The sequence below is a fragment of the Gossypium hirsutum genome, chromosome D05 (assembly GCF_007990345.1).
Source record: "Gossypium hirsutum isolate 1008001.06 chromosome D05, Gossypium_hirsutum_v2.1, whole genome shotgun sequence".
NCBI classification, from domain to species: domain Eukaryota; kingdom Viridiplantae; phylum Streptophyta; class Magnoliopsida; order Malvales; family Malvaceae; genus Gossypium; species Gossypium hirsutum.
Genome location: NC_053441.1, coordinates 32,825,932 through 32,898,020, shown reverse-complemented (window position 1 = coordinate 32,898,020; position 72,089 = coordinate 32,825,932). Strand labels below are relative to the sequence as shown.

General features: G+C 32.1%; 5 protein-coding genes across 9 annotated transcripts; 1 reads left to right on the top strand and 4 right to left on the bottom strand.

The window, feature by feature from the left end:
- Positions 1-24,462: 24,462 nt before the first annotated feature.
- On the bottom strand, positions 24,463-28,609 carry LOC107904102 (uncharacterized). Of its 3 annotated transcripts, XM_016830370.2 has the most exons (5): positions 27,766-28,609; positions 27,598-27,666; positions 27,304-27,385; positions 26,875-27,197; positions 24,463-25,255 (listed from the first exon to the last, which is right to left on the bottom strand). In XM_016830370.2, the coding sequence occupies exons 4-5, from the start codon at positions 27,177-27,179 to the stop codon at positions 24,709-24,711; spliced, it is 852 nt and encodes a 283-aa protein (XP_016685859.1). In that variant the 5' UTR covers positions 27,180-27,197; positions 27,304-27,385; positions 27,598-27,666; positions 27,766-28,609; the 3' UTR covers positions 24,463-24,708. The 3 variants fall into 3 exon arrangements, with proteins under 3 accessions (XP_016685859.1, XP_016685858.1, XP_040950677.1); XM_016830369.2 differs by lacking the exon at positions 27,304-27,385; XM_041094743.1 differs by lacking the exon at positions 27,766-28,609 and having other exon boundaries at positions 27,598-27,739.
- Positions 28,610-42,169: 13,560 nt separating this feature from the next.
- Positions 42,170-49,954, top strand: LOC121217966 (TBC1 domain family member 8B). 2 transcript variants are annotated; one of them, XM_041094742.1, is made up of 18 exons: positions 42,170-42,571; positions 43,406-43,475; positions 43,810-44,430; positions 44,508-44,687; positions 44,807-44,920; positions 44,991-45,049; positions 45,311-45,377; positions 45,510-45,561; positions 45,676-45,768; positions 45,953-46,036; positions 46,155-46,579; positions 47,227-47,288; positions 47,606-47,675; positions 47,931-48,011; positions 48,105-48,206; positions 48,781-48,905; positions 49,180-49,297; positions 49,401-49,954. In XM_041094742.1, the coding sequence occupies exons 1-18, from the start codon at positions 42,510-42,512 to the stop codon at positions 49,599-49,601; spliced, it is 2,586 nt and encodes an 861-aa protein (XP_040950676.1). In that variant the 5' UTR covers positions 42,170-42,509; the 3' UTR covers positions 49,602-49,954. The 2 variants fall into 2 exon arrangements, with proteins under 2 accessions (XP_040950676.1, XP_040950675.1); XM_041094741.1 differs by having other exon boundaries at positions 42,230-42,571; positions 45,510-45,768.
- A 552-nt stretch (positions 49,955-50,506) lies between these two features.
- Positions 50,507-54,076, bottom strand: LOC107904101 (probable serine/threonine-protein kinase PBL7). Its single transcript, XM_016830368.2, has 5 exons — positions 53,756-54,076; positions 52,632-52,825; positions 52,171-52,360; positions 51,567-51,958; positions 50,507-51,119 (listed from the first exon to the last, which is right to left on the bottom strand). The coding sequence occupies exons 1-5, from the start codon at positions 53,868-53,870 to the stop codon at positions 50,859-50,861; spliced, it is 1,152 nt and encodes a 383-aa protein (XP_016685857.1). The 5' UTR covers positions 53,871-54,076; the 3' UTR covers positions 50,507-50,858.
- A 2,899-nt stretch (positions 54,077-56,975) lies between these two features.
- LOC107904100 (50S ribosomal protein L10, chloroplastic) lies at positions 56,976-58,039 on the bottom strand. Its single transcript, XM_016830367.2, has one exon. It carries the CDS (start codon positions 57,844-57,846, stop codon positions 57,163-57,165), a length of 684 nt encoding a protein of 227 aa, XP_016685856.1. The 5' UTR covers positions 57,847-58,039; the 3' UTR covers positions 56,976-57,162.
- Positions 58,040-58,421: 382 nt separating this feature from the next.
- Positions 58,422-62,991, bottom strand: LOC107904099 (uncharacterized protein YKR070W). 2 transcript variants are annotated; one of them, XM_016830366.2, is made up of 12 exons: positions 62,736-62,991; positions 62,516-62,619; positions 62,338-62,373; positions 61,974-62,047; positions 61,841-61,881; positions 61,046-61,117; positions 60,747-60,939; positions 60,519-60,614; positions 59,769-59,836; positions 58,997-59,201; positions 58,811-58,894; positions 58,422-58,679 (listed from the first exon to the last, which is right to left on the bottom strand). In XM_016830366.2, exons 1-12 carry the CDS (start codon positions 62,837-62,839, stop codon positions 58,611-58,613), a joined length of 1,146 nt encoding a protein of 381 aa, XP_016685855.1. In that variant the 5' UTR covers positions 62,840-62,991; the 3' UTR covers positions 58,422-58,610. The 2 variants fall into 2 exon arrangements, with proteins under 2 accessions (XP_016685855.1, XP_040950674.1); XM_041094740.1 differs by lacking the exons at positions 61,841-61,881; positions 61,974-62,047 and having other exon boundaries at positions 61,046-61,121.
- Positions 62,992-72,089: the final 9,098 nt, after the last annotated feature.

Genomic DNA, 72,089 nt, shown 5'->3' with positions numbered 1-72,089 from the left:
TCACAAAGAAGGATTTTTGAAAACTGAGTCGTTACAATAAATCGTGCCAGTTTATAACTCATCCTCGTTTATACCTATTATCGAAAAAGGATGTGATAGCCCGAAATAGGGCCTAATCGGAATAGTGGTTTCGTAACCACAAAATCCGAAGTGAAATAATTTAATTTTATAAATTTTTATTAATTACTGATTGATTGAAATATTGTGTGAAAATATGGATAGGAAATTTTAATGATTTAGTGTCTAATTGAATTTTTAGGACTAAATTGAGAAAAATGCAAAGTGTGTCTAATTAGTGATTAAATGACTTAATTGAACTATTGCATGAAATTGGAAGTGTTTATGTGGATTAGACCATAAATTAGTTATGGACACAAAAGGGTAATTCTAGAAAAATATCTAAGTAATGGGTCAAGGGCATTTTTGTCCAAATTGAATAAAAGACAAAATAAAGTGAAAATAAGTGTCCATCTTCTTCAAAATTAGACGTTTGCTGCCAAAAAATTCATGTCACCATAGCTAGGGTTCTTGATCTTTCTAAGCTCAATTGTAAGTGATTTCTTGCCCCATTTTTAATTATTTTCGTATTTTTATGCTTACTGATGCTTGAATTTCGTGTTTCTACTATTTAATTTAAATGAAATTAAAGTTTAAAAATTGACCCATTCATGATATAATTGTAAATTGATTAGTGATGTTAGATAATGAATCTTTGAAGTGTTAATTACAAGTTTTACTAGATGAATTTTGATGAAAATGTTGAAAAAGGGCTAAATTGTGAAAGATGGTAAAGTGTGCATAAAGTTGTGATTTTGTGAAATTGAGGGCTGTTATGAGCATGAAATATGATTTAGTGAAGTTTGAAATTTAAAAATTTAGTGAATTTTATTTTTACGAGCTTTGGGACAAAAGTGGAATTTTTAAAAAGTTATGGGGAAAAATGTAAATTTGCCAAAATGTTGTGTATGAATTGTATTTGAATGGAATATTGATAAAATGTATTAAATTGTGTAAGAAATAGTGGAAGTGATCGGGGAAAAGAGAAAGTTATCGACTAAATTACAAAAATAGTCATTTTGCATCCGAGGTAAGTTATGTGTAAATAATAGTTATATTTTTATAAATTGTGAATTATATTTGATATGTGAATTAATATTCAATGTGGAAGGAAAATTATTCATGAATTATTCAAGTGATAAAGTGTTGAAAATAAAATGTTAAGTGTAAATTCCCGGTTGAACTTAGGAATAGAAGTGGGCACAAGTGACATGTCACTAGAGATCAGTGTTACAGTGTTACAGTGAGTCCCGGGTGTTGGGTGATCTAGCATGTGTTGCAGACACCTGACAGCTTGTGTGAGCAGGCCCGTGGACATTTCCAGTGTTATTGATCAGTGGTAGCTACGACTACATTTCAGTGGTAGCTTCGACTACATTTCAGTGGTAGCTACGGCTACATATCAGTGGTAGCTTCGGCTACATATCAGTGTGGCACTTATGTGCTAATTCTCTACGTATCCGTGTCTATTCCAAGTGTTCAACAGGATTAATAATGAATTAAAGTGAATATGAAATGAAGTGTGTATGCAGGTACAATTGAAAGAATGAGTATATGTTATAAAAGTTAAGTGTGAAAATGTATATGCAAGTGAATTGGTAAGATTGTGCATGTGTAAGTGATTGAAATTGCTAAGAAATGTTTTGATTAGTTATATGTTAAAAGTGTTAATTATTAAATGAGTACTTATTATTCACATGTAACTTACTAAGCTATTAGTAGCTTATACCATTCTTCTTTTCCTTTGTTTTATAGTGTTTTTAGCTTGCTCGAATTGGGGATCATCGGAGCTCGTATCACACTATCACAGCCATCTCGGTATTATGTGTTTTCAAAATGTTTAAAGTTATGGCATGTATAGAGTCTTAATCATTTTGAGCATGTTCAAATGATATGGCTAAGATTAGCTATTGAAATAGTTAGTAAAATTTATGTTTTGGTGTTATGTATTTTTAAATGGTAACTAATTCAAAGAAGCAGTTTCTTTGACAGTAGCAGTGACGTGAATGTGAAAAATCACCATAAATAGTGGAAATGGAATTAGAGAGTGAATGATATATATAATTAAAGCTTATCAAGTCTATTTTTACATGAAAGAAACGGTGTAGGCAAAGGAATTTTATATTCTGAGATATTTGAACTTTAGTGTGACAGGGTCAGTATGGTTTTTGAAGTCCCTATTCTAACTTTAGAAAATCATTATAAATTGTACAAAGAGAATTATAGGATAAAATTTATATGTATAGATTCCTTAGTGAGTATATTTTCAAAATAAATAAATTATAATCTTATATTAATTCTGTACAATGAGATAATTGATTTTTAGTGTCAAGAGGTCAGAACTGTTAAGTAGTGAAACAGGGGAGACTTCAATGAATAAACTGTACTAATTGGCTAAACCAAAAATTCTGGAAATTTTATGGTAAGAAGGTATATGAGTATAGTTTCAGGGAAAATTTACGGATTTAAATTTTGAGTTTCGTAACTCGAGATATATTTAAATTAGTGATAGTCGCGCAGATGGACAGTTTTGCTGTGAACAGTGAATTTAATTTTAAAAGCAAATTTCTATGCTCCGAATTGGTAAGTTAAATTGGATGACATCTCGTACTCGATTCGTATTTTTGAAAAACCTTTGTTTTAGTAAAAACCATGTTTTCAACTATCCGTCCCAAATAAAATGTTAAAACGAAAATCCAAAACTCAAAATAAAAACAAAATAGTCTAGAGAGTCCATTAATTACAAAATCCCCAAAATGTAACCTTAATTAAGTAGAAATTATAATTAAACTTAGTTCGCAACCTTGTGGTCACTGTGAGACTCTGCCGCACCGATCAGCCTAAGTCTGTGGATTACCTGAACAGAACAGACAAATAGATGTGAGTTCTCGTAAACTCAGTCCGTAACCCAACCGACGCCAGAAACTTTGAGAAGAGAGAGAAAATTCAAAAAGAAAAAGAAAAGAAAAACAACATTTTGATAACACATTCCTTAATTTTCTCCCACTAACCCACTAACTCACAACCACCTCAAAATTTCAAGACCACTTAAACTCTTCTAGCCAATCAAAACAAAAATTAACAACATTGCTCCCACGGGGATTCAAACACAAGACCTCCAACAAAACAACCCCTTACCACTCGAACCAGTAGGCCCATTCTAATATAAAGTAACAAATAATTTACCATAAGCCCACTCAATAAGAGTAAGGCTTGGATTTAAAAAACAAAGCTTTGCCAACAGTGGAATTTGAACCCAAGACCTCACACACACACCCAGAACATTTAACCACCAAAGCATATACACATTTGTGTAAGATATTTACAGAAACAGAAATAAATTATTCAAGGCGTTACAACTCTACCCCGTAAAAGAAATATCGACCTTAAAATTTACTTAATCAGAACAAATGAAGATACTGATGTTGCATCGAGTCCTCAGGTTCGCATATGGCTTCCTCAATGTCATGATTTCATCACAAAACCTTAACTAACGGAATAGACTTCCTCCTCAAAACCTTAACATTTCGATCCAAACTCTGAACCGATTCCTCCTCAAAAGTCAAATCCGGCCTAATTTCAATCTCCTCAATAGAAACAACGTAATATGGATCAAACTGGTACTGCTTCAACATCGAGATGTGAAACACATCGTGGATACAGTCCAACTCTAGAGGTAGTTCTAACTGATAAGTGACCGGTCTCACACGCTTCAAAATTCGATACGGCCTAATGAACCTAGGCTTCAACTTGCCCTTACAACCGAACCTCAGAACTTTCTTCCATGGAGAGACCTTAAGAAATACGGAACCCCCACCAGAGTACTCGATATCTCTCCCTTTCAAATATGCATAAGACTTTTGTCTATCATAAGCCACCTTCAAACAGTCCCGAATTAATCTAACATTATCCTCGGTCTCAAAAACCAACTCAGGACCCAAAATTCGTCGCTCACCCAACTTAGTCCAACATAGTGGAGTACGACACTTAAGACCATGCAAAACCTCGTAAGGTGTCATCTAAATGATGGACTAAAATTTGTTATTGTAAGCGAACTCAACTAATGGCAGAAAATCCTCCCAACTACCTCAGAAATCTATCACACAACTCTAAAGCATATCCTCCAGTATCTAAATCACCCTCTCAGATTGACTATCGGTCTGAAGATGGAATGCAGTACTGAAGTCCAAGCTCGAACCCAAAGCCTCATGCAGTTTCTTCTAGAATCGAAAAGTGAAGGGAAGATCTCTGTAAAAAATTATCGAAATAGGAACCCCATGCAGTCTTACAATCTCAGAGATATAAAGCTTCGCCAAATTTTACAGAGAGTAGTTTGTCCGAACCAGAATAAAATGAACAGATTTGGTCAATCGATCCACGATGACCCCAACAAAATCTTTCTTAGTGGGTGTCAAGGGCAACCCACTAAGGAATTTTATCGTCACTCATTCCTATTTCCATAAGGAAATCTTAATAGGTTGCAATAAACCTCAAGGAAACTGGTGCTCAGCCTTAACTTGCTGGCACGTCAGACAATGTGCAGTAAAATTTGTAACCTCGCGCTTCAAACCCAGCCACCAATACAGTTCACGAAGATCACGATACATCTTATTACCACTAGGATGCATAGCATAGGGCTACTATGCCCCTCCTTCTAAATCGATTACCACATATCAGAATCATTCGGTACACAAACTCAACCTCAAAAACTCAAAACCCCCTCTTTATTCAACCCAAAATTTGAGGTACTATCACTCTTAATTTGACGAAACCGCTGAACTAAGGACTCATCCCCCAACTGCTTCTCTCGAATCTACTCAATCCAGGTCGACTTAACTTGCAACTCAGCTAACAGACCTCCATCGTTAAACAGACTAAGACGAGCGAACATTGTTATCAGACCAGTTATCGCTCTACGATTGAGAGCATCGGCCACTATATTGGTCTTATCAGGATGATACTCTATCGTGCAGTCATAATCCTTAAGCAATACAATCCATCGGCACTGCCTAAGATTCAACTCTTTCTGACTAATAAGGTACTTGAGGCTCTTTTGATCAGTGTAGATAATACACCTTTCATCATACAGACAGTACCTCCAGATCATGCGTCGAAAAATTCCCCTCGTGTGACTTAGGCTGACAGGATGCATAAGCCACAACCTTACCATCCTGTATCAATACACATCCCAAATTGACGTGCAATACATCATTATACACCACAAACTCTTTACCAGATTTAGGCTGTATCAGAATACGAGCCTATGTCAGAACATATTTAAGTTTCTCGATGCTTGATTACTGCGCATCAGTCTAAATGAAAAGAGCACCCTTACATAAAAGCTTAGTCAAATAAGCTGCAATCAAATAGAACCCCTCAACAAAACGTCGATAGTATCCCATAAGACCTAGAAAACTACGAATCTCAGATACGATTTTAGGCTATTTCCAGTCAAGCACAGCCTCAAACTTTCTAGGATCCACTTGAATCCCCTCAGTAGAAACCACGTGCCCCAAAAAAGTTAACTCTCGTAACAAAAACTCAAACTTGCTCAACTTAGCATAGAGCTATTTTTCTCGGAGAATCTGAAGCACTACTCTAATATGTTCATCATGCTCATCCTCAGTCTTAAAGTGAACCAAAATATCATCGATGAAGACCATGACAAACTGATTCAGATACGATTGAAACACTCGGTTCATCAAATCCATGAATGCAACTGGAGCATTCGTCAGACCAGTGCCCATAACGAGTCCTAAATGCAGTCTTATGAGGCCCCTCAGAACTAATCAAACAAATCGTCCGTCCTCAAAAGTGGATACTTATTTTTCACAGTCAATTTTTTCAATTACCAATAACCAATGCACATCCTCATGGTACCATCATTTTCCTTTACAAATAGAATCGGTACACCCTACGGAGACAAACTAGGACAGATGAAACCACGACCCAAAAGCTCTTGAAGTTGAGCCTTGAGCTCTGTAAGCTCTTTTAGTGCCATACGGTACGGAGCGATGAACATTGGAGCTTTACCCGGTAGGAGCTCAATGCCAAACCCAACTTCTCGATTCGGAAGTAAACCCAGTAACTCTTCAGGAAAGACATCTGAAAATTCCCTCACTGTTCTAATATCCCAGATAGAAGAATCCCTAGAAATAAAAACATTGACATAAACCAAATACACCTCTCACCCTTTTCGAACCAATCTTTCTGCCACTAAAGCGGAGATCACATTAGACAAGTAATCTCGACACTAACCGATCACAACCATTTTCTTATCATCTACTGACCTTAGAACAACCCTCTTAGTCATACAGTCCAAACTAATTCAATGCTCAACTAACTAGTCCATACCCAGAATTTAGTCGAACTCCCTAAATGGAAGCTCTATCAGATTCGCCGAAAATACAATCTCTTGTACTACCAACGGTACATTCCTATAGAGTCTACTTACTCGAACAGACTACCCCAACGGACTCAGTACAGTAATCTCACTAGAAGTGCACTCCACAGAAATTCCCAAGTTTTCAGAAATGGTACTAGCTACATAGGAATGTGTAGAGCCTATGTCTATCAGAGCAGTATAAGGTACTTTAAAAATAAAGAATGTACACGTGATAACATTAGAAACATCTTTACCCTCTCAGCGTCGAGCAGCATACACCCATACAGGCTGCCTCGCCTCAATTTGACTTGTACTTCTACTCGATGCTCTATGTCCTCAGCTCATACCATTACCACCCCTAGCCAGTCCACAACCCCTAGGTGGCTGTTGAATTGCCTTCTGAGGCTGTACAGAATCTGGTCTTGAAGATTGCATCCAATTAGCCCACTGCAGACACTCTCTAATATGGTGCTCCAATGATCCACACCTCAAACAAGCTCTCAATCTCCTCCAACACTCACTCGGATGGCGCCTACCACAATCACTACAAGCCTGAATCACAGTAGGAGCAATAAGAACCCTCACACTAATCGACCCATCAGGTCTGGCCTGTTTCTTATGCCTCTGAATAGAACTAGAGGGCTCTGAATCTCTCTTATTATTGCATCACTCACGATCCCTATTTTGGCACTCCACGCGCTTAACCTCTTCAGCGATCTTCGCCTTATCCACCAAAATAGAAAACTAACGCTCCATCTGTGGAGCAATCAGTACCTTCAAACTATCTCTCAAATCATCCTCAAAATAGAAGTATTTCTCATACTCAAACGCCACCATGCCTCGAGCGTAGTGGCTCAATCTTAAAAACTCAGTCTCATACTCGGCCACAGATCTATCGCCTTGCGTGAAATTCATGAACTCATTCCTACGAGCATCCACATAGCTCGCACCCACATACTTTTCCTAGAAGGTAGTATTGAAAAAGTCTCAGTCCAAACGGTCTCATTGAGTACCCTCTTCAACCGACAACCACCATTGATATGCCTCATTATAAAGCAAAGAGACTGCGCCCTTTAGTTTTTACTCAGGAGTACAGTCCATATCATTCATAATCCTCTTAGTGGCCTCCAACCAATACTCGGCCGCAATAGGGACGACTCTAGTGACACCCCTAAACAGCTCAGCTCTATTGGACTGAAGTCGTTCAATTACCGACCCACGGTCCACAGATCCAGAATGAGGTCTAGCAACCCTCTTCAACACCCTCAACATAGTTTGAGACAGTACGTCATCCTCAGCTGAGTGACTCTGAGACCCAATCTTAGTAGCGGGTGAAATCGATATCTCACTCGTCTCTAAGTTCGGCATACTACCCAGAGAGGAAGACTCAGCTCGAGCCCCCTATAGCCTCTACCGCGCCCACGGATACCACGACCGCGAGTTCCATAAACCCTCATCGTAAATTTAAATTTGTTACATTTAAAATTTTATGCATCAGTTCCAGTGTTTATTAACCGATATTTTTAGAAAGTATTAACTATGTTTCTAGAGTATTCGATCTAAGTTAAGAAATACTTACAGGATTGGCGCCGGAGACTCAGTGGACCACATACTTCTTCAAATTATCCACATCATTTGAAAATTAGTTCTTTTTGAAACAAAAATTTTAGAACCCAAAATTTACAACCTGAATTTTACAACCTGGCTCTGATATCATTAAATGTAACACCCTAAACCCGACCCAGACGTTAAGGCTGAATCTAGAGGTGTCACAAAGAAGGATTTTTAAAAACTGAGTCGTTACAGTAAATCGTGCCAATTTATAACTCATCCTCATTTATACCTATTATCGAAAGCGTTATTTAAATAGTTTATTTGCAAAAACATGTTTTACAGCAGAAGTCATTGAAAACGTTATATTTGAAATCCCATTCGTATTTCTGAAAAACCTTTCTTTTAGTAAAAACCATATTTTCAACTATTCGACCCAAATAAAATGTTAAAATGAAAATCTAAATCTCAAAATAAAACCAAAATAGTCCAGAGAGTCCATTAATTATAGAATTCCCAAAATTTAACCTGAATTAAGTAGAAACCATAATTAAACTCGGTTCGTAATCTTGTGGTCACTGTGAGACTCCGCCACACCGATCCGTCTAAGTTTGTGGATTACCTGAACAGAACAGACAAATAGATGTGAGTTTTCGTAAACTCGGTGTGTAGCCCAACAGAAATAGACATGCTGAACATGCAGAAAACATATACACGGACATATTCAAATTTGGACACAAGTCTTTTATAGGTACAGATACGGATACAGATACAGATACAGATGCAGAAACAGATACAAATATCTAGATCAGATAGACAGAGTCCTACTCCCATCTTCTACACACCAACTCCGACCATTCCATCATACCATGTGGGGGTTAAAAACACCTACTCAGCCCTATACACCATATTGTGTCATTACGACACGTATCAGATAATATGCAGCCAAGCTGCCAGAATATAGGCGAAGGTCGCCACACATAATACTTCCTCCACATATACAAATCCCACCCTGACATAATAACAGATACAGATACAGAAAAATCATGCTAAACATGCTCGCAATCAAATATTAGATATTTATTACATAATAAACAGACATGCATAATAAAGTCCTACTCAAAGCAACTAACAAAATACCAGATCATATCATCTAGGGTTTGATTAGCCCTTACCGACCCTACCATAGGCCCACAGTTGATCATCACGACCCGTGCGACCTTAAGGAAAATTTTAGAATTATGGGCCCACACGCCCAAGTTGGCCTTACCCATGTAGCCCACACAGCCTGGCCCAAAACTCACATACCTGTGTGTCCCACACGCCTAAATTAGCCTAGCCTGTGTGGCCCACATGAACACACTCACACCACCACACAGTCGTGTCTCACGCACGACTGCACCTTCGTCAAACATACACCCGTGTCTCACACACGGCCAACCACAAGGCTAAGCACACGTCCGTGTGGTGTCAACAAAGAGCTTTTTCGTCTTTCACCGAAACTTGATTTTTTGTATTTTGGGAGCACACCTAGTTCAGTTTTGATTCAAAAACACTCCTTAGACCACCAGCACCTAAAAGCAGAATACCTAACACCATTTTAACAATCAAATTGCAAAACTATCAATACTAAATCGAGCAACACGCACAAACTTACCACTATCAAAACTCGATAGTACGCACAGATTAGACTATTAGAGCAAAACGCACTGCTTCATCGTTTTCTCCTACGCAATAATCCCACAGAACATTACATCCCAAATTCACACCGTTATGCTAATTCAAGCGAAAAGAAAAGTAAAAAAAAAACCCTAACAAACTTACTTACCCAACGAACAAGCACAAACAAATTAATGAACTCCAACAATTAAAATAATTGATTCGAAGTAAGGAACGCAAAACAAAACAAAAAGAAACAGAAAGCACTGATGGAAGGACAGAGAGAAGCGAAAACCAATGTCAGAAACTTTGAGAAGAGTGAGAAAATTCAAAAAAAAAGAAAAGAAAATTTTAGAATTATGGGCCCACACGCCCCGGTTGGCCTTACCCATGTGGCCCACACAGCCTGGCCCAAAACTCACATACTTGTGTGTCCCACACACCTAAATTAGCCTAGCCTGTGTGGCCCACATGAACACACTCACACCACCACACAGTCGTGTCTCACGCACGACTGCACCTTCGTCAAACATACACCCGTGTCTCACACACGGCCAACCACAAGGCCAAGCACACGCCCGTGTGGCGTCAATAAAGAGTTTTTTCGGCTTTCACCGAAACTTGATTTTTTGTATTTTGGGAGCACACCTAGTTCAGTTTTGATGCGAAAACACTCCTTAGACCACTAGCACCTAAAAGCAGAATACCCAACACCATTTTAACAATCAAATTGCAAAACTATCAATACTAAACCGAGCAACATGCACAAACTTACCACTATCAAAACTCGATCATACGCACAGATTAGACTGTTGGAGCAAAACCCACTGCTTCATCGTTTTCTCTTACGCAATAATCCCACGGAACATTACATCCCAAATTCACACCGTTATGCTAATTCAAGCGAAAAGAAAAGTAAAAAAAAAACCTAACAAACTTACTTACCCAACGAACAAGCACAAACAAATTAATGAACTCCAACGATTAAAACAATTGATTCGGAGTAAGGAACGCAAAGCAAAACAAAAAGAAACAGAAATCACTGATGGAAGGAAAGAGAGAAGCGAAAACCAACGTCAGAAACTTTGAGAAGAGTGAGAAAATTCAAAAAAAGAAAAGAAAAGAAAAACAGCATTTTGATAACACATCCCTTAATTTTCCCCCACTAACTCACAACCACCTTAGAATTTCAAGACCACTCAAACTCTTCCAGCCAACAGAAACAAAAATTAACAACCTCGCGCTCCTGTAAGGATTCGAACATAGGACCTCCAACACAATAACCCCTTACCACTCGAACCAACAAGCTCATTTTATTTTAAATTAACAAACAATTTTTCATAAGCCCACTCAATAAGAGTAAGGCTTGGATTTAAAATAACAAAGTTTTGCCAAAAATGGGATTTGAACCCAAGACATCTCACACATATCGTGAACACTTAACCACCAAAATATATACACATTTGTGTAAGATATTTACAGAAACGGAAATAAATTATTCAGGGTGTTACACATGCTCATTTCGATTTTATTTGTGGTGTTTAAAATCTCCACTAAAATTATTTTTTAATTGTCAATCACGTTATTAGTTGAGTAATAATTTGTGTGATTTTCAAGTTGATTGGCATAAAGTTTAGGGTTCGATATCTGTGTTTGTAAACTTTTTCCCTCATTATAACGTAAATGTTCACTTCTATTTAAAAAGGATTAATTATACCATCAATCACTCAACTATTAACATATTTCTATTTTGGCCACCAAATAATAAAAATATTCAATTTAGTCACTAACGTTTTAGATCATTTCTGTTCTGGTCACTTTCTGTTATATGGCTAATAGAAATGATGATGTGGTATTTTTCTAACTGATATAATAACACATTTAGTCTTCAATACTTATACATTCTATCAATTTGATCTTAATTTTAAATAATTCAATAAATTTAACCCTTCATATTTACAAATTCTATCAATTTAATCCTCAAACACATATAATTAAATATAACTATAATTAAAAGATTATTATATGTTACGAAAAATACAAAATATAATATTATAATGGGAAATATTTTAGTACATTACAAGTGGAGTTGGACTCTCTTGAACTCCACAAGTAAGATTAGTAGGTTGACAAATATCCTATAAGATCATAATAAAATATAAAAAAAATACACTGTGAACCCTATTACTTTTATATATTTTAAGGAAATATTATATTATTTACCATAAAAAACCCATGACACATTTTAACCTAAAAATGTAAAAATCTCACTAAACAGTGGTAGATTGGCAAGAATATCTCCACTAATTTTACTTTTGGCACTTTGCAGTTGTTATCATTTAAACAAAAAAGTTATTATCATTTTTCTCTTTTCTGTAAATTGAATGTTAAATATTTAACAAGAAAGCAGGGTAGGGGCATTTTTGCTTTGGGTGTTGACAAACATCCTCTAATTTATATTTCATGTGTATATTAAAAAATCCTTCTCTATTATCTTGTTAAACAATATACGTGTTTGTAGATCAAATTGATAAAATATATAAATATTAAAAATTATAGCAATTGAAAAAAAGTTAATTAATCTAAAAGGTTAGTAATGAAATTAATTTTTTTTATAATTTAATGATAAAAAAACATATTAATAATTGAATAACTTTTAATGAATTTTTATAAGTTAATATTCTTTTCTTGAAATCATGAAGTGGATTGACTATTTTCACGTAAAGGCAAAATGTTGGTCACTAATGGCACCTCTTCTTATTCGTCTCCCTCTTTTATACGTTTTTGGATTTCAAAATCCGTTTCGAAAATTTCTAAAGGAAGCTAAAATATCTTTTTGTTGACCTAATTTTTAGTTCACTTTTATTTTAGTCACAATTTTTTTTTAAGTATTGATTGGACTAAAATAATTTAGGATTAAACTAAAATAACGCATTAAAATTTTATCAAATTGTACTTGTTTATCACATTGCTGAATATTTTAATTATTTTCAATATTTAAAATTTAAATTTTAAAACATAAAAGGTAATTAAACAAATTGTTAACCGATTTGTTACTATAATATTAAAATTAATTAAATTAATCACCTCCTAAATTTTATTTTATGTTTTCATATTGTTCTTAATGAAATCAACTCGGTAACTCATATTTAATAATTGTTTGTGAAACTTAAGTTTATTTTGATTATATAATTTCAAATTTTTCATTAGAAAATAAATTTGAGACTTAAATTACAATTTACCCATAGGTCTAAAATAGCAATTAACCCAAGTTAATAGTTATAATAGTGGACGGTTGATAAAAAAAGGGCATTAGTTTAATTTATTAAATTAAGTTTAATTTAAAACTAATTAAGATATATAAAATGAGAAAGTGGAAGAAAAGATGAGCATTATCATCATCTTCACCAAAAGCATCGAAAATAAGAGAAAGAAAACCTAAGAGAGATTGGGAACTTTCGGTTCTAATTGGGATGTTGAATTTAGTTTTTTTTTATTTATTAATAATTTTAATGTTTTTGGAGTTATGAGAGCTTGATTCAACTAGTTCATATACCAATTTATAAAATTGTTGCGGTACATTAGATTCACTGGAATGGAATAAAATTGTAATGGAATAGTCATTCTATAGAAATAGAATAGGATTGTAATAGAATTGAATATGCATAACAATGGTTTGGTTGGATGGAAAAAAATTAATATTGTAATAATTTTTATGTGTTTGGTTGATAGGAATAAATATGTAATAGAAAAAAAACTCAAATGACAAATATTACGTAAAATATAGGAGTCTCACACTGCATCTTCAACAACAATCATCTGCCTATGATCGTCCCAACCGAAGCTACTATTATCTTTTCTTGTGAGCATATCGTAATTTATGTAATTACACAACATCATAAATATTGTAATAAATTTATATAATTAATATTTTGCAGAATAAAAGGTCATTCAAAGCTCATTCCTCTCTTCTAATAGAGTAGACTTTTACACCACGTTTGGTTCGCTGTAATGGAATAGAGCTATAATGGAATAGAGTTGTAATGGAATAAAACTGTAATCAGTAATTCAATTGTTTGGTTGAATAGAATTGAATAGAACTGTAATAGTATTCTTGTGTTTGGTTGAATGGAATGATGTTGTAATAGCATAAGAAAAAAACTAAAATGACCAAAATACCCTTAGTAGAATTTTTTTAAGATAATTTTTGTTATTAAATTTTACTAGAATGACCAAATATGATTAAATTTTAAGAATTTAATCATATTTTAATATAATTATTACCAAATATAATTTAATAAAAATGAAAATATATAATTTAATAACATTCTTAATATAATTATTATTAAAATATGAATTAATAAAAATCATAACATAATCTCAAGGGATCATAGTTGCCAGTATTACAAATATTGATCCAAAAACAATAATTATTCTCATTTTTATTTATATGAAAAATATCAAACATCTATACACCAAACAAACCCGAGCAAGCAAACCCTTATTTTAACTTCTCTATATTTTTCCCCAACATGTTAACATCAATTCCAAAAATATTCCCCAAAAATATCAAAAAAGAAAAAGGGTCTTAATGCTGCCATTGATGTATCTTCAATCTGAATCACTTTCCATACTCCCCATGGCCTTCAACCCTATTGGTCTCTGCATCATGCCAAAACCCCACATCAGAAACATGAATCGGCTTATTCCACAAGCCTATAATAGAAAGCAAAATGTTAGATCATGGCACCTTACTGACAAAAAAGCAATGAAAAAAATAAAATCACCTTTATATATATATATACACACAAAAAAAAATGGGTGGAGGAAAACAATAAGACTTCAGCTAATTTAGAAACAAACTACAACGAAATAGTTCTAAATAGAAGTCAGCAAATTTAAGTTCTAGCAGTAATAAGATATTCATGCCAATGAGTTTATAACAAAAGATCTACGAAAACACTATGATTTTTTCAATATCCACAAAATTGTTATAAGTGACACTGTAATTAGCCTCAAAGCAAATCTTATGCCACCATCAAAAAAGATACAGGGAGAGGCTCTATCTACTTGGTTCTAGATCCAAATGGTAAGAATAGAAGACATGAATCACTATTAATCATCAATCAAATTTCTTAACTGATGCAGTAGGATGGTAATGGATCACATGGAGATATTCTTATCACATCAGGAATGAGGCGCATCTTAATAGAGTTTGAATTACTAAATTTAAGTTATATTCTTATCACATCGAGAATGAGGCACATCTTAATAGAGTTTGAATTACCAAATTTAAGTTATAAATCAGGTTGCTAAATCAAGATTAGATATGATTTATCCATCTGACAATGCTAAGAGATACATGTATCAAAAATCAAATCAGGACCAATCTAGAAAGGACTAATAACTTTCAGAACAACACAAGCAAATCCATACACCATGCTCAACACTTGTAACCAGGTTTTTCTTGCCTATATTTAGGTGGTTTAAAAGGTTGCAATTTTGAACATGTTTTCTAGTATAGAATTTTAAGAAGCAATAAAAAGATTCATAGGACCAAAGGGCCCCGACAACAAAATACTAGTAAACGTAACTAATACAAGTTACAATGAAGCCCATCATACCGAAGGCGGAGCAAGTTCATCTTCATCCTCCCATGATTCCTTGATATCAGAGTCATCAATATCTTCATCATCCCATTTGCTTTTAAGTTGTTCCTTTGCAGAGAGAGGTGGAATCTCATCCTCTGCAACAATAACATACAACTTCTTGAGCCGAAAAAAAAAGGGGGTTTCAAGAAAAGGAAACCAAGAATAAAAAGAATGACATAATGCAATAGGTTCTCCAACTAAGATTGGAAACAAACCATAATCTTTAGCACTTATTAACAACTTAAAAACATATGAAATACATAATAGAAATGAATTTGCTTTAAGGTCTCTTTACACTTTAAAACTCCTATACAAAACTACGAGGCGACCATCAGGTAATGTTTCAAGAAAAGAACTAGTGAATCCCAGCAATTGAAGCCAAGACTAGATTCCCAAGATGTTTTAGAGGATTAATATTTTTAAAATCCGTTATATTTTGAATAAATTAAAAAATGTATAAATAAAAATAGAAATTTTATCACTTGTGTATGCATGTAAAACTATGTATTTAGAACACAAAAATGTGTTTAAAAATAACATATAATAAATAATAAAACGTATATCTAAAATTAATTAATAATATCACATGAAATATGTACGGTATTAAAATGAAAATGTTAGATTAAATTATGAATAAAGTGAAATTTAAATAGATTAAGAATACTAAATGTAGGGGTGAGTATTCGATCGAGTAGAGTTAAAAAATTTCGAGTTAGTCGAGTTGACGAATCCTATTTTAACAACCATACTCAATTTGATTTTTTTTTAATCGAATCTAATTAAGTCAAAAAATTTCGAGTCAAGTCAAGCCGAGTTAACGAATCCTATTATTTATACTCAATGTTGCGTTTACATTGACATATCAACTACTTAATGAGTAAACATTTATCAAAACGACATAGTTTTTGTCTTTTCTTATTCGGATTTTTGGATAACTTGAATTGTGTAATTCATAATCGAGTTAAATCGAAAAACTTAATTTTTTATTCGAGTTTATTCGAATAACTTGATTAACTCAAATAACTCGAACTATTTAATTCAAAATTTGAATTTTTTATCAAAATTTTCAAATTGAATTGGATTTTGCTCACCCCTAACTAAATGTATTCGATTGCTTATCATGGTGTTGTTATCAATATTGAGTTGGACTCGATTAATATTATTGATATATACAATTGATGGAGGTAAAAAAGTGAGCATAATAAAATTAAAAATATATAAAGAAATGTTCAAATAAATCATTGATTGAGTGGTCAATTTAAGACTTTTTAACCCATTTGTCATGGGTTTGAATTCAACCATATCTATATTTTCTATTATTTTTTTAATTTAAATGACTAAAATATCCCCAAATAATGTAACTTATTTTAAATACAAAAGGATATTTTAGTAATTTTTTAATTGAGTTGGTGCCTTGTTAACTTCTAACATCAACTCAATCAATGATTTAAATAATAGTATAATTTTTTTGAGAATTAATTAATAATATATGTTTATACATAGCACGAGTTTGGAGAAACTTTTGAACTAATGAGAATACCCTTTTATTTTTCATCATATTATATACTTCACATTTAAAAATCATTATAATATTTAATTTAGAATTATTAGTTAAAAAGTTGAAATAAAATAGAAGTTGTGATAATTGCACATTAAAAAATAATTAGAATTTAAATTACAATTATTAGTTAAAAAATTGTACTACTTTTAAAATAAATTTATTCCTCAGATAGAACTCTAAGTATAAAATATAAAAAAAAGTTTGTTACAATTATAATTTACAATTATTAGTTTTTTTTATATTGTGTTAATTTTATTGTTGTAAAATAGAATTATTACTTAAATAGAATTCTAAGCATATTAATTATCACTTAATTAATATTAGAATTAATTATGCTAGTTAAAATAAAAAAAATATCATTTTATGCTAACTACTGCAATTAAAATACGATATTTAAAAAATAATTAAATATTAAATATATGAAAGCACATACAACGTATCTACCATTAAAAGCTAATATAATAAAAATATAAATTAATTTAAAAATCATATAAACAAATATAATTACATAAATTAATAAAATTTGAAACTTCTCCAAATGAAAAAAAAAAAGTTAACAAACATGTAAAACTACTTAAAATTATGATAAATAATTTCTCTTTCAAAAAAACATCAGTCTAAAATGGGAAATTTAAAATTTTAAAAAAGAAACCTGGGTCGAAAAGAGTCAAAATTCCTTATTACACAAAAAATAACCTAGTTTCTTTTTAATTTTATAAACGAGATTAAAAATAATTTATATACTTTCCTTGATTTTTAATAGTTTAAAAATATTTACCCATAGTCGTTTAAGTCTTAACTCGATTGACATTGTCACATTGGTATTGTTGTCTGTACAGGAGGACATGAGTTTGAGCGTGTTGAAACGTGTTTATTTTTTTTCAACTCAACAAATTTAATTATAAGGTTTAACAATGATAATTTGATTAAGTCCCTGTTTGGCAATTGGCTGATAGCTGATTGCAATGACTAGTTTGACCAACTGATTCTGTTAATTGTTTATTTAAAAGTGTTTAATAAAATATAGTTGATAGTTGATAGCTGAAAGTTGATGTGTGTAAAATGACAAATAAAGGCATTGTAACAACCTATTTTCAGTGGTGTTGGAAACAGTGTTTCGGTACCATAATGTCGACAAGTGAGTCTATAGATATATTTAATTAGTATTTATGAGTTAAATATAGTATAATGAGGAATCGTGATTTAATAAATTTTATTTATTTGGTCAGTTAGTTAAGGTATAAGTGTTGTGTATCAAAAATCAAGTGATTTTGGAAAATGAGATATTGAAACATCGTTTCTGTAAATTGAACCTGTGAATATTTTCATTAAATATTTATAGAGCTGTTATATAGGTGAATTAAAGTTTGGTCATAAAATGTTAGTGATTGGATGGTTAATTAAAGAAAGAAAATGACTAAATCATAAAATTAGTAAAAACTAATCTGTATTGGTTTTTATTAGTTAAAAGGTTTAATTAATTAACTCTAAGGGTTTTAAGTTACAAAATACCTTTTTAATTGTTGGTGGCCGGTTGTTAAATGTTTTAATTGAATTTTATAATTAAATTTTTATTTAATTTTAATGTTAAATTAATATTATAATAGTTAAAACATAAAAAAAAAATGAAAGTCATCACTTTCATTTGTTTTCTTTACCGAATAAGAAATCAAAAATCACCATGGGAGAACCTTCATGGTTCGACTTACATATTTCTCTTTTATGGTAATGATTTCTAACTTTGTTTTTCAAAATTTTTATGTTTTTAAGATCATTGCAATTAGATTCAGTTAAAGATTTTTAAAGTTTTCATTGATATTAAGTGAAGTTTTGATTGTTTATGATAGATTTTGGAGCATAGGAATGAAATAGGATTAATTTGTTACGCAATTTTTTTTAGTTTTAAGTTAGGGATTAAATTGTGAATATTTTGAAATTTGTATGAATTTTTTTGTAAATTGTGATAATAGGAGGCTGTATATGGACATAATTGAAGTGATTTTAAAATTTGGAGTTCAAAGTTTGAAAATATAATAAGTTCGGTTTTAGGGACTACATTAAAATTATAGGGGCAGTTGAATAATGAAATTGAGTTGATACATTTTTATTATTGGATGAAATAAGAGGGTTGGTATTGATAAATTTAATTGAATTATTGAATAGATCGAAAATTGGACCAAATTGAAGTAGTTTGGGAAATGGCAAAATTTGCTAATTAGTTCTTAGAGAGTTATTTGTTTGCTGTCTTGACCAGATAAGTCCATACAGTATGTTTTTATTAAATGGTTATGCATATAGAATTATAATTGTAATTATATTTAATTGAAATTTTAATTGTTTACAATTCAATACAAAAAGGTGACTGAGGGAACTAAATTAAATACGATGAATTGCAAATTGAAATAATTATGAAATTGATCTTAAATTGAACTAAAATAGAATATATTATGTGATGATGTGATGAAATGAGCTGAATTTATTTGATTTAGGCAGATTGATAATGATAATGACTAAATAGAATATATGTGAAAGTATAATATAATGTTATAATGTGAAATTGAGCTTATATTGAGATGGTTCATTGCTGCCATATGTTGGATGAATGTACTTATGATGATAATAAATGTCAATTGAGGTATTGGTTGATAATGAAATATGAAATGAATACCCTATTAACTGTTCAGGTAAAATTAGATATAGTTGGCATGCCATAGGATAGAAAGAGTTTAGGTTTTCTTCGACTATGTGTCGATGAGGCACTGGGTGTCACTTTGCTTCGGTTATACCAATGAGACATTGGGTGTCAAACTTATTGATAGCGTTGGGCGCAACTATTTGCTTCGGATTTATCCAATGAGGCACTAGGTATCAAACTGATGTATTGGTTGGATCTGTGTATCCGTCTGAGTCTAATTCGTGTTAATAGGGAAATAAATGACAAAAATAAAATATATGATATTTGAAATGGCAAATGATGTGAAATGGAATATGAAATTGTGGAATGAGTTGGGAACATTGATTGATTATGTTCAATGAATCCATGAATTTGGAAGTTGAGATGAAATGTGATTCATAATTTGTATTATGAAATGAAGTTTATATGATTTAATATCAATTTGATTGAGAATTCAAATTATGAAATGAAAATTATTGTTTGACATTAATTTGAAATGGGATGTATTACAGGTATATAGATTGTATATGATTAAGATATTAAATGATTGATTATTTTATGAATGATAATGAAATGTTGAATTAAGTGAATTGAAATGTTAAATGATTGAGTTATTATATAGTATGAAGCTAAGTACCATGTAGTGTAGAATTATAACATGAGGTAAGTTATTTGGTTTTAATACATTTAAACTTGTTGAGCAATTATAATACTTACTCCCTTCTTTCCTTTTTCCCTATAGTGTCAACTTGCAGAACGTGCCAGGCAGATCGTCAAGAAGCTCACACTATCCCGGTATTGATTTAATAGTCTTTTTATCACCTAAAACTTGGTTTCATGGCATGTATGTATGCAATTCATTTTTAGTCAATCTTGAATGTTGGTACTTTGATTCTTGATTGTGGTTTGAGTTTTTGAATGGTCAAATAATTGTAATCCAATGAATGTGTTTGGGTATTGGCATTGTTGAGCTTGGATAAATGTGAACATGTGCCTAAGTAAAGGTTGAATGATATTTGCAAATGAGAATGACAGATTTATATATGTTTTGGTTTAGGTTGATTTTGTTTATAAACATATATCTCTATATGTTAACTTTATAAAATGATGTTTGGTCTATGGTAAAGTTTGGAATGTGACATGCATATGGTTTATTTATATTATGAATTGAATCATGGATTAAGTATATGAATTATAATTGCTTGTGTCTCATATGCGTGATGGTGCCTACAAGGGCATATTGGTTGTATGCTTAGAAATGAATTTATGTTTTTAAAGAATATTTTAAAGAATTAAAAATTATAACTTTTAAGTTTTTAAAAAATTAATTCCGTGGAAATTCATTTTTATAAAGTTGGGAATTATGCATTCAGTTTTTTTGATGGCTAATGTTAATGGAAATTCTTGCAATGAAAAACCAAATCCACCGCTGAAGCTTTATTGCTGGACAAATTAATTAATGAAAGACCGAGAATTAGAAAGAATAAAAAAAGACTCGACTCCTTTTCCGACACAAAGAGAACTGAAGTAAAGTAAGAACTCCAGGTGATCAGATTGAACAACACCAGCAGCAGCAACAACATATTTTCTCTAACCATGTTTTTCCTTTGTTGGGCTGAGGCTCCAGCTTAGACGGTGAAGTTGGCCGTCCAGGCGGTGGGTACCCAGGTGGTTTTGGAAGCCCTGTCTCTGGAAGTGGCGGATCCTGCCTACGATGAAATGTCCTCTTTTCATAAGCAGCTTTTGGCTCTGTTTCGTTATGATTTTTCTCTGAAAGATGATTCCCTCCATGGTTGTCAACTGGGCGAGGGTCAGATGATGTGAGCTTAGGGTTCTTGGCATGATCCATGAGATGACCTTCAACTGATCTCTCCGAGGGATAACTCAACGTTGAACTTGAATCTTTGGGAGGATCCTGGATTGAACTTTGATCTTTTTGATGAAACTCGGATGTTGATGAAGGAACGACAACCGATGGAACGCTTTGATGATGTTCCAGGTGGGAGTTGTCATGACTGTTTTGCTTGTCAGGCTTATCGTTTTCTGCAAGAACCATCACCGACGGAGGAGATGCATGGCGGGTATTGGCACTTTGCGGAGAATCCTCGCCAGCGCCGGCATGGCTGCCACCAACTGGTTTCCCCGATGGTGGATAAGCATTATTACGTGAAGGCGAGGTTTGAGGAGAATCGCTCATCTCTTTGTGGTGGAAGTCTCCACTGTTGGTCACACTTTCCCGCATTTGATTTGGTTTCATCAGAGATGAAGCTGAATCGAGATTGGTATTAGCTTTAGGTTACCAAGTTGAGTGTCTTATACAAATACATTTCGTATACATCCATTTAATAGTTTTATATGATCAAACATCACATATATAATTATGTCTTTATATATAAAATTGAGTAGGATTCTCAGCTTAGGATAAACGCAGCATAGTTTAATGCAAATTCAGCATCAAGTGTCCCTAAACTTGAGTACGTTATTCACGTAAATATGTATAAGTGGATATTATCTCCTTGAAATAGTTTTCTATCACATCCTCAATTTTAAGATTTTAATTTAGATTTAATATTTTTTAAAGATGAAACTATTAAAAAATAGAATATAAATGAATATCGTAGCGAGTACTTTAAAGAATGGGAACAATAGTAGTTTGTTCCTAACTTAAGTATTAGGTTAGTTGGGGTTTATGATAAGTATGTAAGATTGTTGGATAATGCTATATTATTGATTCTTTTTGGTTTGAGTCCATCAAATTTGGGATTTTCTCTTAATGATTTGTATACAATATAATAATGGCCTGAAGTTGTCGGTTCTTTGGCCAAATTATGGATTATGTCATTAAACTAAAGTTCGAACTTAACTTTGCTTCTGGGTTATCAAGATTCCTCTAAGTGGGTCTTTCACTTCACTTTACTTTTGCAACTAAAAATGTTTAAAATGGTAAATGTTTATTTTTATGTCTAACTCAATCTAGGAAGAAAGTGTATTTGAACTAAATTTCTCATGATTGTTGTAATAATATATAACGATGAATATGAGTAAAAGAAATTAAGGATGAACCACATAATTGGTCGCTTAACTTCAATAAAATTTCATTTTGAGCAATAAAAAATGTTTAAGAGTCAAAAAAATCCCTTAATAATAAATGAAAAACGCTCTTAAAAATTGTGTACCTTATTGAGTCCTTAATAACCAAAATAATAATAATTATTCTCTTTTTGTTAACGAAAATTAGTTGATCGGTTTGACCGTTAAGAGTGCTGATATGGCTAATGACAGCCACCACATGGCATGCCATGTCAAAAAAAATTTAAACTTTTTTTAATTATTAAAAATAATTAATAAAAATACATCTAGAATGAACTTGGACATATGTTGTCTAGGTTCATCAATTTGTCTAGATTCATTCTAAATGAGTTAAAAACTATTAAAATTTGAGAAATTATAAAAAAAATATTAATAATTATTTTAAAAATGAAAAATAAATCATATTTTAATATTTTAATTTAAAAATAATTAAGATTTAAGTGCACTTTTTTAAGGGCTCAATTGATTTTTTTTCATTTGTAAGGGTTTTTTTTCCTTTTAAACCTAAAAAAATCTGAAATTATTTTTTACAATTTAAATATTATTTTTCGGTAAAAAAATTCTCAAGTTTAGGACAAGTGAAGTTTAAAAACTCCAAACCAAAATATGGATATGGGTAAAAAAAATGATAAACAAAAAAATTAATCACTTCGTTTTAGTCATTTTAGTCAATAGAAAAGAGATTTTCAAATTTTTTTTGGTACAATTTAAATTTTTTTTTCAATTGAGTCTTAGTTGATTGGCATTAACATTGTTTCTTGTGTGGGAGTATGTGGGTTCGAGTTTATTAAAATGCATTATTCTTTTATTTAAAGATTGAGAAGGGATTATGAGAAGTTTTAAGCTTTATATCAAACAGAACAGATATTGTAAGAACCTATAATGACATTAATGTTCAAAAAAATATCTTTTTTGGTAAAAAAAATATCTATTTTAGGAGTTTTCTCTTTTTGGATTCCATAAACTCCACAAATAAGAACAAAAGTTGGAACAAAAGTTGGACATGGCTAAAAAAAAACTAATAATAAACTACATAATTGGTTGCTTAACTTTAAAACATTTTTATTTTGGTAACAAAAAAAATTCTCAATATTTTGGTACAATGTAAATATTATTTTTTGGTAAAAAAAAATTCTCAATTTTAGAACATCATAGTTGAGTTTAAAAACTCCACAAATAAGATCAAAAATGGCCATGGGTAAAACAAATTCAAGATAAACTATATAATTGGTTATTCCACTTTAGTAAATTTTCATTTTGATCAAAGAAAAATATTCTCAATTTGTTTGGGTACAATTTAAATATTAACTAAAAATATGACAAAAAATCAGAAAATTACATAATTAATCACTTAACTTTAGTAAATTTTCATCATGCTCAATAGGAAAAATATGAATTTTTTTTGTATAATTTAAATATAATTTTTTGTAAAAAATTTCTCAATTTTAAGACTCGTTAAACAAACTTCTCATTTTAGTCGAGGTACTATTATCCACTCCACATGTGTTTCTGATTTGCACCTATTTTCTTTAGTATCCTATATGTAATTAATTTATCTTTTAATATAAATAAACATAAACCGGGAATCAATTTCATTTTCTTAGTTCTTTTGTAAGCATGCATATGATGAAGAAAATGGAAGAACAGTCTTCATCAATGGCAAGAGTACAAGTACCCAACGATTTGTTATTGTGAATTACTAGCTTCTTTGATAATCTAAGTAGAAGGGTTTTTGGGTGCCAAATTTATGGGTATGGGTTTCATTGTTCTTGTTGATATCTCGGCAATAATTGTTCTTGTTGGTGAGTTTTGAAAAATTAGACTAATAGAAATATGGGAAGAACGAATATTTGCATTGAACATACCCGTATCTGAAATTTTTAAATGACAATGGAGTACCTTCGTATCAAATAAGATTGCTTTAATTATGCACAAGGGGCATCAGCCGTTTGCATAATCAGTTGTCCGTGATTCTACTACTAAATATTAATAATAATAAAATCAAACCGGTCGATCGTACCACAATCGGTGATCGATTCGGTCCGGTATGTATCATTAAACCAAGAATGGTATTGTAGAATTAGAAGCGGTTGTCCTCGTTGCTCTCAACAATTTCTCTGAGGCTCATCCAAGATTTTCTCCTTTTACTTGAAGCTCCAACAGATTTTTCTGCATCAGGTGTCATTGGATTGTTTTCGGGTTCAGCCGGTCTTTTGGACCCGGATTTCTTCCTATTTCTCTTTTTCAAATCCAACAAAGTCCTACCTCTAACCGGAGTCACTGAACCATCTGTGCTCGGATTTTCAGCAGCAGCCATTGCAGGTGAACTTGTTACAATTATCTCATTATCTTTGCTTTTTTCTTTATCTGAACTGATAATAGGCTTCAAAATTCTAGACTTGACAACTTTGGAGATTGAAGACGTTTTTGACTTGGGAGGGTACATCTCTTTCATGTGGCCCTTCGGAGTGCCTCGTTTTAGATTCCGATGCAAACAGAAGTGGCAGTTGTAGACTACAGTATTCCGTGTCGAAATATGAGGTTTCTTACGTCGATGCCTTGTGTTGGCTCGATTCCTTTCGATACGAACAGTGCAATTAAAGCCAGGCTGAAGAATTGTCTCACATCTGCAGAACATAAAATAGAAATCACACAGAGCGCCATATTTCCCATTGCATATAATGTGACAGTAGAGTAAAACAGAGTAGATTAAGCAAAATTATCAAACTAGCTATGGAACTAAACAAATATATTTGGCAATCCAATGTTTGTATTATCTTTTGTTACTTAGAACTAAAGAGTAGGTGTCAATCACAAATCACAATCACATCTAAAAGGTCAAAAGAAACATCTGAATAGCATCTTATACACGGACTCTTCATTTTTCTTTAGAGTACCCATGCCTGAGATAATGTCAGGCACATATTCGGACATGAGGGTAAGATCCTAAAATATGAGAAAGATTAAAAAAAAGATTGAAAATAATCCATGTTCAAAGCATCCATATCCGACACGAACCTCTCAAGTCTGGTAACAGACTGGATAGCATTCTCTTGCTCATAAGTCATAAATGCTAAGATTGAAAATAATTAAATTTTGTACTATCTACAGTTTTCTCTAAAACGGACCCAGCTAGTTGATGAATTGAAACAGATACTGATACAAAAGATGCTTAAAGCAGCATGTTGATTCCTTAGCTTGGAGACAGGTATGAGAGAAAACTCAATGTAAGTCATCATGTAGAGAATCTAGTCTCAAACAAACATTTAAAAACAACTACAGCAAGAATCAAGAAGTAAACGAGGCAACAAGGCAATACTTTTTAACAGTTTGGATGACATGACCCCTCAAGAGACTCTCCCCACATTTTATCCATTCCCAATGCCTAACATTGCTAAGATTCCAATACATTCGAAGTGTATGATAAATAACAAGTAAACCTACATTAAACAAAGAACTATTTTTTAGTCATTAACTTCATGCAAAAAAAGCATCCAAGCACTAAATATCAGTCTAAAGGCTAAACATCAAGAGAAAGATTTATCCAGTGTTTGGAATCAATTGTATTCCGTTATAGGACCCACCAGCACAATATACATGAAACAGGGCTGTAAACAAGACAATTGTGCTCACCAGCTACTCTGTCCACAAAAAAAAGAAACTCAGTATTTGACTCCATCATTGTTGAGGGACTTTGAGCTATGGAACAAGCCAAATTCTAGTATTGCAATACTTGATTCAAATAACTCCCCAACCTAATCGAGTTTTTTTCTTATTTTTAATATATAACTGTTGGATTAAGATCAATTGTGCTACTCTGCTATAAAAAAACTCAAATTCGACTTCATCATTGTTGAGTTGAGTTCAAGCTATAGTACGAGGCAAAGTAAGTATTCTGATACTTTATTCAAATGGCTAGAGAACCTAATTGAGTTGTTTTTTTTTTTTCTAAAATATTATTGAATTTAGCTCAATATTTAATAAATAAATAAGACAAATCGAGCGACCTCGAGCAGATTGTATCTTAAAAATTTATTAGTGAAACTTAAATAACTAGAGATGAACTTAGAGCCTCAAACTTCAAATAAAGTTCAAGCTACTTGATTTAGCTCGATTACACTTCTAACTGGGAATATCTTACATGACTTCTATTAAAAATTGCTTAATTTGACGCGCACATAATCCAAAGGCAACAAATTGATCTCAAATTCCCATTTCATGTAGTCCAATACCAGAAAATACTAACCTCTGGCAGGGAAAGAAAGAAGGGTCCTGGGGGATTGCAGAAGCTTCTCCATCAGCAGCCAATCTGTGCCCAAAGAAGGAAGCCAAAGAAGGGATTGAAGATTCGCCGCTAGCCCAGACGGCTAGGTTTTGCAAGTGCTCGTGTTTCAACACAGCTTTGACGTTTGTGGAACCTCCTCCCCTTGTTTGCTTCTTGCCGCTCGCTTCTTCTCTGAGTGACACCGTCTTTTGGAACTTTGATGGCGTATTTGCTGCACTTTTCACGCCTCCGCCGTCTCTGCCGCCGCCTCTTCCTCTCCTTCCCATGTTTTCGCTTCTTTCCTCCTTGAAGAAAAGTAGAACTATTATTATTAGTAGTAGCAAAATGATCTCGATTAAAGATTGAGCAATTAACCGGGTAAAATGCTGGTACTTGAACATAGCCATATACCTTATTGTTAAAACTAGATAGATGTTCGAATTGATCAAATCACCCGTTCATCAGTAGATAGATTAAAAATCACTAAAATTCACTAAAAAATTAAAAAAAATAAGGAAAAAATATAAAAGAATTAATAAATGATAAATAAATTGAGAAAAAAAATAAGTACTAATGGCAGAAAGGAAATTATATTTGTTTTGAGCTAAGTAAAATAAACCAACCAAGTGAAAGATACAAACCAAAACAATGTATTTATATTGAATTTCTAAAATTTTAAAGAAACGGCAGGCAGCAAGAGAATACCTGAGCGATGAACACAACCCTCAGATGACAGCAACAGGGCCGGTGAGTTAGCAGCAAACCATACTGAGACTGTAAAAGTAAAAAATTCTATCTGTCATTCGTACGAACAGGGGGAAAATGGGATTTGGCAGAAGAAAAAGACTTGCTAGAACTAGTAAGAATACTGACCTTCAATATACTCTTCTTGGGGGGAAAAAAACTTGCTCTTTAACTTGGAATTAATTTTGGTTTGATTAGACTTATTTTATAAGTTATTTTGAGTTTATTTGTAATTTGGTTTGAAGGAATTGGGTTTAAACCCAAAGTGAATTTAGGCTTAGATGGTTTCTTTTTATTTTAAATAAATTTTTTGGGCTTTAGCCCATTAGCTTTTAGTTTTATAATTTTGAATAGTTCTATCTATCTATATATGAAGAGGCCGGACGGCGGCGGTGGCACTGGGGTTCTGGACTTGGAAAGAGCTGCGCACCGCGGAGGCTAGTGAAGGAGAAGAAAAGGAAAAAAGTCTGGCCGTGACTCTGTTGGAGAGCGGACAACGACGGCGACGGTGGCCATCGCTTAAGGCTTAGCAGAGCGGCGACGCTAGGGATTTCAAATAAAAGACGAGAAAGAAGTAGGTGGAAAAGAAGGGAGACAACGGAGGCCGAGAAGAGGTCGAAGACGTCGGACTGCGGCGGTGCCAACAACGGCGTTGAGAAGCAAACGGCGGGTGGGGGTGGTGGGCTAAAGAAAAAGAAGAGAACAGAAGCGGGAGAGAGAAGAAAAAGAGAAGGAATGACCGGTGACCTTTGATTGGAGACCAACGAGGAGGTGCCGGCAGTGTTGAGGGTGAGGGACGGCTAGGGTTAATATTTTGGGAGAAGGAAAAAAAGATAGAAGGAAATAATAATAATAAAAATATCAGATTGGAATGCACATATTTGAAGATTATTAGAGATTTTTTATTTTTTATTTTTAAATAAAATGTGATTTACTCTAAAATATATAAATAAATAAATTATTGAATAAGGAACCAGTGTTAAAATCATTCTCGCTAGACTTATTTTTTCTACAAAAATGGTGACAACTTTTTCTTTAAATAAATTCTTGTATTTTGGTAAAATCAAAAATTTTAAATTTTCAATAAATATATAGCTGAATTTTGAATTGGAAAGGATCCTACACTTACTTTCATCTTCCTTTTGTCTTCTTCTCCTTTAAGATTTTGAGATTTCTGTTTATGAACTTGTCTATTTAAAGATTGAGGAATCAAACTTTTACTATTAGGGTTGAAATAAAATGGTTTTTTTTGTGTGTTTGTGTGGTTAAGCTATAGAGAGGGTAGGAATGAGCAAAATTTGATTTGACTTGAAAAAATTATTTTTTTAAAATTTTAAGTTAATTAAATTGAGTTATACAAATTATTCAAATCAAGTTAAATTTTACAATTCGAATAACTCGAATAATTTGAATAACAGATTGGCGTAAATACCCTAGTCTCTGTCAAGTTTGAAAATGAGTAAATTGGTTTCTCTCTAAAAAAAACAAAAAAAATAATTTTAAAAATTCAAAATAATTTTTAAAATTAAATATATTTATAAAAATTAAAATAATAATGTTGGGACCTAAATAAGTTAAGTAATAATTTAAGTTTATCATATCAATGTATTTTTTTTTATTTTGCATTGAAAATGTTTTCAAATATATATAGTCTCAAATTTATATGCTCTAATATGGAATTGGTTATACTGCAACAAAATTTTAATTTGACATGTTAATTTTTTAATTTAAATCAAGTAATTTCACTCGATTCGACTCGACTCAAATTTCATTCCACTCGTCAACTCGATTAATTTAAAAAAATTTTACTCGATTCAATCGAACGCTCATCCCTAATCCAGACTTCTATTGTGTTACTTTAAGTTAAACTCAAACTTTTACTTTTACTATTTACCTTTAATTATTGTTTTTTAAATTAAATCCTACGTGGAAATATATTTGCATTATTTTTTATAATTCCACATCATTATTTATATAAAAAAATTGCCACATCAGATTTCTTTAAGGGAGATAAGCAAAATTTAACTTCAGGTTTAAATTTTAAAAAATGAAAAAAAAAATTGAGGACCAAATTAGAACAAATTAGAGTAAAAAGACTAATTTCACAAGTTTCTCATAGTATCGGGACGATTTACTGAATTTGAACGAATATAAAGTCACACTACAAACATAATAATAACACTAATTGAAATATAAAAAGGTTCAAATACAAAATTAGCTTTAAATAATACCAGCTTTTTTTTTTGTCAAAAAAGTGATAATTAAAATATAATTTTTTATTTATATTTACTATCATTGAAGCTTTTAATTGAATTAGCGTCACAAGTCAATTGAATATTAATTTAGACCAAAAAATTATGAAAATAGTATTTCGTAATTAAAAAAAATTATATTATTTGACTGTACTTTAATATTTTTACTTTAACAAAAAAAATACATACATATAATTAGATTTGAATTTATGTGAATTGGATTGATAATACTTTAAATTTATCACCCAACCAAAACTTTATTTGAATATATTTTTTATATTTTAATTTTAATATACACAATTTAATCTAATTTTCTTTTATTTTAAGATCATATATATTTCATGTGTTATTATGATTAATTAATTTCAAACCATATATTTCATTATTTATTGTGTGTTATTTTAAAACACATCTGTATTCTAAATTTAATGTTTAATGTTAAATAAAAATATATATCATATTTAGTATTACTCAAGTCTCTCTCGTACACAACTTTATGTGGGTTAATCATTCCTTTCTCTTTTTTCTTTGACATTTAGAGTTAGTTTGGTAATGTTTTTGAAAAGTATTTTTAAAAAGTGTTGTGAAAAAGTACTTTTGAAAAGTGCTTTTGAAAAGTTTGGCTTAAAATTTGAGTGTTTAGCATTGCTGTCAAAAAATACTTTTGAGAAATAAAATGTCCATTTTAGACATCTTATTATCAAGTAACAAATATGCATTTAAATAATATTCAAATTAGTTAATATTATTATATTTTAGTAAGAATATAAAAAAATTATTATAACTTGTTGTTAATATTTTAATATATGAAATATAAATTTTAAATATTTTTAAGCAAAAATATTAATTATTTATAAAATTTAATTAGAATATATAAACTATATTTTAAATATTTAAATATAACCATTAAATATTTGTAATTAGTATTTTAAATTTTTTTATTTTAATTAATGATTTTAACACATTTGTAATTAAGCACCAAGAAAAAAAAGTACTATATTATTGGAGGGGTGAAAAAGTAATTAAGCACCAAAAGTGCTTTTGGGAGATGAAAAGTTAAAATTTTTAGTTTCTCCTTTTCAGAAGTGTTTTTTAGCTAAAAATTTCAGCCAAAAGTAGCTTGTTCTGCACAGTTTTTCTTTCAAAAATGCTTTTGAAGTCAGAAGTATTTTTTTTAAGTAATGAAGAACAGACCCTTAAAATAATTATAAAAAATCACCATGGCAATCCAAACTCTGGTGAACTTTTGTTGCCACCGGTTACCAAATGCTGCCATCGACCGCCATCCCTCAACTCTGATGAACTTTTGGAGTCAGAAGTATTTTTTTAAAGTAATGAAGAACTGACCCTTAAAATAATTATAAAAAATCACCATGGCAATCCAAAATCTGATGAACTTTTGTTGCCACCGGTTACCAAATGCTGCCATCGACCGCTATCCCTCAGCCCTAAATTTCTACTACAAGGTTTTTTTTATCTAAATAATATAAAATTAATAATTAATTATGAAAATAGTATGGAAAACAGATTAATTATGAAAATAGGCATTTGCTACAGTATTCTGACAATATAGTCTGATATATTGACAATATCAGACTAAAATGTAATGATCTAAAATATTCAGGAACCTAATACGTAAATATTCCATTGACAGTTGAGAAAAGCCTTTAGGTGCCGCCACACTACTTTAAATAGGTAAGAGACGTCTATTTTTTATGTTAAAAGAGAATAAAGAAAACAATAAATAAGAGAGGTTTATGAAGAATTTACCCATTTAAAGTTTTGGTGTGCCAAGGCACCCTACACTACACTACACTACACTACACTACATGTAACCTATTACCTTACATGCTTGATTGCACTAAAAGAAGCACCATCTTATCTCTCTGAACATGCTGTCAATATTAGCCTTAAAAGCTCTCCAGACTTTCCCGCTCCAACAATATCTCTTACAACCTACATTTTGTCTATATAAAAACAAAACTTTACAATGATAAAATTAAAAGGTTGATGACTACCTTGCTATCTTCGCGGAATAAAAAAAAACCCCATAAGGTATAACTTACTTATGTAGGCTAATGTTTGGCCATATGTGTCAAAATATCCCTTTAGTAAAGGGAAAAAGCCACATTTTTTCGATGTTTAGTTAGCAACAATTGTACCACGTATGAAGAAGGGGATTGGCAAAAAAAGAGAAGCGATAAGCCATTGACAAAGGACGTTGGTATAATTTATCCACTCTTTGGTGCCTGTAATTTATTTATAAGTTTTGGTCAAGCCATTGTCGAATTTTGAGAGAGGAACTATTGTTATACCAAGATCATAATTAAAGTCCAAAGCCCATATAAAATATAAGTCCAAAAGAGCTTATCATAAAAGTAAAGGAGTAAAAAAAAAAAAAAAAACCACAAGTATCTATACAACTTGTAATATTTGGTTAGCATCAATCGTGCTGCGTTTGGACGAAAGGATTGACGAAAAAGAAAGAGAGGTGAGTCAACAAAGAAAGGACCTTAAGCCCTAAGTCGATGAAAAAGAAAAGACAAATATTTTAAGGGAAATGATAATATATATACATTTTTGGATTATTTTAAACATATTGATCTCTCTTGTTATTATTTTTATCATGATCTATCGTAAAAAGATTGATTTAATATCGAGAAGGATATAGGTTTGAGTGTGTTGAAACGCATTATCCTCCTATTTATAGATTGAGGAGACTATAAATAATTCTGGATATTGTATTAAGAAGAATTGAAATACCAACTTTAACACCTCTTAATTGGATTCCTTTCTTGTAGGACAAGTCCCAGCTTAGCTAACTTGAGAAGATGATAACAAATAGTTAAAATGGAGAATTCAATTTTGATATTTTTAATTTATCAAACAATTAAATCAACTTTATAAATAAATTAAATTAAATATAGTGGGTTTGTAAGATTTAAAATCCAACTAACTAAATGATGAACCTATATTTCTTATAGTTGAAGCATAATTTAGATATAAATTTCCCCATTAATGTAGTGTTTGTGATGAAAGAACAAATAAAATGGCATCAAATTCAAGAGTCAAACTTTTATTAAATCATTTTATGACATGGAAAAAGTTGTAATATTGAAGTAAAATTGGTTTATATATCACGCAAATTTTGGAGTTTCATTTATAATTCATTAAAATATATACAATTTTGCGTGCCCCTCTTTCAAGCCATCAAATTCAAATTTCATAAAAGTATGAATATAGTAAGAATAAAACCATGGTATTATTGATAATCAAAGTCTCAAATTGATTTTTCATTTTATGTAAATTATGTGCGGGTTATTTTTATATTATTTATTTTGATTTAAATTTTATTATGTGTGAATTTTTTATAAAACTATTCACGTATTTTAATTTGGTTCTGGATATATTTTGATCATTAATCAAGAGTGTTTTGTAATGGATTATAGTTAATTCAAAAAAGTTTCATTTATAATGGTAAACTTAAATATGCATAATATTATACTGCTCTTTTTCAAGCCATGAAATCCATAAAAGTAGATTTTTTTTTTTGATAAATGGTATCCAAGGTCATTAAACTATTAATAAATTTGTGTTTTGATCATTCAACTTCAAAAGGTTGCAAAATAATCACTAAATATTATTTAAAAAATTTTATTTAACTTACTGGGTTGTTATGATTACTATGGTGGATTAGCACCCATCGATAAGTAGAAGAACATATATTAAATCTAAGTCAATCTAACAATTAGTATCGGGAATCGGAGAAAATATTATTTTGATTTTAGTTTGCATATTATTGATGTTCAAAGTTATCAATAAAAAAATGAACTATAAAATAGAAGGGGAAGAAAAGCTTTGATCGGTACAAACAATGTAAACAGAAAAAGGTATATAACAACAGTTTTAACAGTCCAATTACTTAAAAAAAAACTTTCAAATATCATTTTATAACTTTTCAAAATTCAATAACTAAAATATAGATAAACTAATAATGTAATTATCTTTAAGTGTAATTTATATATATAAAGTAATGTATTTAGATTTGCATAACGTAGGGTTTATTTATAAAAATATTAATGGAGTAAATTTGTGGGTCCGGTATGACTTAAACCAAACTTTGGGTATATCACGTGTGTATACCAAAAACAAAAAGCCCGTACAGATTTAGAAAGGAAGAGATTTGCTTTTCCATTTAATTCGCAGTTTAAAACTTTATAGTTATATCTCTTTTATATTTTCATTGGTTTGCCTTTAATTATGTTCGAGATAATAATTACTTACATAAAATTCTTTCAATAATAATGATATTAAGATTCAAATTTTATAAATACAATATTAACTAATTTTTTTTATTCCTCCCGAGTGAATCTAAGAGAAATAAAAACCCTAGCTACTTCTTTTCCAAGAGTGCAACGCCGAGAGTCTTAGTGAAGGCAGTCACTTCTGCAACTTGGGATGGGGGAAAGTGGTGGAGTTGATAGTGAGCAGAGGGACGAGATTTCACTCTTAACTGAAGAGCTTATCCAATTATCTGTCAAAAGTTCAAAGGTAGTTCCGAATAAAAAACCAACCCTGATCTGCACAATATGGACAGAGAAGTTTTACAATCCGGAAAGTTTTAGGGCACAGATGAAGAGTTTGTGGAAAACAAAAAAGAAGTTTGAGATTCAAACAGCAGGACAAAACCTATTTTTGATAGCGTTCGAGATGGAAGAGGATTTAGAATTGATTATGGAAGGTAGGCCATGGTTATTTCGGAAGAGTCTAATCCTTTTCGACAAGATTACTCAATCGGTGGAAAGGTCTCAGATTCGGCTCAACTCCTCACCGGTCTGGCTGAAGGTAGGACCATGTCTACCAGAATTTGATAAAAAAAGACTTGCTATATGCCATAGGTGTCACTTTTGGCGAGATAATCAGATTTGAAATCAACGGAGAATGGTGTCGTCTAAAAATAAATCTCGATGTGCAGAAACCCCTTCGAAGAGGTATTTTTGTCTCAGTGAATAATAAGAATAAATGGTGGATTTCCTTTAAATATGAAAAATTACCGACTTTTTGCTTCGGATGTGGGAAGTTGGGGCACGGACTCTCAGGTTGTAACTCACTGAATCCTGCAGAAAAAACAAAAATTAAAGAAAATCCCCCATACACGATGGCACTAAGAGCAGAATCAAACTTACTTGGAAAAGAGTGTATTAAATTAAATAACTCTTTAAATCAGAATAGGGTTCAATGTTTTTATACAGGTGGCTCTGAGCCAGATTTGATTGAAGATAGCAAAGCTGAAGAAGCAAATAATTGGTTGGGGATGACGCATGGGGAGCTACTAGTGAATGAAAACAAGGAGGAGATGAAGAAGCAAGAAAAAGAAGACTCAGTTATGAGCAATAAGCGGGTGGTTGATAAGAGGAGAAGTCAAGATAGTAATCCAAATTCAGTAAAGAAGTCAACTTGGAGAAGAGTCAATCCAGCCCAAACAGTGGCAAAGCAAAATGATGAAAACTGCAACAAGAAGAGGAAAGCTACTGAAGAAATAGTAGAGACTTACTATATAGAAGCTGAATATGAAGTTGAAACAAAAAGGCTAAAAAAAGATAGAGAACAGGAACAAGGAGAAACGCTACTAGAAACGATGGGAAACGCTATGCAACAGAGTGATACTAATTTACTCATAGGATCGGTGGCTGCCAAGAGACAAGCCGACCGAACACAATGAAAATCATTACTTGGAATGTTCATGGATTGGGGAGTCCACGAACAATTAGAAGGCTATGATACTTTTTAAAGCAGCAAAACCCCCAAATGGTCTTCTTAATGGAGACAAAATTAAGCAAGCAATGTATGGAGAAAGTTAGAAGAAGATGTGGTTTTCAGAATGGAATTGATGTAGATGCAGAAGGTTCCCGAGGTGGTTTATGCTTAGCATGGAGAGAAGAGATTACGGTTACCTTAACAAGTTTTTCTAAGAATCATATTGATGCAATGGTTATGGAAGAAGCTGACAATGAAGAATGGAGATTTACAGGTTTCTATGGCTCCCCTTATGTTAATCTGAAAAATGATTCGTGGAATTTGTTACGAAAATTGGGACAAGACCAGATACATCCATGGGTTGTGAGTGGGGATTTTAATGAAATCATGTATTCTTTTGAGAAAAAAGGAGGTTTACTAAGAGATGAAAGACGGATGGAGGTTTTTAAAGAAACTCTTGAAGAATGCAAATTGGAAGATTTAAGGTACATAGGGCCTTGGTTCACATGGGAAAGGGGAAATATACCAGAAACTAATGTTAAAGAGAGATAGAGGAGTAGCCAAAGATAAGTGGAGGAATCTTTTTCCAATGGGTAACATTCATCACTTGCCCCATTCAATATCTGATCATTGTCCTCTGCTGCTTACTACAAAAACAGAAAATGATAATTTTGGAAAGCCAAGTTTTAAGTTTAAGGCATGGTGGACCATGGAAGAGTCTCTTGAAGGAGAAATTAAAGCATCTTGGGAATCATCTACAAATAATGTACTGGAGAAACTGGAAAAATTACAATCAGACTTAAAAAAATGGGCAGGGGAAATTAAAAAAGGACGAGAAGGGCTGAAGAAAAGGCTTACAAAGAAACTGGAGATGCTGATGGAGAAGGAAAGTACCGATGACATAATGGCAGAAATCATTGATACTAAGGTGCACCTAAACTTAGAAATTGATAAAGATGAAAGATATTGGGAACAAAGGGCAAGGGTAAATTGGATAAAATCAGGGGACAAAAATACGACTTTTTTTTACAGGCACGCCACATCTCGACAAAAGAAAAACACGATATCAAGGCTGGAACTTGTCGGAGGAGGAGAAGTGACGGAAGAATGTATGATCAGTGAAGAAGCTACTCTTTTCTTTCAGAAGTTATTTACATCAAAAGGAGTAGGTGAGCTATCCTACCTCCTAACAGGCATTGAAGAGAAAATCACACTAGAAATAAATGAAGACTTAATGGGAAAATTTAAGGAAGAAGAAGTGCATCTTGCCTTGAAAGGAATGGGGCCAACTAAAGCACCAGGACCTGATGGATTCCCAGCACTTTTCTTTCAACAATATTGGCATATTGTAGGTAAAGAAGTCACCATTTTTTGTTTGGAAATTTTAAACAGTGACAAAAATTTGGGCCATACAAATTTTATAGTATTGTTTTGATCCCAAAAGCACAGAATCCCAAAAACACAACAAGTTTCAGACCTATCAGTCTATGTACTGTTATCTACAAAATTATGGCGAAAGTAATAGCCAACAGACTTCAAAGGGTTATTAGGCAGTGTATTGATCTGTCGCAGAGTGCTTTAATCCCAGGAAAGTTAATTTCTGATAACATATTACTAGCCTATGAGATCCTACACACTCTTAGACGAAAACGAACAGGTAAGAAAGGCTTTATGGCAGTTAAACTTGATATGAGCAAAGCCTTTGATAGGGTTGAGTGGAATTTTCTTAAGGAAGTCATGTTGAGAATGGGTTTTGCAAAAGAATGGGTCGGTTTAATTATGAAATGCATTACTACAGCTTCTTTTGCAGTCAATATTAATGGAAAAGGGGGAAGAATCTTTCAATCTTCTAGAGGACTACGACAAGGTGACCCACTTAGTCCTTTCCTTTTTCTACTATGCAGCGAGGGGCTTTCGGCACTAATGAGATTAGCATTGAAAGAAGGACGGATAAGAGGAGTCAAGGCAAGCAGGAAAGGACCAGCGATTTCACATCTACTTTTTACCGATGATTGCATTCTATTCGGAGAAGCAACTAACAAGGGTGTAAGGGTGCTAAAAGAAATCCTTAAGGAATATGAAGTATGTTTGGGCCAATGTGTTAATTTTGAAAAATCTACAATTTATTTTAGCTCGAATACATCAACCAGAGATAGAGAGGAAGTTTTAGTGAGCTTAGGTATAAGAGGGTCAACAGATATGGAGAAGTATTTGGGCCTTCCTAATGTAGTTGGAAGACGGAAAAAGAACGCTTTTCAATATCTAAAAGATAAAGTTAACTCCAGAATTAAAGGGTGGAGCACCAGACTATTATCATAAGGAGGCAAGGAAGTTTTCATTAAATCCATACTTCAGGCAATTCTGACTTATACTATGTCATGCTTTCTTCTCCCTAATTCCCTATGCGACGAATTGAAAAAATTATTCGCCACCTTTTGGTGGCAAAAGAAGCAAGGAAAAAGAGGAATTCACTGGTGTAAATGGCAAAATATGTGCCGAGCAAAAGAACAAGGAGGTATAGGTTTCAAGAGTATGGCTAATTTTAATATCTCCTTATTAGCTAAACAAGGCTGGTGAATCCTAAATAATCCAAACTCGTTAGTTGCAAGGGTGTTAAAGGCTAAATACTTTCCAGAAACGGATTTCCTTAATTCGTATCTTGGGAATAATAGTTCCTTTGCATGGAAAAGCATATGGGCAGCGAGAGGTGTTCTATTCGATAGAAGCTATTGAAAAGTAGGGAGGGGTACTGCAATCTCGGTCATAATGATAGTTGGTTACCGGATTATCCAAAATTATCATTTTATTTTACCAATTATCCCAGGTTATCGCATTTGCAGGAATATAAAGTTGCAGATCTAATTGAAGAAAGAAACAGAGAATGGAAAAAAGAACTAATCGAAGCTACCTTTCCTGCGGAGATATCTGAGAAAATCTTCTGTATCCCAATTGCAAAAGAGCCTCACGATGACTTCCTGGTATGGCGGGGAGAGTCTTCAGGAGAATTCACAGTAAGAAGTGCCTATAAACTATTACACAGCTTCGAAAATGATCCTAGTGCTTATGCTTTACAAAATGATTCTAGAAATTTCTATAGAAATCTATGGCTCATTAATCTACCTCTTAAGGTAAAAATTTCAATCTGGAAAATATCTTGGAATTATATCCCGACTCGAGTCAACTTGAACTACAGAAGGCTGTTAAACAATGTGACATGCATCGGGTGTGGCAGTGCAGCAGAATCTACAAATCATATATTCCGTGAATGTCCTGTGGCAAGAACAGTATGGGAAGAGTTATTATTCCCAGAATTATTACAAGTTCCTCATATGGATTTTGTACAATGGCTTACCTGGGTTTTTGAACAAAATTCCACCAATCGGCGACGGATCTTTTGTTGTGCTCTTTGGGCAATATGGGGAGAAAGGAATAGGAGATTGCATGAAAAGACTAATAGATCTGGGAAAGAGATAGCATTTTTTGTAAAGAGATATATTAGTGAACTGAATGAGATTGGAGCAAAAACACCTCAGGTTAGATTAAGAGGCAGGGAATGGAAGTACCCACCGGTCCAGTTTGTGAAGGTTAACTTCGATGCAGCATTTGATGGGAACTCACGGCAATCAGCAGCGGGAATCGTGGCCAGGGATAGTGACAGAAACACACTTTTATCATGCACAGAGATTCATCATCATGTGGCATCAGCCTTTGCCGCAGAAGCAATAGCGTGTCGAACAGCAACTCAAATAAGTAGGGACATGCAATGGTCAAACATTATTATCGAAGGGGATGCATTATCTATTATAAAGAAGTGCAAACTGAAAAGCCATGATAAATCCAGAATCGGGGCATATATCCAAGATATACATCAGCTATTAAAAAATTTTGGAAAATACTATCTTGAGTATATTCCCAGAGAAGCGAACAGCCTGGCACACAAACTAGCGACGGTGACATTAAAGGAAAAAGAAGAACTTTACCTGATTGGAAGAGTCCCGGAGTATGCTGCGAATCTGGAAGAAACCGAAAGAAAGGCAGGGAAAATGTGTTGAGAAGAAGTGAGCGGTTAAAGAAGCTGTATAGTGATAATTCAAAGGAGTGGCAGATAAGGCTTCATTGAAATCTGGAAATGTCTCTCTGGAGAAATGAATAGATGATTTTGAAAAGACGGAAATGGATTTTTTCTGATTGGGCAAGATTGATAGCATTTATTAGGTTTTAGAAGATTTTGATTTTAAGTTGCTTAAAGACTATTTTTTTTCTATTTTTCTTTTAGGATTTGGTCCACAGTTCTGATTTATTTATGGGCCAGAACTTGCATTTAGCTTAGCCTGGACTCTCTGTATTTTTTCTTCATTTTAAGTTATAAAGCCCAATCTGAATTTGTTTCAAAAAAAAAAAAGATTCAAATTTTATTCAAATAGTAGAATTTTATAGTTGGATCATATGAAATCTATATATTTTTCATATATTTGAGATTTAGTCCTTTTATTTACAGAAATTTAGTCTTTTTATTTTTTTATATTTTAAAATTTAGGTCTAATTATTAAAATCATTAAAATGCTTCTATTAAATTCGTTAATATGCCATCTTAAAATAAAAAAATACTAACTTAATAGCCATGTGACTAAAAAAACTTGTCGTAACCAACCAAATTTAACAAAAAAATTATAACAGTATCAAAATTTAAACTCTCATTTTTAAATTCGAAAAAGTAAAGAAACTTGTTGGATATTTTAACAAAAAAGTTCAATAGACTCAAATAATAATAAAAATGAATTACATTAATATTTTTAAAATAGATTGTAATAAAATTTGTACTAACACAAAATCTTTATTTAAGTAGATATGATTAATGCAAAATGGAATATTTATTCCAGATTAAAAGATAAAAAAGGCAAAAAGTGCAAACTTTTTTGTACCCGTACCAGTACTATTAATAATGATAATGCAATAAGAGGATGGTTCACAATTCAAAATTAAATTTTTGTTGCATTTATTGTAAATATTTTATTTATGTATTAATATATTTGGTAGAAATCACATGTTTTTTTAAAGAAAGTAAATAATTAATTATAAAATATCGGATTTAAACTTCAACTCCATCATTAAGGAATTAGGTGAACAATTATTTTTATAGAAAATTATTTTTTTTTTTTCGTATCTTGGCTCAATAATTAATCATGACCATGACCTACATGTTTCCAAAAGGCCCTACTCTTTTTTGGCATGCTATTGCTACTGCAATCAATATGGCCATGGTATGGTGATATTTTAACATTCACTTCATGCATGTATATGCAGATAATAACATTACAATTTCAAGCAACTATTTTTCATTGCCGACACAATATGATAAAAAGGTGACAAAGAATTGCTTCTTTTAATATAATCAAAAGACTAAAAGTTTTAACATAGATCCCTATCCTTCTAACTCATTTTTAAAAAAAATGATAATAACTTATTTACCTCAATGTTACAAAAAAAAATATTTAAGTCTTTCATTTAATTTTCATCTTTTTTTATTTTTAAGTTTATATTATTTATTAAATCATCTTGAAATAGATGAAAAATTAATATATATTGTCATGGTATCTACAAAACCGTCAATAAAATTAATTGGTGTTTAATTTTTTTTTCATCTATTTTTGGAGTGATTTAACAAATAATAAAATTTTAAAAATAAAAAGAGATAATAAAAAATTAACCGAAGGGCTATTTTAAAAAAAAAATTGAAGGATCATATAAATCTGCCTTTAAAAAATATGTATAATTTTACTATTTAAAAATATAAAATAATATTAATATTTATATATTTTACTTCTTTCGTCTTGTGGACTTATTCAATGTAGGACTTGATATTTTAAGTGCGAGTGTAATTGAGTTGAGCATATTTTAAGGTTGGTCTTGTAAAGAAACGAATATAAATACTATAAACATAAATTACATTTAAGCTCATTAAATTATTAATAAGTTTATGTTTTGAATATTCAATTTTAAAAAGTTATAAAATGGTTATTGAACTATTCAAAAAATTTTATTTGAGTTACCGAGTTGTTAAAATCGTTGTTGTATGACATTTTCTATTTACACCGCATGCACTAATTGAAAGCTCTTATTTCCCTTCTTTTTTACTGTTTAAATTTTTTTATGAAACAACTTTAACATCATGAATTTGTGAACTAAAATCTAAAAAATTTTTAATTTCTAATTTTCGACATTAATTGTCAAACCGATTTGAATCTAAGGTATGTTTTTCTACTCGTTGATGAGTATTGATCCATCATTTTAATCATCGAATCATCACTTGGATCTCACTTGCTGAGCTTTAAAAAAATACTTAACAACTTAGTGACTTAAATTTTCTTTTAAATAATTCAGTGATTTAAGTGAAAACTTTTAAATAATTAGATTACGATTTTGTAACTTTTTTTTAAATTAAATGAATAAAATATAAATTTATTAATAATTTAATTATATGAAATTTACCTGTTATAAATTTAAGGATTATGGTCTAGACTCTAGATTCTAACTCTTTATATTATTAAAATTTCTCATATTCAAAGCATTGCCTTTTTCCGACATCGATTTCCGTGCTAAGAAATCCGTCCACATGGTAATAATGTGACGTTAATCTCGCCATTTTGCATGTGCCTCACTTTCCTCCCTCTCACTTCTCCCCACACTTCCCTTCAGAGAACTCCACCCTCCTTCCAATTTCATCTCTCTTTATTATATATCTCCTTTCTTTTCTCTTCCACTGTTTTTTTCCGTTGCAGAATACAGGAGATCCTCTCGTCACCGTCACCGACATCCTCAGTATCTCACAGTCCAATCAAATCTTTCCATTTCAGCAGGAACTAAATGAGATCCTCCGCCGCAACCACCAATGCGGTGAACCCCCTTGTAACCTTCGACCACAAGAGGTACTCTCTTCTCGCCACGTCTCCCTTCTATCTCTGTCTCTGATCCTTCAACATCTTGATCAGATCTTTTTATTTTCAGTTACTTTTTTTTCACTGTTTTGACTTCGATTTGGACTTGATAATGTGAAATGTGATTTAATTCTTGGAACTAATTTGAGTATAGAATATGAGCATATGTTGCTTCCTAGTGTAACTTGGCAATCTTTGGATGTCGATTGCAGGTAAATTCAAGTTCGATTTTGATTGATCCTTTTTTAGTTAGATTTTTTCATGATCAAGACCTAATTGACTACGATCAGAGTTTAGTTTAGTAACTGAGGAATGCGGTGGCTTATTGCTAGTGATTTAAGTTAGTTTCACTGAGAACGTTGCTGAAATCCGTGATCTTTTATTGACCTTTTTGTTTCAATGGAACTTAGTTTGATTTTTTGAGCAAATTGACTGGAAGTTGAGTGATAATGGAAAGTAGTCTAATTTAGATTTGACTAGGATATGTTGTTTTCTAGTGAAACTGTGAAAGTAGGCAGAGCTTGAATGTCGATTGCAGTTTGTATTCGGATAACATTACTTGCTATTTCACCTTTAGTTTGATGTTTCTGCTTATTTGTTGCTCTAGATTTTATTTCGCAATGAGTTGTCTTGACTTGAATTTGATAAGCTTAGGTTAATATTGCTACTTTGTTTATTAGAATGTTGCGGTAATGCAAGTAATTTAAGTTAATTTTTACATAGAATATCGTGGAAATTTGGAAACTTTGTTTGAGATTTTTTTCATAGAATGATCAAGGTGTCATTGAACTTTTCTGCTAATATAAAGCTATTTGCTATTGACAGAGATACCTATGGATTTGCGGTGAGACCTCAACATGTGCAAACCTACCGAGAATATGCTAATATTTACAAGGTACTTCTCTTGTTTCTATCCTGCTTTTCTTTCAGTTGCTAAAGAAAAGGATACTTAAATGCTAACTCATATATCATCGTGATACTAATAATGTGTCGTATTCTCTGAAACTATAGAATAACTTGAGCTTATAAGTTATGTTAAGACTTAAATTAGCATATTTTCTTTAATCATTTTTCTTGCCAGTTATGGGCCCTGAATGATATCAAGCTCAATGATTCAGAACTTTAATAGTTTCTTTGACTAATTCTTGGGTGACTGAATGGTAACAAAAGAAATAATTTCAACTAAGATTAATAACAGGTTCATATTGTATCTATACATGTGATTTTAGGAAGAAGAGGAGGAAAGAGCAGACAGGTGGAGTGATTTTTTGGAACGCCAGTCAGAGTCTCCTCAACTGCCTCTCGAAGGGATATCCTCAGAGGAAGGCAAGGAGGTCTCACACACTGAAGCTGCAGAGGATGGAAAGAATGAAGTCCAGAAGGGAGCTGAAGGAGATGATTTATGTGAAAAGAAGTCTGGTTTGGATAGTGTGTCTGAGAGTGATACAGAAAAAGAGAAGGTACAATCTGAACCAGAGAAAAGAGTTCATCGGATCCAAATATGGACTGAAATTAGACCATCCCTTCGAGCCATTGAAGATTTGATGAGTATCCGTGTAAAGAAGAAAGACAATTTATCTAAAGATGAGCGAGAAACAGGTCAAGGGAAGCCATTAGCTCCTACTGAAGATGCTAGAGTCTCAAAGGGAGCATCAGAGGAGGATTCTGAGGATGAATTTTATGATGCAGAGAGATCTGACCCAGTTCAGGATTCCCCTACAAGTGACAGTGGAAGTACCACTACAGGTGCTGCTGCTGCGGATGCAGCACCTATAGAATCTTTATTTCCCTGGAAAGAGGAGTTGGAAGTTCTTGTTCGTGGTGGAGTACCGATGGCTCTTAGGGGAGAGGTATTTTATTTGATGTTCTTTCTCTCTCTCGATTTTCCACTCTCTCTCTCTTTCTTTCATGAACTTGGTCGTTACAGCTTTGGCAAGCCTTTGTTGGTGTGAGGACCCGCCGACTGGAGAATTATTACAAGGGTCTGCTTGCTAATGAAACTAACTCTGGCAACAACACTGAACAACTGAGCTTCCTGTCAGAGTGTAAGGGTTCAACCACAGAGTCAATATGTGAGCCTGAGAAATGGAAGGGGCAGATTGAGAAGGTTGTTTCACGTGCAGTTTTCTGAAATCTGTATTTTGTTTCATCAGCAGTGGTGCTGCCTTGTTTGGTGTTATTGTTTTTAGTTTGAGTTTTATAACTGATTAATGGTTCTAAAAACAGGATTTGCCCAGAACATTCCCAGGTCACCCTGCTCTGGATGATGATGGTAGAAATGCTCTGAGACGGTTGCTTACAGCGTATGCTCGACATAACCCCTCTGTTGGGTACTGTCAGGTACTAGGTTCAGAAATATGTTTCCTATGGCCATGTCTGGAGTGTTCAGAAATATGTTTTTCTCATGCAGGCCATGAATTTCTTTGCTGCCTTGTTACTCCTCTTGATGCCTGAAGAAAATGCCTTCTGGTAGGTTGAGACTCAGTTGAGAAAATTCCTTGCATATCCCATATTCCTTGTTCTATTCATGAAATTCGTTTTTAAAAGTTACAGATCAGGGCATATTTTGTTACTGGGATGTATTTACTCTCTGCATGCACATGATTTGCATGTTCCTATCTTTCTTATTTGTTGGGATTCTCTATTTTTAGTGGCAAGAAAGGCATTTAGTTTTTAAAAATAAGTGCATCATTGGCTTTGTATTCTTCTAAGTGGTGGTATACATTCCAGGACTTTGGTGGGCATTATTGATGACTATTTTGACGGTTATTACTCAGAGGAAATGATTGAGTCTCAGGTAAATATTTTGCTTAACACTTTCTTCTTGCCAATTGATTTCTACTATCTGCTTTCTCCTAATTGAGAACGTTAAAGTGATTGATGGTTCTGCTTTAGATAATTATCCTGGTAACTTGTGGCCTTTTGTTAGGTTGACCAACTTGTTTTTGAGGAGTTGATGCGCGAAAGATTTCCCAAACTGGGTTTGTTTTTCTTTTTCAATATTCTTCTTTTTGTGCTTGAACTTTCCACATGTCTCTTTCCATTGTGTATTTTGGGCAAGCAGTTTATGATAGACATTTTTATGTTCTTTGCAGTCAATCACCTAGATTATCTGGGAGTGCAAGTGGCATGGGTTACTGGACCATGGTTCCTTTCCATTTTTATGAACATGCTTCCATGGGAAAGTGGTCAGGTTTCATGCTGTGTCTTGTAGCTATATTTAACTAGTTGCACAATTTTTCACACTATTCAAAAAGTTCCTTCTGCAGTTGCTGCTTTTGTTGCTAGTTTACTAGTGTGGCACTCTCTTTTAGTAATTGGAATAACCTGTGCTTACTCACAAGCTTCCTGATGGGTTTCTCCTCACTACAGTGCTTCGAGTCTGGGATGTGCTCCTGTATGAAGGAAATCGTGTCATGCTTTTTAGGACTGCACTTGCTTTAATGGAGTTATATGGTATGGGGTAAAAGACACGAGCATTCTGAAATTTTTTATATTATTAGGGAAGAGGAAGTGTGGAAGTAGTGACAAATGAGCTGCTTTAATCTACAAATGCAACTTAATTTTCTTATAGGCCCTGCACTAGTTACAAGTAAGGATGCGGGAGATGCAGTTACTTTACTACAGTCATTGGCTGGTTCAACATTTGACAGCAGTCAACTTGTATTGACAGCTTGTATGGGTTACCAAAATGTCAATGAAAAAAGATTACAGGAGTTGAGAGAGAAGCACCGCTCAGCTGTAATAACTGCAGTTGAGGAAAGATCAAAGGGGCTTCAAGATTGGAAGGACTGTCAGGGCCTGGCAACTAAGCTATATAATTTTAAGCATGACCCTAAATCAGTGCTTACTGAAACAAATAAGACAGTGCAGCTTGTTGATTCACAAAAAAATGTGGATTGCTCTTGTTCTGAGTCTGGGTCCGGGAATGAGGACAAAGTTCTTATCAGTCTGAATGGGGATGCTGAGCCAGATGCAGTTCCAGATCTTCAAGAGCAGGTGTCAATTTGCATTTCACTTTTCAAGAACAATTCATTATTCAATGTTGCATTTTGTCTGTGTGTGGATGATCTTGTTACCTTATCCAGTAGAATATACCCATTTGCACGACCACTTACATATTTTCATAGTAAATCAGAAATATATTTATATTTTGAATAATCTGATGTATTCTGATTTTAGGAGAGCTTTTCTAATTCCATATATTAGGGCCTACAATACATATAATGGTACAGGATTTAACACAAGATATTGCCTAAAAAGGAGCTTCAGAAGGATTTATTACCAATCACATTTGGTTGAAATGTGTGCTTTGTTAGTTGAATAATTCTTTATTGACAAGACTGCATGCATATGTTAGATCATGGCATGAGCTCTCTTTTTAGCATCTAATTTTTAGAGTCTTATAGGACCTAATTTCAAATTGATCTTGAAGTTCATATCAGAACTATTATTTTGCCATGTTTCATAAACTTTCAATAACGAAAATCTATTTATCTTGTGGATTTATAGGCACTGGCAAGTTGAAATTTGGAAGATCATACTCAAACGTATTCTTTTCATGTCTTGTGTTCATGCATGGGATTTTGTTAGCTTGTTTTATGTTGTTCCCATAATCCTAATGTCTTGTAAACAATCATGTGCAGGTTGTATGGCTAAAGGTTGAGTTATGCAGGTTGCTGGAAGAGAAAAGATCAGCTGTCCTCAGGTTAATAATTTATATCATCTTGATGGTTTTCAAGTTTTGCTACCCTCACCTTGCTATAGACTGTTTAATAGAGGCAGTGCAATTTATTTTGTTGGTTGCAAATCTGTTTATCACTTGTTCTTCACCTGTTTTATACATGGACATATCCTAGCCACATTTCAATGGTTTACAAATTGGATATATCTAACAACATAATATTTGCAATCTATTCTGGAAATCGTTGGTTATAGTTTTAAAGTAATCCTTTTTTCTTATGCCAAAATAACCCCCTTATGAACGTTACAGTGACAATCTTGATTCTTCCTCATTTGTATCAGATCTGAAGAGCTGGAGACTGCTTTGATGGAAATGGTTAAGCACGATAACCGGCGGCAATTAAGTGCTAGGGTAAACTGGAATATCTTTACTAGTGGCAGCTCCTTTGACATGAATATTTATCATTGTTGTTCCTGCATTTTTTTTCCATTTTTCCTTGCCCAGATTTTTCATTTGATTTTCTAGCTTTTTCTTAGCACTATTGTAAAACTACAAGTCATCTCCATGCAACTTATTTGCTTGCTTTTACCTGGCACTTTGTGTTCCTTAATTGAGCTGTATGCTGGGATTCTTGATGTGTACTCAGAATCTGCTTCTGATGTTTAGGTGGAGCAGTTAGAGCAAGAAGTTGCTGAGCTTCGTAAAGCACTTTCTGAGAAGCAAGAACAAGAAAATGCTATGCTTCAGGTTTGATTTGTTTTCCTCATGTTCAATTAGTGGAAGATTGTCTTATCTTATTATAAATCTTGATAATTAGAAGATGCATTACATATTTCACAGGTCCTAATGCGAGTGGAGCAAGAACAAAGGGTAACTGAAGATGCTCGTAGATATGCCGAACAAGATGCCGCTGCACAAAGACATACTGCTCAAGTGCTTCAGGTACTCATCGTGCTCAAAACTCTTGTTTTGCCATGAAACTTTCATCAGTAAATATTTCCTTTGGTTCTTGAGTGGAAATCATTCAATTAATGATAATGGTTTAAAAACTATAGGTCTAATCACTTATTGCTGTAAGCCTTTGTTACTTTGACTTGGGTGTGAGTGTTGGATAAGGGTACTTATTTGACACAAGTATTCCTATTTTTTCTATGTATTTGGAGGGTCCTTGTAGGATCATATCTCCATATCCATGTCCAAAAATGCATTGAACATGGATGTCTGATACAAGTACTTAAAAAAAGAAAATGAAGAGTCAGACCAACTATGCAATATAGTTGCAAACTAGGAAAAGAAATTTAGGCACCTGTCAAGCTGTCACTAACCAAGCACTGAGACACGTTCATAACAATGTTTATTGAAGTGCTCTAACTAGAAAATTGGTTAAGAAAATGCTCTTTTCCATTTCTGCATAAAATTCTGCCCCTCACAATACCTTTCTGGGGGTGTGGGGGGGATTTTGAGTTCTTATATCTTTTCATTGCCATTTGTGGGTTTAACTTTTATGTTAATGCAGGAAAAGTATGAAGAGGCCATTGCTTCACTTGCTGAAATGGAGAAAAGAGTGGTAATGGCAGAATCGATGTTGGAGGCTACCTTACAGTACCAGTCTGGACAAATTAAAGCCCTATCTTCTCCACGGTGTGTAATCAACCTTTCGCCAATTTCAAGTCTTTTATGCTTGCATGAGAACTTTTTAGTCAGTGTGTCAGATGTCTTATGTATGTCAGGAGGCAAAGATTTGGCGACAAAGCAATACATTGTTTTTCTCTGATTTTATTCTTTCTATTTCTTGCAATACCATTCTAAAGCTACGCTCAATGCAAAGATGTTATGATGTTATGAGCTTCTATTTTCGTTTTGCTCATCATGCTTCTGGATTGGTTTCTCCCTTCTAATAAAAATAAGATTGCAGATCGCCGCATCCAGATTCACCAGCACACAGCAATCAAGAGCCTCAACAAGAAATCCCTGCCCGTAAGATTAGCTTACTTGCCCGACCATTTGGACTTGGCTGGCGTGACAGAAACAAGGTTTGTTTTCATAGATTTACTTTCTTACAAGTTGTGGGATGATCAGATGACTGCTTTGCTTGTTTAAAATGTTGGGATGACTTAACAATATCAAACAAAACAGGGACAGGCGAGTCCAGATTCGTTGCAGGACGGAAAGCTCCCAAACGCAGATCAGAATACCGAAATCCAGCAAAAAGACACAATCGCTAAGGAAACAAATGGCAAGGAAACAAATAGTGTTGAAGTTCATGGCACGGAAACGAATAGCTTCGAAGTTCATGGCAAGGAAACGAATAGCATCGAAGTTCAAGATAAGGAATGAGAGAATTACGGGTATGTCTTGTTTTGATACCTGCATACAATTTTGCCACATCCATCATTTGCAGCCTGCAGTTCATCCCATTCATAAGCCACGGTAGATACTATATTCAAATTTAGTATCGGCAATTCAGGAGAGTAGGTAACTCTATAGTCTGTTGTAATAATTTTTTATCGGAAAACCAATATAATACTCATATAAATTATTTTATAATTTTTTTTATTATTTAGTAACTAATAATGCTTGTTTTTAGAAATAAAGAAAATGTAATAACGAGAGATAAAAATAGGAGATGAACTGTAAGTATATGTTTTTTCACTTCTTTTTATTTATTTATTTTTAACTTTAGTTAATAATTTTCATTTATATATTTCGGATTAATTTAGTATTGTTTTTAGTTAGAAAAAGATTGGGTGGAAAAAAAGTGTTTACAAGTGTTTCTTGGCCCTTTTAAGTTGGTTGTCAACTGGTACATATTTTTGTCGTAAATAAATTATTTGTTGGCAATTACATTTTCGTAAATCAACTGTGTTTTTATTGCACTCAAATAACTTTTTAACTTCTAATAACTAAGAATTCGATCATTAATTTATATGTCAATAATTTATGCCATCTAAAATTGGTTGATAAAATAAATAATTAAATATCGAAGGCTTCAATTGTAAAGGTTAAAGCTTGATTTGCATCATCATACATACATATAGATTAATAAATTATATTTGTAAATGCTAAATCTCGATCTTCAAATTTAGTGAAAATTTAAGGACTAAAATGAATGAATACAAATGTTTGAGGGTTCAATTGATTCGAATAAAAAGATAACGTCGTGATTGATTAGTTAACTTTCGTTCGAGGTTCTTTTTTTATAATTAAACCAAATAATATTGACAAGTAGATATGAAACATCGTTAAGGGAACAGCAGTTTGTATATCAAAGACATTTTAGATACAAAGCTCAATTGTACATTTAAGAACAAATTTTTGGACAGAAAAAAAGAGTAAATGAGAGGCCAAAAGGGTTTCAAGCAAAAACAAAAGATGGGGAAAACTGTTACATTAAACCAGGTAAGATCGGGCATCGGACCGGCCATCCGGACTCACAAATTTCCACATCCAGGGATAGATTGGCAAGGGACTCCGGGCCCGAGAATTGTAAATCTCAAACATATAAAAACCTGTTACTTCTTAATCTCAATCATCAGCTGCCAAGAGATTCAATTCTTCTCATTGGAGTAAATGGTTACTTTCCCTTACCTGAAACTATTCCCGTCTCATTCTCGGAGTGGAAGAACCGGTACGAGATCCTTGAACCGTCTGAGTTCCTGGATCATACTTTTGAGAAGCAAGATAGGTGAGGGCAGTGACTACATCGGCTATCAGTGGTCGCATATTCGGCTGTTCTTGAACACACATTGCAGCCACAGCTAGAGCTTGGTACAAACCTCTTACCGGATATTGTCCCTGAAGTAATGGGTCGGCCATTTGCGCGAATTTCCTTCTATCTTTAAACAAAGGACGAGCCTGTTAAACAAAAATGAATGAACCTGTTAAATAGAAACAAACAATTATGCAATTAGAGAATATATGGGGAAAAAAAACTAAAAAGATTTGCAAAAATTATTATGCTTCTTTCTAGTTTTACTTTCTTCATCAGAAGGATTCGGCCTCAGTGACCAAATAATTCTCTTCTACGATGCTCTGGCTCTTGATTTTCTTGATGTCTCGGTATCCAACACTCATGTCTGATGCATATTCGGGCTATGGGGAAACAACCGTCCAAATACATGAAAAACTTACAAAAAAAATTGAATATAACTGTATCCAATACTCATATCCTAGCCCAAGTAATGTAGACTCTCAGACATTTCAGATTTCAGAACAATAATGCAAAAATATAAGCCACAGAAACAAAATGTGTCTTTGAATTCTCATCAATACGGTAAAAGAGAGAAGCCAAAGCAATCTTACCCAGGCAACTAGATTTTGCTCACCACCAGCTCTCGAATTGTCAATAGCTTTTCTTCCAGTAATGATTTCAAGCAAAACAACACCAAAACTATAAACGTCCGATTTCAATGTAAGCTGACCGGTCATTGCATATTCTGGTGCGCAATATCCATACGTGCCCATCACTCTCGTGGATACATGAGTCTTATCCCCAACAGGACCCAGTTTGGCCAAGCCAAAATCCGATAACTTCGGATGATAGCCCTCACCAAGCAATATATTTGAGCATTTTAAATCACGATATATAACAGGCGGACTAGCTTTGTCGTGCAAATACTCCAAACCTTTTGCAGCACCTGCAGCTATTTTCATTCTTGTATTCCAATCTAGTTGCCTTTTATCAGAAGGTAAGTCTAGAATATAAAAGCACACGAGAAAAATAAGATAAGGTATGTAAAACAATTGCAAGAACGGACTAAAAAATAGGCACCAACCGAACAACAGAAATTCAGAACAGGAAAAATTAGTATTAACCATGACAACTGAAGTATGACATTCAATGTTGTGTAAGAAACCAAGATACAGAACACGAGTTTAGAATTTGATAATTGCTATACATACATACCATGTAGATGATCTTCCAAAGATCCTAACGGCATGTACTCGTACACCAAAAGCCTTTGATCTCCATCAGCACAATATCCAATTAAGTTGACAAGGTTAGGATGGTGAAGCAGGCTCAACATCAATACTTCAACAAGGAATTCCCGGTTCCCTTGCAGTCCATTACGATCAAGTTGCTTGATTGCCACAACCTATGCAATACAGGTGACAAACTTATGGTCGACTAAAAGTTATGTATGGTTAAGGGACATATATTTCCTAAACTAAAAATATTCATGAAGAATGAAATTTCACAAGCCAACCTAATCATATTTTTAGCAGAACAAAACAATGAAATTTATGACTTCTACGACCCTATTATCGACTAAAGGCGAATGAGATCATTTGAGAGGAATACCATGTCATTTTGATCTCACGTATTTGTATTTCCTACAAAATTTACAATCTTATTAATACACATACTTGATTAGTGCTCTCCAATCGCCCTTTATACACTCGGCCAAAACCTCCTTCACCCAGAAGGTAATCTGCCCGGAAATTCTTCGTTGCAGCTGCCAATTCACGGAAAGTAAATGTGTGTGCTGCAATGTGATCCGACCCTCCATCCTTGTTAGCCTCCTTCTTAGCATCCGGCACAGAATTCACCTTCAGCTTTTCTACAATGACGTGAAAAACAAACTTAGTATAATACTTCCAGAAATTGATCTGGAAACACACACAACTATGATACTATCACAGCAACAGAAGCCAAAGACGGGTTTTATCATCAATCTCATGAAAACAATCAATAGACTGAAAACCACGCAAACAAGATTCAAGATTGCATACCCTTTTATCAGAAAAAAAATTGTTACTTCCTTTCTTCATTTTTCTTTAAATATCCATATCCGATGCATATCCAAACATAGGTAAAGATTGAACATGCTCGAATTCAACACTCACACTCAAATCCAAGTAACATGGATAGAGAATAAAGAGAATAATATGCTTGAAATAGCAATAATTCTTTAGGCTTTCAAAGAAAATCTAATCTATACACTATAATCACATTAAGAACAAAAAAAAATATAACATAGTTTAAACTCTAGAAGTTCAATGATGATTACAATTTAACCCCGAATTCCTCCATAAGAATTAACTTAGCATCAAATTAGTGGAATTGTACAGTCAAGCTACCAACTGATATTCCAAATCAGTACATACATACATACATATATATAATTGAATCCCAGAATTAATAGAATTTAGAATTACAAAATCCCATCAAATTCTCATCTTTATAGTTTCAAAACAAACCCAAGGTGGTATTTCAAACAAATAATCAAACAAAAATAAAAAGAAAATTACTAACCTTTAAAAAAAATCCTACATCAGATCAAACTAAAGCATTGAAAACCCAGCAAACTAGAAATTCAAACAACTAAATAGATGGGTCTTACACTAAACAATTTGCAGCTAAGATAAATGGGAATTCACTTTAAAAAGGAAAAAGAAAAAAAGCACAAATCTTAAGTGAGGGGCATAAAAAGAAGAATAAAAATTTGAAGTGGTATTCAAAATCATAAGAATATAAAAGCAATAAGAACCTGAAGTAGATGGGATCTGATCATCAGATGAATTGATGGTGGTTGTATTATTATGATTGGGCAGCTTTTTCTTTCCTTTTTTGTTTGGTTTTCCACCACAAGGGAACCAACCCATATGAAATACACCTTTTTTTTTGAACTTTCTTTCTCCACTTTCTTACCTCAGTTTCCAACGGCTAAGACAACTAGAGATAGAGATAAACACAGACATAAAGAGAGAGAGAGAGAAAAGGAAAATCAGACCCAAACACACACTTTAGGGAAGAAAGTGTGAGAGAGGTTAAAATTCACAAGAAGGTGTTTTTTTTTTTTGTCTCTAAATTCTCTCTTTTTGCAATTATGCCCTTTTGGTTTTAGAAAATTCCTACTCATGCCATAACATTTTTCATTCTTTTACCAATTCTTGAAAATATTCATTGATTTAGATGGTGAAAATGCATAAAAATAACATGTGATTGGATATACCTAAAATGATAAATTTGTAATAATACACTTACATTTTGCTTTTCCCTTTCTTTTATCATTACATATTTTACCCTTTTTTCCCTTTAAATAGGGCTTGCTTTTTTTAAATATATTTTTAACAATTTAATAATTCAATTTGTTATGATCTAACCCAAATTAAAATAACAAAATTGTAAACATCTTAATATGTTTTTTTAAGGTACAAAATATATGATTATAGTAAATAAGCAAAACTACAATTATCATCCATACATTTATATTACTACAATCAGAATCAAATTATTGCAATGTAGAAATAGGAGGATTGATGATCCAAATATATCTTAATTTATACAAAAAAAAAATCTAGAAAGAATACATACATTGTGGAGCTTAATCTAATGTATTGTTTGATAAATTATAAAAAAAAATTTAAATTTTGATGTTTTCAGTTGATTTATATATGTTTGATAATCCAATGTAATAACAACCTATAAAATTTTTCTATAAAAAAACGTAAAAATTGATATATAGATAAGAGCTATTTATTACTTAATGTAAAATATTTACAATTAAATTAAATTGATTTTATTTAGTTTAATATTATATTATTCTATAAAAGCTTTACATTTAAAATTTCATCATGATGAAGTAAAAGTTTATAAATTAAGAATAAATTGAAAAAAGTAAATTTTTTTTATAATTTATATTTATCAAACAATTTAATTATATTTCACAATTAATTTTAAATAATGTATCGAACAAATTTTATGCTTTAATTTTTCTATATTTACTTTTAATATTTTTTTTAGTTTAATAAACCACACCTAAAATACAATTTAAACTAAATTTTCAATACTTAATTTTTTAACTCAATATAAACACTAAGATTTCGAGACATCAAACTTTACCAACACTATAAAAAATTAATCGACTTATTTTAATATATTTAAAATGAGGTCCAACAATTTTAAAATCTAAATGTATAATATTAAGGGTAAAGTATAAAATAGTCACTTTTATTTGCTTTAGTTACATTTTAGTCATTTATATTTGAAATGTTACGTTTTAGTCATTGTTTTATTACAAAATAATCACTCTACCGTTACCTCCCTAACAGCAGTCCTATGTGGCAATCCAAATGGGTTTTAAATGCCAAATTGGTTGTCCCACATGGTAGTCCAAATTAAATTTATTTAATTTAAACCTTATTTTCATCCCAGCAACTGGACATCCGAGTTGACATTTAAAACTCATTTGGACTTTCATGTAGGACTATCGTTAGAGAGGTAACGAAGTTTAAGAGTACAATGATCACTTCATAACAAAATGATAACATAAGCGACTAACACGTAATATTTCAAACATAAATGACTAAAATATAATCTGAGACAAACAAAAGTACCCTAATATTAATTTTTTGGGTTGGATATAGACGAAACGTAGTTTTGGACGGTGAAATCCATGTTAGGAAAGTGCAATCTTTGTCGACCCACATTTTATCTATGAGTGTTTTAATTCACTAATTTTCAATGATCTTTTTAATATAAAATTTTGAATGATATGTAAGTCGCGTAGATTTAGTGGGAGAGAATTTAGGGCAAATCTTTTTCATACTGGATTTTTGCAGAATATTCAATTATACCAACCTTAAAAACTACAAGTAAATTAGTATTTATATTAATTGCTCAAAAACATTGTTCTGATTCATTCATTGATTAATACAATTCAACGAAAGGGTATTCACTTTTTTGATAAATATTTAAAAGATTATATACACAAATACAGTTCTTATATCAAACTCCAAGGGCAACAGCCAATGCTAATTGAAGACAAGTGGAATTTAGTGATTCCATCATCACCTTTTGTCATCAAAAACTGCACCTCTTCCTTTTACAACTATAATCCTCTATCATCATAAAATTAAAACTAATTTTAAGATTTCAAGTCCTTTTACTTTTGTGATGTTCCCATAAAAACTATCCACCTTAATTTATCCATACAATGAAGAATAACAAAGTATATCATATTAGAAATATGAGTGAGACTTTAATCGAGTCAAGTTGAATTGTGTCAAAAATTTTTGAATTAGTCGAGTTGATAAATCCTATTTTAGCAATCGAACTCAATTTGAAATTTTTTCGAATAGAGTCAAATTGGATCAAAAAATTACGAGTCAAGTTAACAAATCATATTATTTATACTCAATTTTGTATTTACATAGATTGATTATTTAACTATATAAGAAATACCCAACATTTATCAAAGCGACATAATTTTGTCTTTTCTAATTCAAATTTTCAGATAACTCAATTTGTGTAATTCATATTTGAGTTTACCAGAATAACTAACTACCAATTTAAGCAGTTACCATTCAAAGATCAGTTCAAACCTGCAAGATTTTAAGCAGAAGCAAAACTCACTAAGAAAATACAAAAGAACCCGAGTTGTTCCCACTCTTAACTCTATGTTGCTCGATCTCTTCAATCTTGAGCTATACTAACATAAAGTAGTGACTCCAGTCACATCATTCGGATAAAGGTATAAGAACACGATCCCCCATATATATAATTCCCTTATATTGCCTAAATCTCACACCATTCCTTTTAAGTTCTTCATATTCAGATGCTACATTAATGGCAGGGCATCTATGCTAGCCTCATTCTTCATTTTTCTTTCAAGTACTAACATATACTTACAAGCATTAACAATGAGAGCTCGAACTAAACATACCTATTACACACTAGAAGATTACGAAAAATATCAAAAGAATCACTTAAAAAATCAACTTGCAATGTGATTCTAATATCAGCAATTCAAATTCCAGTATTACATGATTCTACAAGATTAAAACAACATATGAGCACAATGCACATAATGCTGTGTTTAAATACAACAAAAAAAAAGTTGGGGGGGGGTTCTTAAATTACACTTACAGCGAGCAATCTTCAAAAAAGAAGCCATTAATTTCCACCACTTTCCTCTTCAAGCTTCTTCACATAAGCCTTCAAAACCATAACAACATCTCTTGCGGGAGCTTGAAGTGTGGAAACAAGTCCAATAGCTGGACTCTGTAAACTTCCCAAAAGCTTAGCATAAACCTCAGCTCTCGTAGGCATGTTTTCCAACTGCTTAAAATCTCCAGGCCCGTAGAATTTGCCTTCGAAAACAGCCCCCGTGAAGTCATTCTCAAGTTTCTTTTCCCTCTGGAAAGTCCTGTAAGGCTTAATGGCATCCGGGATTTCTTCGGTGTGAACGAAAAGCCAAGCGTTCATCCCTTTCATGCAAGGTTTCAAGGCCTCCCATTTAGTCCCTTCGATGGCTTTCAGGACCAGAGTGTTCTTAGCAACGAGCAGTTTCGACGTTTCGGGAAGCGATCGGCGCAAGTCCTGGAATTGCTGGACGGTGAAGCCCTTGTATTCGACGGCTGCCAAGAGGTAACAGTTCTCCAACTGGGTTTTGACAGTTTCGACGGTTTCTTCCTTCTTGGTTCGGGAAATGGCGGCTCTGATGGAAGGGAATGGGGATGGTCTGAAAGAAGGGAGGTTGGGTTTGGAAGGTCGGAGGAATGGGGCGGTGGGTTTTAGAGTTAGGGTTTGGGAAAGCGGGGGTTTGGGGGAAGGGAAGGAAAGGAGAGCTATTTCCATGGCGGAAATAAGAGAAGAAGATTGAGAGGAAAGGGAAAAGTGAGAGTTTTTGGGGTTGAAAGGGGCTAATCTAGTTGTTTTTGAAGAACTCAGAACTGAAAAGAAAAGAATTGTTCTTGGATAAGGGGGTTGAAGGGTAAAATTACGACCAACCCCTTATCATTTTTGCTTTCATTTTTAGGTAAATAAAGTGCTCCAATTTCCACTCCAATCAATTACATTTTATGATTAATCACACTTCTCACAATTTTAATCTGTTTGTAAATTTAAAAAATTTGATGGATTTGTGAGTTGTTGTAATTATTGTATAAAAAAAATAAATATAATCAAAATTTATAATAAAATTGTTAAAAATTTTTAAATAAAATACCAACTTTTTAACCGATGAGTTCAGCCTAATCCTTAGCTCTAGTTCGAGTTCTAAAATTTTACAAAAAATAATATAAAAAACATTAAAAATGGATAAACATTTTTCTTTCATAAATGAAATTTGTTTTGTTAATACTAGAATTACCCACCATATATCAATCTTATTTAAACATCCATGTCATCTAGAATTATCAGATCCCAAAAAGTGGGGAAGCCAGATTCAATATAAAAGTAGAGCACACTGGTGGAATCCATTATTTGACATTCAAAAGAACCTCTTACATTTTCCATTTATGTAAAAAAAATGTGAATATGAATAACATTTCCAAAATAATCTATATATTTGACATATTTGATGTCAACTCCTTCATAGATATTTGTATGAACCAATTGAGTTAAGCTCCAAGTTCAATGCACTCTCTTTTAAGAATGTAGTCCACAGCCTCCTCGACCGAATCCACAACCTGCACAACCAACGGCGAAATCTGATCAGGTAAAGCAAAGAAGTACGGCAGATCTTTTTGGGACAATTTGCACAATCTGGTAGAATCATAGTTGAATTCTCAAGTATTGAGATTAGATTTAATCTACTTGCCAGATCTGCTGGGAATTCAGCATGATTATCTTTTCCTTGGAAAACTCCCGTCCTTGTCAAAATAGAAAACCAAGGATGCCCTGCCTGGAAATCGAATGATGTAAAGATGTTCTAAACTTTGTATAACTGGGTGCACAGGATCTATGAACACGATTGAGGAAAACGTCAAGGAGTATGTAGACAAACCTGTTGTGCACCTTTGACATCAACCGAAGGATTATCACCAATCATGTAAAGCATTTCAAAAGGATGTGATCCAGGGACTCTATTATTCTTGGAATGATCTTGACGAGAAGATGATTGAAGTTGGCTCAATATTACTTCAGCATTCTTGAAGACAAATGGATTTGGTTTCCCATATGTTACACACTCCAGCCTTTTCGGGTTGATTCTGCAAGAACAGATGTACCATTATAGTAAAATAAGACAACCGTCCTAAAGACGTAACTACATAGAATTCTACAAGTCTTAAGCCAGATGATTCTTTTAAGTATCCTGCAGGACAGATTAAGCTTCAGGTAAGAAACTCTACTAACTATGTTACCATGTTACTCGGACTTGGTTGTCAGAGTAGGATATAGGTTCATGTCCAACGAATGTATACCTTTTTTTTTTTTTTTTCAAGATTGCCATGTCTTTGGAGGATTATATCTCCTTTGTTTAGATTTTAGAAGGATTAGTTTTTCAACAGATAAAAATTGATAATAAACGATCTCTTAGTTTGTTAAAATGAAAAGGAGTTATGGCATCGATTGCTATCTCATGCTGTGGGTAGTAAATGAATAAAGGACATTCAAAGAAAAATTAAACTCTCAAGAGTATAATGAAGAAACATTTCCATTTTCATTTTTCAATAAAAGCATTTTAATATTTTAATTATATGCAACTTGGAAAGGTAGCTTAATCTGAATTCTCCATTTGATGAGAACTATCAAATGCAATGAGACACTAACCTTACCTGTTGAAGACGCTCTCCAGTGCAATTCTAAAAGCACCGATTCCAAGACGCTTAGACGGAAAGGCAGCCTGAATTGCATAATTAGCAGATCAGGTTATTAGCAAGTTTAGCGCCAAATTCACGTAAGGGAAAGCAAGAAGCATTAGAAGGATCAAACCCTATTTCCACAACTCAAAATGGAAGCTTGCTTATGGTCAAGTCCACAGAAGTGGAGTTTCTAGTAACTACAGCAAAATAGTCAACATTATATTTATCAAGATGCTTGATGCCAAGAACACAACATAGCCAGATGATTTCCAACCAATGAAGTTCCAAATTGCTAGCTAAGCCTATAACTATGCTTCTAAATGTAATCTAGTGAACTGAGTCTCAAACTCTCAGGTAACAGATATATATAGGCAAAAAGAAGAAAAAAGGGTCCTGATAAGAGCTCCCTGAATTCAAGATTGCTATGTTACTTGGACTTGCATGCAAGTGTCAGACACGAATGCATCTGAGATAGGTCAGTCCAATTTTTTTCAAGATTTCTATGTATTTGGAAAGTCCTTGGAGGATCATATCCCATACCCATTGGACATGCAGTGGACAAAGATGTTGTACATAGGTACTTCAAGAAAAATGGAGAGCCAGAGCAACATAGCAGGACTGCTCTTTTTATCTGCATAATGTAGTTCAGTGCAGAGTCCCCATGAAATGTATGCAATGAATTCCATGAAACTCCATTAGGCATAAATAAGCACAATAACGGACCTGATATTCAAGATCATCAGCGGCAAAATATAACGGCGGTTGGTTATTATTTGCACCTCCAGGAAGGCCTCCAGATCTTAAAACATCACATAGCACCTGACGCAATTCATTAATCAATTTTTGAGATGTGGTATGGCAAGATCATTTCTATTAAGATCATTCAGAGATTTTTCAATGAGATTCAAACACATATAGAATTACGATTTAATTCAAAAGTAGAATACAAACCTGAATGTCCCTGCCCCAGTCTACAGGATCACTGACAACAAATGCTGCCTTAATCCTCTCTGAGAGAACATTATATCTTGGCATTGCCGGTTCCTTCCTATCTGACTGCGGCATAGTTGTCCATCTCTTATATTGAGATACAGGATCAATGCTCTCAAAGTAAGAAGCAAACTCTTCCAATGACAGAACTTTTCTAGCACCAATTCAGATATATAGCATTCCAAATAATATAAGATATATGCGACAAAAAAGATCAGTAGGACTTTTCCAGACTTAAAAATTTGAATTTGATCCCTTACTTGAAACCATACTCAGACATCACCAAAGCGGGGTCACCTTTTCCGGTGGCAATAATAAGCTCGTTCTCAAATCTGACTTAGAGATGAAGACGTAATCAAATATCAGCTAACAAAATCATGATAACATCTAGAGTTGATAACTGCTGCAGAAAGAATGGAGTAATGCATAGGATAGTTTGTTAACAATGTCAATATTCAAGAGAAAAGAAATTTAGAAGCCAAAGAAAAGAATTCCACATCCTAGACATAGAAATTAAACAAATCAATTCCTTTCAATCAGACAGATCATGCTAAAGAAATATTTCATAAAACAGGATGATGTTGGATTCACCCACTTAAATCAACAACAACCTATAATGTCTGGTACAACTATGAAATCTTTACAATGGAAACTTAGCTCTACTTTACCGCCAGTCATTATCATAGAAGAGAAACAAAGTCATTCTCATTGAAGCTACCAGCAAAAGGTACGCACTGATGCAACCAGAACCAGCACAAATGTTCAGTTTTTTTAACCAATCAAACTCCAAAGTGAACTTGCATAAATCCAAATTCGCACCTCATGAAACAAAGATCTCATTTATTGACTACCAAGTTACAGCATCTGGTTAATCCATTCAAATACCTCTCCTTAAAATCTTTGGCGAGTAGCAATCATCCAAAGCAAAATCTAAAAGAGATGGTGACCCAAGTAAAAAGCTGGTATGCTAGAGTAAAATATGCTGCAAGGCTTGATAATATTTTAAAATCAGAGATGTTAAAATCGAAACACAGTGAAGACCTGTATCCACTCACTTCTTTAATAAGTTTCTAAAAGGTGAGTGACCTTGTACAACCTGCACCACAAGAAAATGACAATTTATCTATCAACTACATGAACATCACAGATGAAAAACTCTGCATTCATATGGAAATGCTAAACCATTACCTGAGAAGCCATAATATTTACTCCCAAAAGTTCACTTAACTCTTTGGCTCTCTTAGTTTCTGGGATGCCACCTCCTATTCAAATAAAACGACCATCTTACTTTACCAATGACATACAATAACACTCCCCATACTACTCTCACACAAAATGTTTTGTAGGTTAATTTTGGCTTCAGCAGTTGGATTCCAAACAATACCAACTAAGTTAATACTTTCCGACACCAATTTCTACCGTAATTATATTGAAGTTACACATAATCACTTCAAATAAAAGCTAAAAAATAAATAAATAAAATACTGCTATCAATGGAAATAGTGACGTTCCCATCAATGAAACAAAGTAGGCTCACTTCAGAGTGACTCACCATTAGTCAAGAACAAGTACGGGACAATCAATTCACCTGTGGAAGTAATAAAACAAAAAAAAAAACACACACACACTGAGTAACAATATCATTTTCAAAATGTCCTGGCATTTGAGTCCAACCAAACAAGATTCATGATATTGAAAAGTAAATCAATAGAGAATATATATAACAGTACCAGAATCTAAATACAATCTTCTCAAAGCTTGTGGAGAACCTCCAACGGGAACACGGCCTCGAAGAATAACGCCATCGATATCAAATGCTATTCCAAAATTACACCTGAAAAAGAATAACAACCTCAAGTTTCATACATTTTCTAGGGAACCAAAAAAGAATTTGAAGCAAATTTCAGATTCCTTAAGGGGGGAAAAAAGAAAAAAGGAAATTAAAATGACCGTTTTTTATGGTTTGAGCTAAGCTTAGAAGAGGAGTGAAAGGAGAAGGGAGCTTTATTTCTGAATTGAGAAACCCTGGAAATGGTTGATGCGTGAAATTTCATCTCTGATTTTCGGTCTTAGCTTTCCTCTTCCTCTGAAAATCACTCGTTTGTCATAGGGATTTCCTGGCCGCTTCTTTTTGAGCATTTAAGCAATACCGTTTATGTGTTTAAATTAACAGTATGATGAATAAAATGACAAAAGTTCAAATTCTGTTTTGTTTTTCTCAGGGATAATATATAATTTGCCCATTCAACATCTCCATTTATATCTAGTTGGTTCTTAACTTTTTCTTCTTTTTTTTAATCTAGTTAATCATTGAATTTGTATTGTATTCTTTATGTACACTAACGCCCCAATCTGGTGGTGCATGACAACCTTTCACACCGTCACATGGTATATATATTTTTCAAATTTATGATTGTTATGTGGTATAATGAGAATCTATCATGTAATATCAACAATCTCACATCAACACAACTTCTGGAATTAGTGTAAGGGTATCATTTTAGTTGGCAACATATAAGTTCAAAAATTATTAGATCCTAAACAAAGTTTAGGGACTAAATAAGTACAAATGGATAAGTTTAGGACCAAATTATATATTAACCCTTTTCTTAAAAAACTATTCAAATAGGCACCCACCATTAGCTTATTTCTATTTTTGCCCTTCTTTAGGTTTAAAATCTTATTTTAGTCTCTAACATGATTGAATTTTAATATTTTGGTCATAGTTAAATCAATAATTGAATATTCATGTGTCTTTTTTTTATTGGTATAATAATAAATTTAGCATCCAATATTTACAGATCAATTTGGTCTTAATTCTAAAGAATTCAACAAATTTAGCTCTCAATTTTATACATTTTTATCAATTTAGTCATGATTCTTAAAAATTAAAAAAAAACTTTTAAAAGATAAAAAATTTAAAAGTTTATTTTTTATAAAAGTACATATAAAATTATAAATTATAAAACTTCAAAAAATTATTTAAAATTTCTTAATTTTTTATAGAATTATAAATAAATTAATACTCATTTTTTTCCTTTTCTAACATGAAATTAATTTCTTAAAATAATAAATTTATAAATAAAATAATTTTTAAAAACACCCATGAACAAGACTTAAATAATATTTGAATTTTTCTTTATTTGGCCTTAAATAATATTTGGCCTTGTTCCTTAATCATTGCTAAACTTTCCGAGTGTTGAGCATTACTTTCGACCACAATCAATGGCATCAATAACCCTTACTCCGAACTTCTCGATTTTCACATCCTTCATTGTTATATCATTGAATTAAGAATCGATTGGAGCTACTAACATTGCTTTCTACCTATTGAGTCTCCAATACCTCATTTTACCTACATATCTCCAATCATGCTCACCTTCAAGCACAACCCCAAACACAACAAACTTGATATGTGCAACAACTTAAAAGACATCAATCCTTACCCCTTTTTTTACCTCAAGATGTAGCTTTTGACCCAACCTAAATATAATGGTCATTATCGTTGAAAAAAAAAAGAAAAAAAGTTGAACCTGCTAAGTTTTCTTCACGATTTTTCCCTTAAATTATTTTATTTATGAAATTATTACCTTAGTAGATAAATAAATATCATTTTAAAGAATGAGAAAATAGATATTATTTTACTTTTAAATATTGTTAAGCAATACACAAGACTTATCATACGCTTTTATTCTATCATAAAATAATGAAAACTTATTTTGCAAAATAAATCCTATTTTTTGGGGAAAGTACATAGCTTTCGGTTAAACAAAAAATTAACTTTCTTATTGAAAGTTAATAAAGTTTTTCACTCTTTGTGATTGGTTTGGTAAACTTAGATCACACTCAAGCAATTCGTAGTTTGAAAATAGTAGAGAAAGTCGTTTGGTAGAAAGTTGAGATTGATTTTAGTCCGTACAAAGCACATGTATAATTTTGAGTAAATTTATTGCAATAAATAACACAACAGGGCCGATTTTAGAATATTTTAGAACTTCCATTGTATCTAAAATAATTGTTTTATAAATTGATTTTCCCAACAATTGGTATCAAAATTAAGTTGCACTATGTTATAGTATAAACTGATACTGAATTTTATTTATTTCTCTCATTATTTGATTAAATTGAAATAAGATATAACATAATTTAAAAATTTTATGCATGTTTTGGATTATGAATTTATTTTATTTATATAATAAAGTAATTTTGCCAAAAGTTGTAATTCCTAAAAATTAGATTGGTGTAATTTAGGTTTTGCATAAATTTTGTGTTATGTAATTAGATCGTGAACTATCATCCTCACATATTTTTAAAAAAAATTAGAAAAAAATCGTGTGAGTCAAAAATGGACAAGGAATATATGGAACCTAAGTTTTTTTTATGAAACCCAGAGAAACAAGACAACCAACGATGTAACCAAAATTGAACAAGACAAGACGAACCTGAAAGAATTGACCAGAAATGGCCGATGATGGGGCCAATGGCTCCGGTGGCTGGCAACGGTGACAATGTTAGTGGTGGTGGCAAATGAAGTGGCCTACGGTAGATCCCTTTACGGCCACATGTTCGAGTTTTCAGGTTTTGGGATCTTTTTAGCGCATTTGAGTATTTTTTTGGAAACCAAAAAGATATTTGACTTTCACCCAAAATACCCAAATAATGCTTTAGGAGAAATATTGTAATTTTATTATTTTATTGTTTCTTTAGGATGGAATCAGGGAAACATTTGACTGGTCAGAGTCAATTTATTTTCTGCAAATATTATAGATGCTATATATAAATGTGATGAGATTAAATTGAAAAAAGTATGTTCATACGTATATGATATAAGCATGGCATATAAATTAGGGAAAGTGTAACACCCCTAACCCGTATCCTTCTCCAGAATAGGGTTATAGAGCATTACTGGGGTTTACAAATTAATTTTCAGACATTTCATTTCATCAAGCATTCATATTTATAACCAATTAAAATCAAAACATTTATGAGCTATCATTAACCAATTTAACTTATACAAGTCATTATAACCAGAATCAAATCATCCATAATTAAAAATAGAACCAATGGATAATGTGATATATCTCCAACAAGCTTCCAATCCAATCGAGCTTCCGATAATCATTTCAAAACATATAATAATTATACCTATTACCAATAATAATTCAATTCCAATAATAAAACACACATATATATAATATTCATTGCCAAATAGCATTCACTTCTCTTAAAATTATACAAAATATAGTTCATACGAACTTACTAGGCTAAATTGCAGAAATAGCAAAATTCAGGGACATTTTGGAAAATTTCTATATTTCTCAAATTTCCACCCAATCTTGATCTAAATAAATATTTCATTCAATTTACTAATTTAAATAATAAAACAATCCATTTCATGCAATTTGGCCACTTTTTGACATTTTTACAAATTTACCCTTAAAGTTTCACATTTGTTCAATTTAGTCCCTAAACTTAAAACAGGTAAATTGACCATTTTTAATGAAAACTCATGCTAGTTGAATAATCATATATTTTCCTCCTCCTCCCCTCCATTCCACATCCTTAATGTATATAATATGCTTATATGTAACATTACCTATAATTTCACCATTTATTTATATATTCATTCAAAGTTGTCCACTTGAGTAATAATCACTAAATTATTCATATCTTGAGCTACGGAGGTCCAAATTAATATCCTATAATTTTTCCTGAAATTAGACTCACATATCTTCTTACCATAAAATTTTCAGAATTTTTAGTTTAGTCAATAAGTACAGTTTATTCTTTAAAGTTATCCCTGTTCTACTGTCTAACAGTTTCGACCCTTCTTCACTAAAAATTAATTATCTCATTGTACGGGATTCGGATGATATTCCCCTTTGTTTCTATTAAAAATAGACTCATTAAGGATTTTAATCATGTAAATTTTAACCAATAATTATTTTTATGAAATTTTTGATGATTTTCCAAAGTAAGAACAGGGGAACCCGAATTCATTCTGACCTTGTCTCACAAAATTCATTATATCTCATGATTTACAATTCCATTACTTACATTGTTTCTTCTATGAGAAACTAGACTCAATAAGCTTTAATTTAATATTTTTCTCATCCTCTAATTCGATTTCCATGATTTATGGTGATTTTTCAAATTTAACCTACTGCTGCTGTCCAAAACTGTTTTAGTGCAAAATGTTGATTACTAAATTTATAACACCCTTATTCCCTTTCTCTATAGTATTTTCCATCACTTTCTCTTATTTTTCTTCACTAACATATCAAGAACATAGAACCTTATATAATAAAATCCTACATTAACATCAATTTCATACTTTTTCAATAATACCAAACTCAAAAATATATTGAAATCTTGATGTTCTTACCTTGCTCTATTGATTTCAATCTTTAGCTTGATTTTCTCTCTCATTCAGCCTCTATTTCTTGAATCTAGCTTGATATTCTAGCTCCCCATAGTCTCCTTATCAATTTTCTCTCTTGGTGGTTATGGAAATTTTTTTGAATTCTAAGTGAAAATGGTGGATTTTTGGTAAAAAGAACTAAATTGTAAAGAAAAGAAAACTTTCTTTCTTTCTTCTTCTTCTCACGTTGGTGCATGGGAAAGCTGATGAATTCTCTTCATCTTTCCTCCCTTTTATATTAATCATTTAATAATAAAATAATACTAAAAATCTTAATAAAATATTAATTAAATAACATTTATCTAATTAATTAATTAAAAATATCACCAATATCATCATTACCTTCTAGAATTCTCTCTCTCTAATTGACCATTTTGCCCTTCATAATCTTTTAAAATTTCATCCTTGAGTCATCATTTAATTTGGTAAAATTGCAATTTAGCCCCTAAAAATTCTTCACCTTTTTCAATTTAGTCCTAATCCATCCATTTTACTTAGTTTCTAGATCATTCTACTCTTAAAATATTTACACCATTGGTCTTTTAACTTTTTCATATTTAAACTTTAACCCCTCAAATTTTGAGTATTTACTCTTGGGCAACAAAACATTTCTCACTTTTGCGATTTAATCCTTTATTGAACTAATATGTCATAATATACTTCCCAATGTTGACATAGCTCCAAAATTTCCCTTTTTTTTTCACTTTATTTCCTTATTTATTATATCAAAAATAATATTTTACTGTAAAAATTTTTGGGCTATTACAGAAAGAATGTCGTATGTACTTGTCATTGCATATTTAATCATTTATTATTGAAAATAAAAACTTTTCATGTCTTTTAAAATATTAATTGATGAAAGTTCTATTTTTAGGTAAAAAAATGACACCAACTCCCTTAATTAATATCTTAACTGAGAACAAAATGAACAAAAACAACTATGAGACATAAAAGAAGAATCATAACATTGTCTTAAATTGTGAGAAACATAAGTTGGTCCATGATAATAAATGTCTTCCGACTAACAAAGTTGAGGCTAGGGGTGAGCAAAACTCGATTTGACTCGAAAATATCGAAAAAAAATTTAAATTTCGAGTTAAACGAATCAAGTTATTCGAGTTAATCGAGTTATTCGAATCAACTCGAATTTTTTTTTTCGAATTTCGAGTTCGAATCGAGTTGAGTTTTTGAATTCGAATAACTCGAATAATTCGAATAATTCGAATATCAAACTATAATATTTTACATTTTTACCCTAAACTCCCAAACTTTTTTACTTTCCCTCAAAACTTTTACTCCTTCCCACTTTCCCCCAAAACTTTTACTCCCCTCCCCTCCCCTCCCAACCCCCAATCTACTCAAAATTCATTTCCCACCAAAATTTTACTCTTCCATTTACTTTTTTCAAATTTTACTCCCAAAACCCTCAAACTTTTATTTTCCCCCAAATTTTACTCCCTCCCACTTTTTCCTTAAAACTTTTATTCTCTTCCCATCTCACCTCCCATCTACCCCAACCCTCCCCCTCCAATTTTTTTAATATTTCCCTCCAAAATTTTACTCCCCCTATTTACTTTTCCTCAAACTTTTATTCCTCAAAGCTTTTTATTTTCCCCCTAAACTTTTACTTCTCACCCTTTACTCTAAAAAAAAATCAAAATTATCCAAAAAAATCACTAAACATAAATAGTAATAATTTTATTTATATATACTATTTATATTATTAAATTAAATTTCACATTTTATATTATTTATATTATTGAATTGTTTAGTCATATTGAATATTTATATTAAAATTGAATTCTTAATTATGCCATAAAATATTCGTGTTAAAATTTTATATTGGTATCAATTTCACATTTTATTTTTAAAATAACTTTTATTAAAAAATTATATTTTTATATTTAATATATTTTTAATTCCAAATACTTAGTGACAAGAATCTGAAGATAATTGAAACAACTAAGCAAACAAATAAGCTAACCAGTATATAAAAATTAATAAATAAATTATGAGGTGATGAAAGTTAATAAAAATTTGATTATGGTGGACAAATTTTATTACGATGGGTAACAATGATTACAAGGACCCAAAATTATTTTTTAAAATTTAACTCGAACAAATATATTCGATTCGAATTCCATCTCACTCGACTCGATTCGAGAAAACTTCAAATAAAGTTAGGTTGATAAATGAAATTCGAAAACTCGATTAACTCGAAAATTTTCGATTCGATTCGATTCGATCGAATGCTCACCCCTAGTTGAGGCAAGAGCTCATTGGAAGGAATCTGATAGATAGCTCTTTGATACATACTAGAAAGCATAACTAGTACCTTACTAAAGCAACTAGAGAGTTGTGATTTTCCAAAAGTGACGTCAGATAAACTAGTGGACATGTTCGGAGGCCAAGCTACTTTGGCTCAACAGTCAGCGATAACTAGTTTGATGAATGCCCAGCAAAAACCTGACACTCTAGTTAAAGATCATATGATTTCTCTTATGAGATACTTTTCAAGGATAGGGACAATGAAGGCTGAGCTAGACTAGAACATACATAATGAAATTGTTTTCAAAAGCTTGTTGAAAGATTTTATTGGCTTTAAGGTTACATATAACCTCAGGAACAAGCAGTTGGCACTTACATAACTCATGAAGAAACTACAATCTTATGAGTTGATGTTGAATGGCGATCAACCTATCCAAAAAGCATAAGTTAACTTAGTTATTTCTTTTTCCTATAAAGGAAAGAGAAAGCAAGTTAAGAGAAACAAAGCAAGTCCTCTTGCCACTTAAAATGGAAAGGAAGAGAACTAGAAAGCGTAAAGACTTATCTAAGTCTAAATCTTTCTTTTGCAATATGAGAGGGTACTTCAAGGTTAGCTGTAAAGAGTGGAAAGACTACCTGGGTACAAAAGGCAAAGGTATAAAACTTTTAATGATTGAAACTTGCTTGGTGAAAGATTCAATAGACCGTTATGTCATTGATTTTAAAGTCGCTAACCATGTTTCTGTTTCTTTACATGGTTCAAGGAAATAAAATATCTTAGAAATAAAGGCCTCTTGTTGCAGATTGGAGATGAGACAAATGTTACGACTGAAGTAGTGGAAGATGTACATCTATATTTTAATAATTTTAAAAAGATTATTTTGAAAGACATTTTCTATGTACTTAGTTTTAAAAGAAGCTTAATTTTAGTTGCATATTTATTTAAAAATGGCCACTCTTTTTTTGTAATGGATGAGTGATAAACAATCTCTACTTTATCAAACCAAAGATGTACATATTTCTTAAAACTGAAATCATGAATAAGAAGCTTAAAACCTCTCACTATAAAGAGACGTACCTTTGACATTTGAGATTGGGTCATATTAACTAAGAAAGAATCACAAAACTTGTAAAAGAAGGCACCTTAAGTACACTTAAGGAAGTTGATCTTTTACAATATGAATATTGCTTGGAAGATACAATGGCTAAGCGATTTTTTTAATGTAAAAAAGACGAAGGTTGTTCAATCATTAGAACTTAATGTGTGTTGCCCCATGAACATTAGTGCATGAGGTGATTACAATTATTATGTAACCCTTATAAATGATTATTTCAGATATGGGTATATATAGCTAATGCACTACAATAGTGAAATATTTGATAAAATTTAAGAGTTTCATGTGGAAGTGTAGAAACAATTACGTTTATCCATAAAAACACTCTGATTGGATCAAGATGGAGAATACTTATCAAACAAAACGAATTCTTAAATTACCTTATAAAAATTGAGATATTATGTCATTCTTTAATTCTTTAAAAATAAAAAAAGTTACATATTATACTTTGACATAACTTTACATTTTTAAATTCAACCAAATATATATATATATTCTTATCTAAGACTATAAAAGAAAGAGAACCATATATTATTAACAAAATTTTCAAATAATTTAAGATCATTTAACTATATGAATATGCTTATATTAAACTATTTTAACTATTAATTACATTTAAAACATTGAATATAATGTAGTTTTTTTTATTTTCCATTTCCTTTCAAAATAATAAATATAAAAGTAAATGAAAAAACATGTTTCTTTAACTTAATAAAAATTATTTTAGCTTTAAATATAGATAAAGAATAATTTTTTGATGTTAGAGTATAGTCTACAGGTAAATATATATATTAAATTAAAATTTTGAAATATTGATATTAACTACTTTTTTATATTTACAAATAAATATTTTGATAGTTCTATAACAACTCGATTTTTATCGAAAAATTTGATTTTAAGCTAAATTTTTTAAATCAAGTCATTCTAAAAAGTCACACATAAAAATAATTAAGAATAGTTATAGAAGTGGATTAGAGATTCATTAGTTAGTAATTAGAAATTAATTAGGTGACCATTATGTCTTTTAATGTTCAACTTTGATATTTTGAAAGTATTTTGATATGTGGAATATGTGTTGATACCATAATGGAGACCAATTTTGAGGATAATTTTATATGGTTTAAGCTTTATTTGTTTTAAAATACTTGCTTGTTGAAATCTTTATCTATTGTGTTATATTTTTTCATGTTATGGAATTGTTTTGGCGTATCCAATGTGTTGTTATTGGTTTGATTGTATTTTAAACATGTTTAGTTGTATTTAGGGACACAATTGCATGATTTGTAGTGTTTTTTTTTTTGCTTCGAGACATCAATAACATGCCTTGAGATCTCAAGAACAAATACTTGAATTTATTGTATTTTTGGGTACATGTCTCGAGACATAAGGTGCTAAAGTCTTAAGGCATATATCATCGAAATCAAATTAGTAAGAATTAGTTCTGAATTCAAAATCATACGAACATATAAAATTTATAAAACCTCTTGATTCTTGAGAGAC

Coding starts and splice junctions, on each gene's coding strand:
- LOC107904099 (XM_016830366.2), bottom strand. CDS start 62,839: ATGAAATTTCACGCATCAACCATTTCCAGGGTTTCTCAATTCAGAAAT. Junction 61,118..61,840: donor TTTAGAAACTTATTAAAGAA/GTGAGTGGATAC, acceptor TCTCTAAGTCAG/ATTTGAGAACGAGCTTATTA. Junction 60,615..60,746: donor ACTGGGGCAGGGACATTCAG/GTTTGTATTCTA, acceptor GAATTGCGTCAG/GTGCTATGTGATGTTTTAAG.
- LOC107904100 (XM_016830367.2), bottom strand. CDS start 57,846: ATGGAAATAGCTCTCCTTTCCTTCCCTTCCCCCAAACCCCCGCTTTCC.
- LOC107904101 (XM_016830368.2), bottom strand. CDS start 53,870: ATGGGTTGGTTCCCTTGTGGTGGAAAACCAAACAAAAAAGGAAAGAAA. Junction 52,826..53,755: donor TCAGATCCCATCTACTTCAG/GTTCTTATTGCT, acceptor ACGTCATTGTAG/AAAAGCTGAAGGTGAATTCT. Junction 51,120..51,566: donor AGCAAAATCTAGTTGCCTGG/GTAAGATTGCTT, acceptor TTTGTTTAACAG/GCTCGTCCTTTGTTTAAAGA.
- LOC121217966 (XM_041094741.1), top strand. CDS start 42,510: ATGAGATCCTCCGCCGCAACCACCAATGCGGTGAACCCCCTTGTAACC. Junction 42,572..43,405: donor GTAACCTTCGACCACAAGAG/GTACTCTCTTCT, acceptor TGCTATTGACAG/AGATACCTATGGATTTGCGG. Junction 48,207..48,780: donor ATACTGCTCAAGTGCTTCAG/GTACTCATCGTG, acceptor ATGTTAATGCAG/GAAAAGTATGAAGAGGCCAT.
- LOC107904102 (XM_016830370.2), bottom strand. CDS start 27,179: ATGGGAAGGAGAGGAAGAGGCGGCGGCAGAGACGGCGGAGGCGTGAAA. Junction 25,256..26,874: donor TCTTTCTTTCCCTGCCAGAG/GTTAGTATTTTC, acceptor TATGTTCTGCAG/ATGTGAGACAATTCTTCAGC.